Source organism: Cicer arietinum, chromosome 2 (assembly GCF_000331145.2).
Source record: "Cicer arietinum cultivar CDC Frontier isolate Library 1 chromosome 2, Cicar.CDCFrontier_v2.0, whole genome shotgun sequence".
Lineage (NCBI taxonomy): Eukaryota > Viridiplantae > Streptophyta > Magnoliopsida > Fabales > Fabaceae > Cicer > Cicer arietinum.
Window position 1 is genome coordinate 1933543 of NC_021161.2, and position 72089 is coordinate 2005631.

Below are 72089 nucleotides of genomic sequence, written 5' to 3' on the forward strand. Positions count from 1 at the left end.
GTGAGAATCCAATGAAATGGTTAGCCATATATTATAACTTAGGCCACACAACCTTTTATGACTCAAAGGTTGAGACAAGTAAACCAATTTTGCTAATATTTTCATTTTAGGAAGGTTTCCCTAAAAATTAAAATGGTTTATTTGAGGAAAGTTGCCAACTCCTCTTAAATAGAGGCACATGGGGCATGTGCAAGCCACAGTTCTGGCTTAGCCTAGTACACTACAAGGATCATGAATGACTTCCACTATATGATAAGCCACGTTAGAAAAATTAGATTAAAACATGACCAAATAGTAACCGACATATGAAAAGATGTTTTGCTTTTTGTGTTGGGGTATAGTATAATGTTACTTTAAGATGTAACAATACACATCAAATATAGTGTTTTTATTTTCACATGTTCCCTCGGCTAATCTTATTTAAGACACCGTCGGATATTAAATATAACGATCTTTTTTAACTAAATTTTTTTATTGTGGTTCATTATATCTTGAAGACTAATATCTTTTTTCTAAACAAATTTGTACTTCAACATACTATTTGGATTAGAGATAAGATATTAAATTAAATAAATTAAAAATAAATACACCATTAATTTGGTCTATAAAATATCGCTTTCTTTTCAATTTGGTATATGCACTTGTCTTTAAAATATTTTAAATAAATGGCATTGAGTACTGTATGAATCTTTTCACTTATATAGTGTTTAATATCTTTTTTGTTTTTTTAATGTAAAATTCTTACTCAAACTTGATACATCAACAATTTTCTTTCAAGTGTAAATTCATCCATTTATATAATATTTAATATCTATTTTTTCATTTAATGAGAGAATTTTACTTAAACTTAATACACCAACAATCTTCTTTCAAGCGTAAGTTCATCCATTGTATACTCTCCCTCCGTCGTTGGCACAACATAAACTAATCAATGTTGTCAAAAAGATTTTTTATACAAGGAGTCATTCACGTTATACCATGGACTTTGGGGGGTCTAGGATAACATCATATCGGAATATGATCCACCACACAAATCGGCTTGACAACATGTTTTCTCACAAACTCAAGTCATTAGGTATTTGAGTCATCTCATTTATATACTACTCAACATTCATTTTTCATCCAATGTGAAACTATTACTTACACTTGATACACCAACATGAAGAAACCAAATAACTAAATTGAAGGGTTAATTTTAGTTTTGGCGATACCTAATTTTATTTCATTGATATAATTGAATAGAGAATAATATTTTAGAGACTAAATTGATCATTTATTTTCAGAGGTTTCAAGAATGAGTTGCACGAGAAGCATGAATAGGGAGGTCAAAAATAGATCAAATGTCTTTCCAACTTCTTTGTGGATCAAATAGGTCAAATGAAGCGCATTAGTCGAGTATTTGGCCCAACAAGCTGTACAAGATTACCAATCAATGCAGTGTGAATTCTCCGATTAAGCCATAATGATTTTATTTGAAGAGATTGAATCATCTGGTAAAGAAAAAAGAACATTGGTGTTTGATGGTGCTTCTAACACATTAGGGCATAGAATTGGAGTCATTTTGATTTCCATGGAGAACCAGTTCACTCCATTTACGACTAGATTGTGTTTTGATTGCACAAACAATGTTGCAGGATATGAGGCATGTGCAATGAGCATTAAAGCAGCCATTGAATCAAAAGTAAATTTTTTTGAGGTATATGGAGACTCATTGTTGGTCATCCATCAAACAAATAGAGAGTGGAAAACCCGAGATTCCAAATTAATTTTGTATCATACGGATATCAAAGAATTGACAAAATACTTCGAGAATATCACTTTTCATCATATTCCTCGAGAAGAAAACCAATTGGCCGACGCCTTGGCCACATTGTCATTAATGTTCAAAATAAGCACCGTCAGAATGTGTTGGTCATAAAAGAAGAAGAAGAATCTATCGGCAAGTCGTAGTTTTATGATATCAAATCCTATGTTAAAAATAAGGAATATCCATTGGGTGCTTTGAAACTGCTTCTTATGCCAATGTACGAGAAATGTGGTTGTCAAATTTATCAAAAGAGAATGGATTTGTCAATATGGCTAACCAAACAAGATAATCATTGATAACGCAACTAATCTGAATAACAAAATGATGAAAGAGTTGTGTAATAGTTTCAAAATTCAGCACCATAATTCTTCTCCATATCTTCTGAAAATGAATGGGGCTGTAGAAGCAACAAATAAGAATATCAAGAAGATTATACAAAAGATGGTGGAGACATATAAGGATTGACACAAAATGCTTCCCTTTGCATTACACGGCTATAGAACCTCTGTTCAGACCTCAATAGGGGCAACTCCTTTCTCATTGGTGTATGGAATGGAAGCGGTACTTCCCATTGAAGTTAAAATTCCCTCAATCAAAGTTTTGATGGAAACAAAACTAGAAGAGACAGAATGGGTTCAGTCACGATTTTGACTAATTGAATCTCATAAAAGAAAAAAGAATGATAGCTTTGTGCCATGGTCAGCTATATCAAAGAAGACTTAAAAAATCCTATGAAAAAAAAGTCTGTCCTCAAGAGTTTCAAGCAGGAGACTTAGTGTTAAAGAAAATATTGTCCATAAAAAACGGTTCTCAGTGAAAATGGACCCCGAACTACGAGGGACCATGTGTTGTGGAAAAAAGAGAGCTCTAATACTTGCAAAAATGGACGGAGAAGACCTTTCACTTCCAGTAAATTCAAATGCAATCAAAAAATATTATGCTTGAAAAAAAAAATCATAAAAAATGGACTCGTTAGGTTGAAAACTTGAAAATGCGACTTAGGCAAAAATTAGAGCATCCCGATGGGTTGAAAACTTGGAAGAATGACTAACATTTGTTATCTCATAAACACAATCATCCATACATTGTAACCCTTAGCTAAATTATATTGTTCTCAATGTAATGAATTTACATTTTCCAATCGTGTCACTCGTTGCTATGCACTACCCTCTTTCTAAGCTAATTTAGTCTCAACGTTATTTGTTCTAGCATTTAAAAAAAAAAGATATTTTATGATTATAAATTTTGGAATTTGAAATATTTGTAAATATAAAAAATATTTTAATTATTTTGATATTTGAAAAATATGTACACGGAAACTCGATGGATTTTTAACTTATATAGGGGTGTCAAAAAAAAAGGGAGGAAGGTAACCATTTTAGACAATACACTTTGTTTCGTCTCTAAAAAAGGAGTCACACGAGATATACTAGAGTCATCATACAAAAATGGTTGTTATCTTCATTCATCCATTGAATCTTATAGGCCTAGAAGATTATAGGGATCGGGGAATTAAAGAAACGGACAAGAATTTATCTATAGACATAAATCATGCATCTTACATTCATAACTTACTTATACTCACATGAACCATTAAACCATGCATCTTATTTTATACTAAATTTATACTCAACAACCTTGCATAGCGCATTACAAGCATGAATCATTCATATCTTATTTTTATACTAAATTTATATTCAACAACTTTACATAATGCATAACAGGCATGATTCATTCATATCTTATAAAATATGTCTCTCAATTACACATCAGTAACCAATCTGAAGACAAACATTTATATTTTGTTTACGCGTCTCTGCGCATCGTAACAAATCCATAGACGATTATTTATATTTTTGACGATCTACAAATTGGTAACCAATCCAAAGACGATAATTTACATTTAGCTGATCTATAGACGATCATTTTTCATATTTGTCAAACATGTTAATCATATTCCTTGTGTCATATCCCATCTACTTTCACAATTTATTTAGGCAAAATTTAAATCCATATATTTAATTATCTTTTACAACGATAATATTTATATTTTTTAGTAAATATAATTAAATAGGGACAATTGTAGTACCTTAATTTTATCCAACCAATACAAAATAATTCTAAAAATTAGATAAAAATATGCTTTTTAAACATCCTACACGTGTTATTATTAAGTCTAAAAATTATCATTTTATATATATGATATAATTTTAAATATACATGAGTTTTTCTTACATTACTTTTAGTATCAAATAAATTATAATATAATAAAATATGTATCCTATTCTCATATCCTTATTTAATTTTATTTTTGTTTGTTTTTAATCTAATAAACGTATTATTTTCACCATATGAACACTTAATCAAAAAAGTTAGTCACTTATTTCTTTAATTGTTGAGATTGCCTAATTTTTGCTCAAACACAATTAAAAATCTAGAACTCAAATTTATTTTATGGACACTCAAATTCATCACTTAAGGCTATAAATTGTGGATGAAAATTACTAAAGAAAGGGAGAAAAAAAAACATAAAAGAATAGGAGAAAGATATTGTTCTGAATAAAATTTAGAAATCCACTAGATTTTATTTTTTTTTCAATACATCTACAAATATCATCCACCATGAAAGCAAAAAACCAGAAAGGCAAAACATAAAAATCAAATTCATTCTTATATTTCATCAGAAAACTATTACAATCAGAATATTCAACAAAAATTAAAGAAACCATAGAAAAAAAAAAAAAGAGGGAGAAATTTTACTCACCACCGCTTCTGGTTTAGGTTATATATATATATATATATATATAAAAGACACTACTATGTCTCCATTCTTACTTTAGGTTTAGGTTATATATATATATATATGCTTAGTGATTTAGGTTTATTGTTAGCTTTAATATTATATATGTATATATGCTTTAATATTATATATGTATATATGTTTACTTTTCCATTCTATTATATGTAATTATCAATCTAATTATTTTATTATTATGATTCTTTCATTAACGAAATATGTTTTTTTTTAAGTTTTGTTTTTTAATTGCAACAAAAAAAAAACAAAATATTAATAATAAGTACTGAAAGTGATTGAGACGAGACATCTTATTAATTTTAACTATTTATAACATCTGAGTTCTGACAACGTAATGATCTTAAACTTTAAATTAATAATCTTTTAATAAAATTAGATTGATCAAGATATGACATCTTGTCAATCATAGTTTAAAATGCATGAGTTGTGACAACTTTGTAATGTTAAACTTTTTCAGTTAATTTCAAATAAACAATCAAACATACTCATTATAATAAATTTCTAAGAACCAATATTTTTTTTCCTTTATTAAAATTAAACATCTTCTAACTAAGTCTAATTGTCCGCGACAAAACGTATTACTTTAAAAGCAATCAACACATTTGTATTTTTTACTCAAGAACTACATAACTTTGATTTCTCTATCGCACCGGGAGATACGTAGGAGCAAGATCGCACTCTTGTCAAACATAATAAAAAAATAACTTTTTTTCCCCTATATTTAAAATGTACTATTATCATTAGATTATTTTCATAAAATGATTATATTTGCATTTTTAAAAGGAGAAATAAAATTATATAAGTAACATTAATTTTGCACATAATCAACTCACGAATTCAAATTTTGGTTTTAAATTTTTTTTTTCTTTTTAAGGGTTTCCCTATTTTAGAATAAACTTTGGTAGCGACTCTATTGAATTCGAGAAAAACTCGAAATTTAGGCCGCGACAATATATATTATAAACTCATCTAAATTTCATTGTCAACATTCATGTTAAATAATTTTAAATTTGAATTTTGAAAAGATTGTGTTATGAAGGAGTTTCTTATGATTATGGAGTTGAGTGTAGTTCAAATGAAATTTGAAAAGATCTGAATTTGTTATAGATAAGATTATCTTGAAAAAGGTTCGACCAAATAATTGCTATTAGTAGTTAAATTTTGAGTTGCCTTTATATAATGATAATTTTAAGATTAATTTTAAAGTTAAATAAGTTTTTCGTTCTTATATAATCTTACTATTTTGTTTTTAATCTTTATAAAAAATTACATCAACTTTTAGTCCTTTAGAATTTTTCATTTTTATTTTCTGTCTTTTATGCAAACTACTAGATATTTTTCTAATTTTTAAATGATTTTTACAGTAATATTTAGTATATTTAATACGTTTCCCTACAAAAATTTAACAAATTATGTGAATTTTAAAACATAAACAATTTAAAACATCATATTTAATTCATCATTTATTAAAAAATTCTAAATTTTTATAAGTTGCTAAATATATCATAAACGTTACTGTAAAAAATCATTTAAAAATTTGAAGGATACATACTAGTTGGTATAAAATCAGAGACAAAAAATAAACACATAAATTTTAAAGGAACTAAAAGTTGATGAAATTTTTATTCAAGACCAAAATAAAAAATAAAATAAAAAAACTAAAAACATATTTAACCTTTAATTTTATTTTCATTAGTTTTTAAAAGAACATCCTTAGACTACTCACATGCAAAAATATGTATTTTATATATACGTGTGTAAAATCAAACATACTTAGTGCGTGTTTGAAATCATGGTAGATCTGACGAAATTATTATAATAGCACTTTAATTTTATTGAAGCTCCTAAATATATTTTTTGCTAATTAATAATTAAGTTTTTAAATTCACCATTAATACAAATATTTACTTGAAGCATCGATTATTTAAGCATTATCCGGGATGAAACTAACTATACAACCTTTAAAATGCATCATCCGTGTTTTGACTAAATTACAGGGTTAGTCTTTTATTTTATTTTATGGTTTTACTTTGGTTCTATATTTTTTATTTTTTTATTTTGGTCTCTTAACTTTACTTATGTTAATTAAAATAGTTATTTCCATCATATTTATTTAGATGACATTGATTATTTTCCCAACTCTTCTTCAAATTATAATTCTATTCATAATCGTTTTCTTCATGTTCGTCTTTATCTTCAATGCTCGTCTTTTTCATTTTCCCATTCCTTCGACAAATCAAAAAAAAAAAAAGAATGAGAATAAAAAAGTTTTGTAGAAAAACATAACAAACATTAATCCAAGTACAAGAACAATGAACATGCTCCCAAAAAAAAAGAAGAAAATAAGTAATAGAACTATGCAAACTAAAATAAATAAATAAATCAACAAAAATCTTTATAAACGCTCAAACTTTTCAAACCTTGAACATGAAAATAAGATATCTCCTAATGGAATAATTTTTCAAAAATAAAGATATCTCTTAATTGAATAATATTTCAAACCTTCTACTTTTCTATGTTTGAGAGTTAAGAATCACACCTACAATTTTTTTATTTCTGTTCTTAAATATAAACAAAAATTAAAGCGGCTATTTAATGGTGCAAATTTATATATATGTTGAATCTATTATTGAAAATTCCTAAGTTTGTCTTTGTAGATTACTATATTTTTTAACACTCAGTGTCGTTTAAGAAATTATTAGTGTATTTTTCACTATTATCAATATAAAATATAATAATATTTTGAAAAATGTATATATAGTAATTATTAAAGTGTAATATAGAAAAAAATAATTAAATTTATAATGAAAATTGTAAATAACATTCATTTTAACACAATTTCTTTTTACTAAGGTGACACTCAATGTGAGATGGAGAAAGTGATTACTATCTTTTCACTCTAAATTTTTAGGCTTAATTGCACTTTTGGTCCCCCTATTATAGGTGAAAATTGAAAGTAGTCCCCCCATTTTGTTTCTCCCCAGTTTTAGTCCCCCAAACAGAATTTGAGTCCAAATCATGATGAATTGTCATTTTTTTAATGACGTGTCAAAAAAAAGCTGACGTGGCAGACGCATACGTGGAATAAACTTATTATTATATTATTTCTAATTAAAAAATATAATTTATATTTTTAAAAATTATTATTACAAATTAAATTTATTTGTTATAATTAAATTAAAAGAAAAAACACCTAAAATCCAAAATCCTAAACAAATCAAAATCAATACTCATTGACTCAAGAACCCTAAAACCATTCTGAACCCTAAAATCAAGAACCTTAAAACCATTTTGAATCCATCACTGATTTTTCACTGATTTTTCATCACTGGATCGTTCGCGTTCGCACTGGATCGTTCGCGTTCTCAATCGTTCGTGTGCGTTTCAGTTATGAGAAATCCATTGAGACTAACTAAGGCACCTCGAACTCAGTTGGAGAAGCTTCTGAGATGTATAATGGAGATGCCATTGAAGCCATTCCAACACCTAAGCCGACAAAAACTCTACCAACAATGAGAATAGATGGATCTGTTGCAGCAGCCATTATTGCAGAGCCAATAAAAAAGAGGCTATCTGCAATTAAAATTGCTTTTTTTCTTCCAAATCGATCGTTAATCCATCCACCAACTGCAGCTCCTATGATTGCTCCAGCAAGAGCCATACTCACAATGGCTTCCTGTATTATCAACCCTTTCTTTTTTCAATTTACATTTTTTCGCGATCTGAAAACATCTGCGGAGATTTATATTGAAACCCTCCGCGGATGGGTGGGGGAGATAAAGGAGAACCCTAATCCCCTAAAATCCCTCATTAGGGAACACCTGTAAGATGAGTCTGCTGCTTCGCTTTCTTTCATAACAGAGTCGGGAATAACGACTGGCATAGAAGTCTCTCGCACGCAAGGAGATGCATTTCTGGTACAGGTAGTATTGGACAAGCTCTTAGGGAATAATATCTTTCTTATTTCTTCCTTTTTTCCCATGACGACTAGGAACGGGCAAATAAGTGATGGATTCAGAATGGTTTTAGGGTTCTTGATTTTAGGGTTCAGAATGGTTTTAGGGTTCTTCAGTAAATGAGTATTGATTTTGATTTGTTTAGGATTTTGGATTTTAGGTGTTTTTTCTTTTAATTTAATTATAACAAATAAATTTAATTTGTAATAATAATTTTTAACAATTATAATAATAATTTTTAAAAATATAAATTATATTTTTTAATTAGAAATAATATAATAATAAGTTTATTCCACGTATGCGTCTGCCACGTCAGCTTTTTTTTGACACGTTATTAAAAAAATGACAATTCATCATGATTTGGACTCAAATTCTGTTTGGGGACTAAAACTGGGGAGAAACAAAATGGGGGGACTACTTTCAATTTTCACCTATAATAGGGGGACCAAAAGTGCAATTAAGCCAAATTTTTAATACAATACTCCTTTCGTTCTACAATAAATGAACCATTTATAAAAATATTATTCAAATGAATAATTTTTTCAATTTTTAATATTTTTCGAATATATTCGTTGAATTTTTATGTCGTCTTAAATTATATCCATTATTTAATACTACTTTAATTACTTTTAATTCAATATTATTTTTTATGCATTTATGACGATGTTATTTATATATTTTTCATAATATCTATTAAATGATTAAATTACTAGATTATTATGAAAAAATGGGGGTAATATTGTGTTCAACGAAGATAGTGAGTCCAAGGAGAACTTTACTTCGTCTAGATTCCCTGTTTTGTGTGCTCAAACTTTTTCTAAAGAGTTGACCTTTGCAACTTCCCCCAATCTAAACTTCTCTTCTCCCATACCACCCCAAATAATACTCCAATATAATGTCACATTTAATACACCCTTCCTTATGCAATAAATTTGATTGAACGCCCAAATACACAACACCATTTTTAGGGTTATTACAATCACCAATCAATCTTCTACATTTCAACAAAACCTCATCACTTGTGAGATTGATTTTATTTATCCTCGATGTGCTCAAATTCAATTTATTCTAAAATATTGTAATGTCAAAGAGAAAAATTAAATATGTTTATTGAGTTGACATAGTAAAAAATTAGTAGACAGGTTGTGAAAACACTTCGTTAAATTTGCATAAAAGTCATCAAATAAAAAATAGTTGAATGTGCATAAGAAAAATAAATATTAACGCCAATAAATTAATTTATAATTTATAAATTTGTTGGATTAAGGTTTTGTTTTATAAAATTAAGTTATAAGTTAACTTATAGCTGAAAAGCTGATTCATAGCTGAAAAGTTGACTAATAACTGATGACTTATAGTTGAAAAACTAATTAATTAAAATTAAAGTATTTAATATATTTAGTTTTTAAGAATATAAAATGACATAATTATTTAATTTAAAATAATAAAAAAAATGCATCATTTTTATCTAATCTCTCATAGGTATGGTTTTACTCCATTTTTATTTTTTAATAAATTTTCCTATTTTACTTTATTTTTGTGGTAGAAACCCAAAAAAATTACAACAATGCTTTGAAATAAAAATCAGAACCTGGCAATTTATTTAATCTAACAAGCTTATAAACTAATTTAATAAGCTATTTTAATCTAACAAGCTTATAAACTAGTTTAATAAGCTATAAGTTAGCTTGTTGGCATTATCAAACAGTGCTTAAATGAGACGTGTTTGATAAACAAATTTTTCTAACAAGTTTATAACTAAGTCTTATTATGAGACGTTATTTCAAGTAAAATTTGATTTTATAATTTTTTATACTTTTTCCCATTCATAGCCTCATTAATTTATTTTTATTTTATTTTTATATATAAAACGTAACCGTCCCAATAATTTCCTGTTCAACCACTACCTTTAATATTTTCTTATAACTTTTGTTTTTTTTTCAAAGTGGTACCAACAGAATTCACACCCAAAAAATTAACTTCATATATACCAAAAATCTATGTCACATAACACAAAATTGACAAAGGCATGTATGAATATAGTTGGACTCAATTTCTTTAATTCATTACCAAAATAACTCATAAAAATTTTCATCTGACAAGAAATTTATAAAGTTAAATTTACTTTTTATGGCAAATTGCAAACCGTAAAATGAATTTCATTTTACGACTACTATTTATACACACGAGGTTTATTAAAATTTTAGAAAAAATTTCAAATCTATGTTTATATTATAAAAAAAAAAGTAATTGATGTACAAAATATAACGTATTTAATGGTTTTTATTTCAGAGTTTTGTTACATTTTTTGGTTTTTCTACCACAAAGTCATAAATGAGATAAATATAGTAAAATAAAGAAAAAGAGTAAACATGAGAAAAGTATCGCGTGAATTCGACAATCATATTGAGAGGAGTAGAAATCAGGGACAAAAGTGGAAAATATAAGATAATATCAACTAACTAATGACATGGAGAAAAATTAAGAAAATATAAGAAATAAAGTGTAATGACGGGGAGAAGAAGAAAATATAATAAATAAAGTGAAAAAGGAAAATTGACTAAGTACAAAAAAATAAATAGATCGACTAAAATAATAGGCAAAAGATTAGATATAAATGTCACATTTTTTTGTTACTTTAAATTAAATAATCATGTTATTTTATATTGTTAAAAGCTAAATTTACCAAATACTTTAATATCAATTAATTAGCTTTTCAGCTAAAAATTATCACTTATTAGTTTTCATCTATGAGTCAGCTATCAACTAGCTTATAGCTAAATTTTACCAAACAGAGTCTAATTCGATCCCAATTATGTGTATATTTGAGTTTAATACCAATAAACTTGTAGGCTAATAGAAGTATATTGTTTGTGTTTTTTTTTTACTAAATATGAATTGTGTAATTTGGTTCTTAAAATCTATGGAATTCTAAAATAATAGTTGAAATTAAAAGTTGATAAATTTAAGAAATTTAATATATTTAGAACCTATTCGGACAGATTTTATGTTTTAGTTTTCAAATTTTATTTTGAAAATAAAATATGTTCAGGTAAAATAATGTTAAATTAGTTTTTTATTTATTTTAAAAATAATTTTACAAAAATAAATGGTTTAATTGCAGTTTTAGTCCTCTTATTTTTATCGATTCACGAAATTGATTCTCCTATTTTAAAAGTTGACAGTTTTGGTCATTCCCTCTGATTTTTTTAATTAAAAATGATGATGTGAGATATTTTAAATATGTGACATATGATACAATGATGTAGAGTGATTAACACCAACGAAATTGGAATAAAACGCAGTAAAAACTAAGCTTTCGACTTCGGAAATTTTTCATATTTTTAAGTTTGTTAATAACATATGAATAATTAATGCATTTGGATGGTTTCGTATCATTGAATTGTACATTATGTCATTTAAAATATATCAAATCATCATTTTTTAGTTGAAAAATCTGAGCGAAGAACCAAAATTGTCGACTTTTAAAATAGAGGGACCAGTTCCGTGAATGAATAATATAATAAATGAATCAAAACTGCAATTAAACTAAAATAAATTTTACAATTTATGTTTTTATTTTAATTCTAACACACATCATCAACAACAAATGCTAATTATCTACCACTTCAACCAACACTATGACCACGAGTCTAACCTCCGTTGATTAGCGGCAAAGAGAAATTACTCCCTACTTATGATCACAAGTCTAACCACACTAAAACTACTACTAACCACTACTCTAACCACTGTCGGACACTACTTAGACAACCACTAACACCACTTTAACCACCGTCAACCACCATCAGACACCAATTTGACCCTGCTAAACATTTTTAATCATCAATCTAACTTTCGTCGACCATCACTTTAACCATTGTAAACAACTATTTTAACTATCGTCAGCGACCATACTAACGTTGTTGACCATTACTCTAACTCTCGTAGGTCACCACTAGGACCCTCCAACCACCACGACTACCATCGTCCATCAATCACTACTCTAAAACTACCTAAACTTCCACTTTCAATCACTAATAAAAATATATTTAATATTTAAATTATAATATTTAAAACATTTTATTTATTTAAAAAAAAAGTGTTTTTTAAACAATTTCAAAGATTAACATTAATCCTCTCTAACGAACACATTAATCATTTGACTATTTGTCATAAACAAACACCATCATACTATTACATATATTATTTTTTTTAACCATGTGTGCATAAATTACTCTATGTAAAAGTTAGAAGCATAGTACAATCAAGCATGCATGTGTAAGAATGAAAAAGGACAAAGTGTTAATTTCTACCTTCATCTAAACACACCTTCTCATTAACATAAATAGCTAGCTATAGTAAAGTTCATTCTTTTGGAAAAAAAATTAAAATGGTGGAAAAGACACGTTTAGCTATATATATTTCAAATAATTAAATAATGGAATAATTTTTGGAATAGACATATACCAGATTCATGTGTTAACGTATACCTGAATTTTTGTTTCCTTCCATGCTCAAATGCCTAACTTGTCTACTTTTTATTCAAGCACCTCACATGAAAAATATCTATACATACAAAAAGTGGTACTTTGCTAACTCCTTTTTTTATGAAAGCTAGCTATAGAGCAACACAATAAGTGTCTTACCCTTTGCACATTCTATACATGTTAATTTTGGGTTGCAGCCACTTGATGAAATAACTAAAATGACTTGTGTTTGTGTCTTTCTATTTCATTGCTACATGAATTTGTCTCTCACCATATGCAAAAGGTATGTTATATGTACCTTTTTAATTAATATCACCATTATCTTTTATATTTTCATCTATCTATGTTCACTTTAATTTAAATTTATACATGTAATATAGTTTATATATTTAGGGTTTGACCAAACCATATGCAACACCATATATAAGAATATTTTATATAAATATATATCTAGGTTAGTGTACCTAATAGCTTAGTGTTTTTGTGTTACTTTTACTTTGGTTAATTCTAGGAATCAATTGCATAATTGGCTAATAATTAAGTAGAGAGATAAAACTATATGAAACTAAATAATATTTAATACTTTCTTATCACTCTTTTATATTTCCCTCTATTAGTTTGAACTAGCTTAAATCAACTTTTTTTAATATGTTTGAAGCTTAATGAAACTTCTTTATTTCAACAACCAACATGATTAGACATGTGGACCTTATAATGATCTCAAATAGACACCAACTAGTTGAATGGAGTGTTAATGATCATTCTAGTATAGAACTTACCAAAATGGGTTAGTGGCTTTATGAAGATTAAGAGAGATTGGTGAAAAACTTTGGTTAGTAGCATTAAAATAAAGTTTAATTCATTTAGCTTATAAAGGAAAATATTCTATATACAAAAATTTCTATAGTTGCTATACTTTTACACATTTGTTATACAAGACAAAATTATAAACACACTATGAAAAATTTATTGCATATGCATGATGAATATATAGTAAAAAAATGAATGATATATTAATTGAATTTCTATACACTATTTTTAACCATATGTATGTAGAAAATTAATTTAAGAGATGGAAAATATTGAAATATAAAAAAGTAAAAATTATTGAGAAGGTAAAGGCAAGTGGAGTTTGGTATAGTGTGGAATGCTCAAAGGTTTAAAATGGAATCAAAATCAGCATCCAACAAAAAACAAATAGAAACTAAAGAAAATAATAACCAACCAAAAAACCAAACTTCCTCCTCGTATCTCAAACTGAAAAACAGCTTTATCAAAGTACAAAGCAATTAAACAAATTAAATCCTTAACACACATCTTAATTAATTACACAAAAGATGATCATAAACAAATCATAACAAAAAAAGAAGACAATAAAAAAAAAGTAGATAACTAAAATAAGAATAGAACAAGATCTCAACAAACTTTGCACACTTCTCTTCATAAAAGCAACCTCCTCAATAAATTACCTTTCACTTTTACCCCTTAATTTACACACATCAACCTTCAAAACTATATATATATATATATATATATAGTACCACTCCCAAACTCTCAAGTAGCATATATAATATATATACTAAATATATTACAAGAATACCATATATATATATATATACTTGTTTGATATATATAATGAAACAGGTTCAAGTACCATTAGAGTGAGGGGAAGAACATTCAGAAACAACTTCATTTTCAACTTCTCTTTTGTGAAAGTTTCTATGACAACCACAAGCAGCACAAATTAAAGCAACACTTGTACCTTCTTCACCACTTGCCATAAATTCTCTACAACCATCAACAGCATAACCTCCAACATTAGCTGCATGATTCTTTTGACACTCTCCATATTTCACACTTCTTTGTTGATCTTCACATGATGATGTTCTTCTCACAACTACTTGTCTCTTCCTCATCTTCTAAAATATTTTTTTCTTCAAATTTTTCTTGCTTCAAACCCTGCAAAAATTATGTTGAATTTTTTTCAAAAATGTTTTGTTGAAACAAAAACATAAACTTCAATAGAAAGAAATTAAGTAGAGAGAGAGAGAGAGAGAGAAAAGAGAGAGAGAGAGAGAGACAAGAGGAGGAGAGGTTACTCTGTGTATGCTGAGCCCTAACCCTAAAAATGTGAGAATGTGTATTTATATGGTAAACTCGATCTCCTCAATTAATATTTAAATGTTAGCCAATAAGTGAAGCCAGCTCATAATCACTTTATTTAGTTTTTTTTTTACTGTATCTATCTACAATTCAATCATGTAATTTTTAAGTAACGGTGGTTTATCTCAACTTAGAAGTTTTAATTAATGTGGAAATAATTATATGGATTGTCATACATTTAATAAACCTACCTGCTATATAATTTATTATAAATATAAGAAATTTGTTTGACATATATTAAATAAGTAAATTCAACTTTTGCCTAAAAAAAGTAAATTCAACTTTCCACCATAAAATTCTATTATATTCTAAAAAAAGGAAATTATACTATATGTTATTTTTAAAAATGTGTTTCACATTTATATCTTGAAGATTAAAAAAAATTAAAGTAGTTAGAAGAAGAGACTCCACTTTCTCAAGAGGCATTAAGAGATTCATAAAGTTAGAAGATACTTTGCACCTATAATTAATATAACAAAACTATATAATTTGTAAGGATAAAAAAATAAAGTTAATTGAAGATTACAATAGAAGAAAGTAGGGATGTCATACACACAAATAAATTGTAATATATTTATTTCTTTAAAGTAAATAGTAATATTTTGAACAAATAATAAATGAATTATTATTTTTAAATAGTTTAAAATATTATTAATGAAATTTTTCTTATAAAATATTATATTACTTAATAGTTAGCGAAAGCAAAAGGATTATTTTTTTATTTCTAGAATGTAATTCCGAGTGTAAAATTATATTACACAAAAATATTTAATCATATCTCAACATTTTGATATTTTACAAGTATAAATTTAGAAAAACATACAGTGATATGATGTTGCAATGAAATGTGTAAAAATAATTTACACAATCTTATTTCAGTATAAATATATTTTGTACACTTTAATTGCATAAATATGAAGATGAGATTAATTACTATGTAACATCTATGTAGTCAGATTCAATTGATTTACCATATAAAAAAGTTACAATATTAATGCATAGTCTTTAAACTCTACTATGCATAGAGTTTATAAGGCCTTTAATAGTGATGCGTTTAAATTAGAAAATTTTATGCTTTTCACCTAAATAGAGATGGGTTTAGTTAGCAAAACAATAAAGTTGGGTTTGATTTGGAATGATCAGCTAAGCCAGATTTAAGTCTCACGTACCGTGGCCCCTAATTTGATAGTAAAAGGCAATTTTGTGGGGTGCATTGATTCGATACCAATAACATTTGTCTATAGCACTTGACCTAAAAACGTGACCACGATAGATAAGCTATGTCAACCCTGTAAGACAATATATTTTTTCACAATATATGATTCATTTAATTTGTTTGCATGTACATGTACTTAATTACTTCTATATAAAACTATTAGAAACAATATTTAATACTTACATTAACCACTACACGCAAAAACCTATTTTACAGCGTTTTTTCAAAAAAAATAAGCGTTGTAGCATCCAGCGCCGTAAAAGATACAACAGCGCTTTTTAAAATAAAAAAGTGCTATAAAATAGGTAGATATATTGCGCGCTTGTTATACTCATTTTACATCACTTTTTGAAAAAAACGTTATAAAAGATGTATTCAATAGATGCATTTTTATGCACCTATTACAGCGTTTTTTTGAAAAAAATGTTGTAAAAGGTGCATTCAATAGATGCATTATTATGCACCTATTACAGAGCTGTCTTTTAATTTTTTTTTCAAAATTATTTTCATCCAGAATCAGTTCACACAATCATTTCACAACCAGTACACAACAACAGAACTATATAACTTTATAATTTAACTTTATAACTTTACATATTTACACAATCAGTTCACAACATATTCATATACATATTCACATATTGACAACAGCACAAAACTATATACATATTCATATAACTACATATTCACAACTTTTCAAATGTGTCATATTCATATACATATAACTATTAGAACTACACATAACAGAACTACCATATATTCATATAACTATCCCTTGTAGCATGCCATTTCCCAGGAAATCAAATAATTTTCATTTCAATCATATACTGACATCAGTATTCGTTTATTTCAATTAGATCTCTTTCAGAGTATGTTGGACTGGAATTGTCAAAGTACTGTGCGAATAATGACATCAGTCTTCCTTTATTTCAACATAGTTTATATATGAAAATCAAATAATGAAAATACCGTATCGTTTCTAGGATTATAGTTTGATTCATATCAACAATCTCCTTCATGAATTGCAATATATAGTACCCACAGTCGATGTTGTTAGTTTGACGAGGGCACTATAAAATAAAACATATAAGTCAATAAATATCTGTGCATTGATAGCAGTATAAGTTCAACATGCATTTTAGTGAAACAAAAAACTAATAAATATAATACCTGAAAAACAAAAGAAGAATAGGGTTACAGCGCATAAATACGAACGGTTTGTAAGACAGTAGGATTCGCAGCAACAAAGATGGTTCGCGATGACAAGGAGAATGAATAGGAAACAAGCGTATGAAGTTTACGTAATGAGGGTTAGTAACAAGACAATATTGTTCGTAGGGTTCACAATGAGAAAGAGAATGAAGAGGAGGAGGAAACAAGCGTACAAAGTTTACGTAATGAAAAGAAAACTGAAGCAGTTTAGGGTTTAGGGATAGTATTTGAATGAGAGTTGGTAGGGATAGTAACAAAGGTGGAGATGGTTTGCAATGGAGATGGTTGGCAATATGGTTCGTATGGATAGTAGGGTTCGCAATGAGAAGGACAATGAAGAGGAGGATGACTCTGAAGCGTAGTGAAGTTTACGAAATGAAGAGGAAACTGAAGCGGTTTACTGTTATATATAAAACACTATTATAGCACTCATTGAAAGAGCGATGTAAAAGACCTCCTTAGCTTAGTTTTTAAAAATCTGTTACAGCGCCCTTTGAAAGAGCGTTGTAAAAGACTTTCTTAACTTAATTTTTAAAAGCCTATTACAACGCTCTTTGAAATTGCGCTGTAAAAGACCTCATTAACTTAATTTTTAATAGTCTATTACAGCACTTTTTAATGTTAACTTTTTATTTGAAGTTAGTTATTTAATTAATATTATTTGATTTTTATTTTGACAGTGACGTTATTGTATTGATTGAGAAGAGTTGTTATTTGTTCATAACTTTCAAGTCAAACACTACTCTATATAAAGTAATTATATAATGTCTTTTAAATATAAATTAGTATTTTATACATTAGTATTGAAAAAAGTTAAATTTATTCCAAAAGAAGGTTAAATGGTTATATAATATTTTTTTTAAATTAAAATTTTACTCTAAAATGTCGAATATATTATTTTTACAGTTTGTTATAATATTATTTTTAAAGTTTAATGTTAGTAAAATTTGTTAAAAAAGTGTTAGTAAAATATTTGTACTGTAAAAATTTTACCCAAATTAAAATGTTATCTTTTTTTATTGTAGTTATTTATTTTGTTATGGTTTATTATGTTAGTAAAATGTTATTTTCTTAAGAAATTGTAAATTTTTTCAAAAACCAAATAATACTTATTTAAAAGAAAGTAATTTCATAATATTTTAAAAAGACATAAAACGTTCATATTTTAAAATGCTATAGTAGAGTTGTAAAAAAAAAAATTAAATAGAGATTACGTTGTTAATGTATATATGATAAATAAAATTTAAAGCATGTGAAAAATGTATTCATTTTAATGTAATTGTTTTTTAAAAAATATAAGTTAATTTTTAATAGCATATTACAGTGTTCTTTCAAAGGGCGCTGTAAAAGACTTCCTTAACTTAATTTTTAAAAGCCTATTACAACGTTCTTTGAAAGAGCGATGTAAAAGAACTCCTTATTTTATTTTTTAAAAGCCTATTATAGCGCTCTTTGAAAGAGTGCTGTAAAAAACCTCCTTATTTTATTTTTTAAAAGTCTATTACAACGTTTTTTCAACAAGCGCTTTAAAAGACCTCTTAACTTAGTATAAAACAAATAATTAGTAAAATACTTATATTTGGATTTATTTTTTCTTCCAAATAATTAGTTAAATACCTATATATATATCACATGATCAGATCATATTGGGATGATCAATTAAAGTTCAAGAAAAATTCTCAGTGCTCAAACAAAGCTTTTTCAAATTCAATATAAGCAAAAAATCAGTTCTGACAAGTCAAACACTTAAATTACATGAACTTTGTATAAAACACTAAGATCAAGCTAAATATAAGCAGAAAAATAAGTATAAACAGAAAATCAAATACAGTTCAAGCTAAATATTAAAATGCTCAATTCTGGCAGATCAAACAATAAAATCACATGAACTCAGTTCAGATTACATGGCTTATTATTATTATTATTATTATTATTATTATTATTATTATTATTATTATTATTATTATTATTATTATTATTATTATTATTATGCAAAAATGATCAATTACTTCCATGATTAAAATGTCTTAAGCATTGTTATTGGTTGGAACTTTAAATACTAATTATCACACAATAAGTTACACTATTTATATGCTTGCAAATTATAAGATTTGTGTCCAACATATAACTATATATGACTCATATATCATTGTAACAAGTGTATCTTGAAAAGTATAATACAAACAATATCTTCTACATTTTATCTGTATTCTTCTTTAATTATTATCAAGAATATCTTGCTATGTTTTCCACTAAAACAAAAGAATATCTTTCCATGGTTTTGCCGTGATGAAACTTTGGTGTACTTTTTCACAATTTTGTATTGTAATTATTATATAGAATATATTTTTCCTCTATGATTGAAGAAATATAGATTTTTTGTATATCTTTGAAGGTATACAAGTATTTTGGGGTAAGGGGAATCCAATAGAAAGGAACTACATTGGGTAAAACAATTGCCAATTATTGAATTAAGCTTGAATTCATCGCCATTTTTTTATAAAATTGTTCAATGTAGTGTGTTTAATTTTATGTTACATATATATTAGTATGTGTTTTTTTATTTGTCACGGTTTTATCTCTTATCGTTTTTAACGAGCCAATTATTATTTGTGCCTTGGACTATTTTATTGAGTTTTAATCTAGCTCTTCAATGTCTTTTATTTTTTTTATTTACTTTATAACAATATTAGCGTGCATACGAAGATTCTAATTGTGTATTTTTTAAATGTACCAACATTTGTGGAGTTTATTATGCTTCTTTATATAATTTTGATTACGATTTATAAATTATTTATATTTTACATGCTTTTTGTATTTATCAATAATTTAGTAAAATTTGTAGTGCACAAATATTAAAACTATAAGCAAATTGATTCAAAACTGTTGGCCATGATCAACAAAATAGAACAATGATATGGAATTTCGCAAGTCTTGACAACGAATTAAAATGCTCTTAAAAACGACAACAACAATATATAAATTTTGAATTTTTTTTTCACAATTATCAATACTAGATGCTAACCCGTGCGATGCATGGATATATTTTAATTTATTTAATTTAAGTGGATTTTAAAAAAAATCAATATAAAGTTTTATGTCTCAATTGTCAAATGATTATTGATACAGTAGTTATATCAATAATATATATTCAAATTTATCAATGTAATTTATAGAAGATAAGTATCCAACAATAAAAAAACACGTATAAATAGTCGAAATATATTTTAGGGATAAACAAAAGAGATATATGTACTCTCAATTCAGAAGAAGTTGAAGAAATTTTGCATGTTATTAAGTTCAATATTATATATTCTGAAAAGATGTATACAATTGCTAGCAAATAAGTAGATGGCAAGTAGATACAAAAATGTGAAGTTTATTAATTCAGACAAAAAAACGTATAAATAGATGGCGAAAATGTGAAGTTGATTAATGGAGACAAACAAAAAACGTATTGAGTAGTAATTAACGTCGAATTAATATAAAAGATGTTGGACAAACGTTATGAAATAATAATATGACGTTATGAAATAATAATGTGAAATTAGTTTAGAAAATTTTGAGTAGCTAATGTTTTCAATAGCTTGATTTTATTAAACTAGAATATCTTGGGAAAAGTAGCTAATGTTCTCAATATTCTTGAGAAAATTTTGAGGGTACTAAACTAGAATCATGAGTAAAGTTGTTCCTTAATAGGTTGATCGTAATAAGTTAGAAACTTGAGAAGACTATAATATAGTCAATTGAACATAAGTATCCTTTAATGAAAAAGATAAATTAGTTTGGTTTAGTAGAAAAATCTTCTATATAGAAGAAAATAGACATAACTACTAGTTGCATTGTGAACTACGATAAAGTCTTGTTTCTATCTTATTTCCTTTAACTTTATCTGTAGCTTGTAGTAGATTTAGGTTAAAAAGACATTCTAATAACCTTTTTCAACTTATATTGTACTTTTAAAAGTTATGTCTTTGGTAGGAAGTTCAACATTTTGAGTCTTTTAGCTATGAAAGTGTTTATGTTGATTATTTCTCCTTAACCAAACAATTATTGAAGTATTGTTTATCTTTTTTGTTCAGCTATTGTAGGTGAGTAGTTGAAATGGAATCATGCAACGTAAATAATAGGGTCATGGAGGTTTCTAACTTTTGGGCATTAGCATATCAATATATACTACATTTTGAAATACAAAAAAGTTGAAGATTCACCTTGGAAAGAAGAAATGAAAGATTCAATTGTTCTTCTTTATGTGCAATTTATAATTTCTTTGCTATTATGTCTTTGAACATGAACTAAATATCATATGATTAGGATGTATATGGCCCTCTTTGAATCTATGAAGTTTAGAATCTTTATTATTATTTATGCAATTAAAAGTTGTTAATTTTATTCAGCAATTCTTATTCTTATTATTTTTCTTTTATTAGCCTAATAAAACTGATCTTAGGTTCACTACACTATTGAAAAATAGGTAGTAAAAAGTAGAATTAGAATCAATGTTCCTTTTTCAATATCTGCTATAGAAATATGAACTTTCATGTTTTAAGTAACAAATGATCCTTTAAGAAATTATAGTTCATTGTTATAAAAAATATATATTTTGAGACAAAATTTGGTATTAATCTTTAGGTTCTATTGTCTACATTAACAATAATAGTTTAAAAGAACTATCATATCGTACTATGAAGAGTGAATTTCACTTGAAAGTAAACCACTTTTATAATTTTCATTTGAAGTTAAACCACTCCAAAAACTTTCCCTTGAAGCTAAACAACACCAAGAGTTTCTTTAACATGTCGAAAATCAAGTAGAAAGTTAATCGTGCAACTTCCATATTAATTTTTTTCATAAAGTTCTTTAGTAATCAACATTATCACATATTGCATCATTGTCAACCGATACTCATATACTATTCAACATGTTATATTTTAATTATGTTCTTTAATATAATTTTTTATATTTGTTTTTTTTTTTTTTTCAACACAAACCACCTTTTGCATACTTGTGTCAAGAGAATAAAAAATAGATGGAACAATTGGGATGTGGGGCACTTTTGATCAATTTAGCTAAGGGAAAAAGGTGATTTTACTTTATCTAGTTTCCATATCATTCACATACCACCATTACCAAACCAAACTCCAAAGGCAAGAAGTTAATTTCTTTAGAATATGTTCGGAATTTTTTTCCTATACTATTTTGCATTCTTTCTTAGTCTTGAAGTATCAAGCATATGGTCAAAGAGCTCATAATATCTTCTTCTTTTTTAGATGTGTTGGGAATGGATATTTATGTTGAAAAGAGCCAATATATTCTAATAAAATTAAGACAAGTCATTACAGAAAATAAAAGGTCAATACAAATTTAACGAGGTTCCAAAATGTGCTGATATATTTGGAAGTAGAACTTTAGATATTTCATTACTTCATAGTATTAATATGGTTTCATCTTTCGTTACAACATTAAAACTCGAAGATTCAAAAATATACTTTTCAATTTTTTAAATTTCCCTATCATTGATTTTGGGGTTTATTTTTTTATGTGTCAAATTCAATAATAAGATCCCAAGTCATAAGTGATGTTGAAATGCATATTTAATTTGTTTGGAAAATATGATTTTTTTTTTAGATTTTATATTTTTTTCATTTTAATTTTAAAATTTCTAAACAATATTTTAATGACATGGAAAATAATATTTGTACATCACCATGTGAATAGAGACGAACTTAGAAGTTTTGGAAGTGGAAAGTAAATCATATACTATTAATATATTTACAAAAAATTCATTGATTTTAGTAATAAAAGAATGACTTTAAGCACACACAAAATTGAAGATTACTATAATTATGCTATTGTATATCAAAACTATGAAAATACATTATCATCTAAAACTCCTAGTTGCTCTATGCATGTATTCATATTTTGAAATTGTTTTAGAATTTTTACATTTACAACCCTATTAAAATATATATTTCTATGCATATGACCCGACAATTATATTAAAAAAAAATTATTTTCAAACAATTGAACAATTAATTCTTCACAAAATTTATTGTAGAGATACTTACACCTTTCAAAATTTGAATTTTCATTTAGTGGGAGCGAGACATTGTTTTGATTGGATGAAAAAAAATAAAATGCCCATTATTAACTTATTTTTCAATTCACATCAACACTAATTTTTGTTAATATTATCATTATTTTCAATAATTTTTTATTAATATCATGATCGGTAACAAGAATCTTATTTCCGCAATATTTCATTTCCACACTTAATTAATGGAATGGCAGAGACAATACAGGAACTAAGTTTCTTATTATCAATGTTGTTGAAATTTGGTAAATATTTTATATACATGATTTTCACTTTATAGGATTTTAATGGTTTCCCCGGCATTTTTGGGATGTTTGATTATACTTTTTACCTTAGAATTTTTTGCTTAAGGTAACTAACCATCTTTTAGACTCGATAATAAAATATATTTTCCTATTAAAAGAATGAGCAAAAAACAATATTTATTCTAAGTGTCTTTGCACTTTACAAGGGCAATGGGCAGTGGATATTTTTGCCCAAAAGTTAAATAATATATTCGGGGTTGAATGAAATACTAGGATCTATTTTGCATAATCAACAAAGAGATCATACCAAATTATATAGACATATTGGTGCCATTTTCAACCAAATAGTTACATAAAAATGGTAAACAATATCTCTCTCTTTTTCTCTAAATTTGCCAATGAAGGTGAAAGATTGGACTTGAAATACCATGTTGAATCAAATTTTTCCCATCAGATCAGTGTCTTCATCTAATATCTCTAATGATTGAGTTTGAAAGACAAGTTTTAGCAACACAAGCTGGCTCAACAAAGTATTTTGTATGGTGAGAAAATAAATAGGCATGTCAAATCAAAAGGTAGTTGATTAAGATGTTTTCGGTCTTAAGATTTTGTTCACATATATATTAAGAAATATAGTAGTTAAAAATATAAAATATTATTTTATCAAATAATGCATTTGACAAAAACCCTTTTAATTATTGGTGTGTTATTCATTATCATTAATGGAAAGTATAATAATATTTTACAAGTTTTATATATAACAATAATTGAAGGGTATTATAGAAATATAATAGTTAAAGTTGAATAAAAAATATAAAATAATATTTATTTTGAGATAATTTAATTTTATTAAAATGATATTAATTAATCGTAAAATAAAAAGAATATTTAAGAGTTAATAGCAAAATATTTTTTATTTTAATTATCTGATTTTTAGGATAACTGAAATATAATAAATAAAAAATATAAAATGATATTTATTTTAAAATAATTTATTTTTATTAAAATGACATTAATTAATCGTAAAACAAAAAAAATATTTAAGTGCTAATAGCAAAATACTTTTTTTACTTTAATTATCTGATTTTTAGGATAACTGAAATATAATGAATCGAAGTTTGATTAGAAAATAAATAAAATCAAACAATTAATTATTTTAATAAATTTAATTTTAATTTTCTGGAATAAAATAAAGACTTTAATATGATGACATTTTAGAAAAAAAACACATAAATAATGAAATATTTTGTTACTCAACTACCCAACCCATATTGTGATATCCAATGTAAAAGGACTCGACATTATGACATTTGGGGTCCTTAAATAAAAGCTAGGTAGCATCTTAGGCCTCTAATTAATTGACAGCAAATTAGTATTTTTGCTTTCAAATCATGCTAGCTAGAAATTGATGTGAAGGTAGACAAACCAATGATAAAGATGTGTGCAATAATACAAATAAAAAATGGAATTAATTAGGGAAATTATGTGAGAATCCGTACTATTGCTACAAATGAGCCTCTGAATTTTTATCTATGAAATCAAAAACTTGCTTTGATCAGACACTATTAAATGATAGAATTGTCAACTTCCTTCATGTAAAACAATTTTTCCATTAATGGTGATAGGTAGATTCCTTTTGTACTTGGACCACACCATGATGAGTGTAGATTAGTGACATTCAAATTTTTTGCATAAAAACTTTATGAGTGTACAAACACGTTAATGGTATATTTGGTTCAACTTGGAGGGAATACTATTCATTATTCTCTATTGTGGAGCAGATAAAAATATTTTTCATTGAAGTTTATTTTATCACCTTAATTGATTCAAATATGAAAGTATAATTTGAAACTTTTTTCTTTATATAAATTATTTTTATATTAAATCGTTAGTTCATCATTTTAAATATAATTTATATGTAAATTTATATGATGTACATGAACTTTAACTAATAATAAAGTAATGAAATGTCTTAGACTACTTTAAGGATTGTTGATTTTTTTCACAAACCAACAAAATAAATTTCATCATATTTTGTCCATACTCACATACTATAAGTGGCCATTCATCCCATGAGTGCTCAAACTTAAATACATTTAACTATAAAGTTATTATGTATATATATTTTCTATCATTTATATACATAACTATAATTTGACCAAACCAAAAGTATTACAAACTCTTACAATAAAATAGTATATATATTTTGACCAAACAAAAAGTATTATAAATTCTTACAAAATATTTAACTATATTGACTAAACAAACTTAAAATATATAGAATCTTCTACAAATTACAATTATCCTCTACGAAATTTTATATTCTGAAAATATTCAATGGATTTTTCATTGTCAACACTATCAAATATGTCATTCTCTATATATGTGACTAATAAATTATTTAACTACTCATTTATTATACGATTGCACCATCTATTTTCACAAAATTCATGGCACATAAATATCTTTCAACAGTTGCAGCTGCCACAGTCAAAATCAAAGTTAACTATAGGAGTAAATATATCATTGAATACACAATATGCTTTCTAGTTTTCAACAACATTTCAGAAACATTAGTGATCCCATATAACTTTGAAAATTTATCATCAGATCAAATATCTGTGATAAAAATTTCTAGTTGACTTTCAAGCTCCATTAGCTCTATAGAAGAAAATTTAGATGAATAAAACTTAGTCAAATGAATCAACTTTTCGTTATCAAATGCAAAAATTGAATCTCTTAAATTTAAGCTTGCTACACAAAGAAGCAACTAAGTGCTCATCTCCTTAAAGCTATAATTAAATTCTTGAAGTTGTCTATAAATCCTTTGATAAAATGAATCAACTTGATTACGATGAAATTTGAGTTTTTTTAGCTTTACACTTTCATATTCCTTTAGTAAAGAGTGCATCACCCATATTAGGAACGATAATATCTTGCTTTTCATTCAATAAAGTATGTTAATCATCATGTCTCATACTTTGCAATCCATATATCATTTACAATATCTTGATCACTTTTTTGCAATGCTTGAGATAAGTCATTAGTAATTCCCAATATATTCTTCATCATGGGAAAGTTAAAAAGAAATTCAAAAGATTGTATAGATTTCAATAAATGACAACCCTTAATTCGTTGATTTGATAAGTCATTTTCCTCAATAAATTCAAGGACATCAATCACTGAAGAATACAAAGAGGTCAAGCTAACTAGTGTACCATAATATGAGTCTCATCATGTATCTCCAGCTCATTTCAAGGTAGTTTCTTGATTCAAGCCAGAACAACTAGCAATTTCGCCACACTTTAATTCTCCGTGAACTTTAAGAACTTGACTTTCCCTAAGAATCTCTCATCTTTTACATGAAGCTCCAACAATGTTAGGTAGGTTGTTAAACAAACTACTAAAACAACCAATATCAACTTGTTTTTTCGCAACTCCAACAAGTGCCAATTGAAGTTGGTGAGAAAGCAGTGAACATAGAATGCATAATTATTTTTTTTCAAGATTAAACATTTGAGGCCATTGAATTCACCTTACATATTACCAGCCCTGTCATATCTTTGTCCCTGCACCCTTGAGAAAATTAAATTATATTTTGCAAACAATAACTTTAATACTAATTTTAACGATATAGCACTTGTGTTTGACACATGAACAAGACAAAGAAATTGCTCAATTAAACTTCCTTTTTTATTTACTTAATGCAAAACAACATACATTTGCTCCTTAATTGATATATCTCGAGTTTTATCATTAAAATGACAAAGAAATCATCTCTAACATCACCAACTATAGTTTTGGTTGTCGCACAAGCTACAACGGTCACAATATCATTTTGAGTAGAAGGTGTAATTTAGCCAAAAAAAATTAATACTTAGTAGATAGCCCATGTAGTTATGAGATACCGATAAGAAGATGCATTTTGTTATTATAAGTAGTAACAATCAATTCTTATAAGTAATATTTCAACCGTTTCATATATGCACGGCCTCAGGATCTCTCTCATTTCATGAAAAATCGACCCATCCATGTGTTTTCCTTAAAGCATGCATGAAGTCGCTCATTGAACATGATTTGTACACTAACGACCACTTTGCCTTATCGTTAGTCTCAAACATCACATGTCCACCAACTTTCTACCTAGTTCATTCTCGTACTACATTGTAATAGAAAAGGTTTTCCCATATACCATTTGTAACGTCCCAAAACACTTGAAGAATTTTCGACTATCCCCACAAACATACAAGACTAACTCTTTTCCGCATGTTTTGTCCTCACTCAGATACTTTATCGAAAATATTTCAAAACATCACTCTTCTCATGAATGCTCCAAGTCAAGAATGTTTAACTATATAGTTCTTATGTTGTAGGCTATAAAAAAAAGACATATCTTGTAAATATAAATCAATCAATTTTTAAAAGTCATCTTTCAACCATGAAGTCTAACACCTGCACCAGATTATAATCTCTCTCATTTCAATGTGAATCTGGTTCATTCATGTGTTTTTTTTCTTCTTGAATAGCGCCAAGAGTCAATTATTAAACATGATTTGTGCACCTATGATCACTCTCATCTCAAGCATCATATCTTGTGTGATCTTTTATTTTTCCAATTATTGTGTCTCTTCGGCATTCATCCAATGATTTTTTTTCAATACCTAACTTGATTTTCTATCTTATTTTTATATTTGTCGTGATATTTTGATTTTGACTATAATTACTCATGTTCAAATTTAAACAACCTTATAATTTTGGCGTACTTTGCTCTATTGTGATCATCGGCCTCTTCTTTTTATGTGTTGGCCTTCCTTGAATTTTGGATTTTTATATTCTCCTGACAAAATTTGTAGTTGTATTTGACAAAATTTATAATTGGTCCTAAAGAATGCTTAAAAACAATTTTTCAAAAATTCATCAAATATTGTAGTTGTCTTGTCAAAACAAAATTTATATTGAAACTCCTATTCAATAAATATAAGAGATTAAAATGAAAAAAATTTAAACATATGGAATTTTTTTTCAACAAAAATATAATATAAAATAGCAATATATATAGTCACTCTAAGCTACTACATGAACTTTCCTCTTTAAAAATTATATCCAAGATCACAATTGAGGAAATAAAAAGATAAAATACTTCAAAAATTTAAAATAATATATTTATATTTGTATTGGTCCTCTGATTAAAATATTTGTCATTTACAATGTTATTTTAATCTAATTTGAATATCACCTTAGTTTGAGCTTAGTTATCCAATAGAGTTTTCACTTCAAGCAACTGGTGAATACTTGAGTGATTATAAGATTTAATTTTGCAGAAGTGTCTTCCTTTATTGTGCAAATTGTTACTATCATCAATTCACAATTTATCACATTTTTATGCAATCTACATAAAAAACTAAATGTCCTATCAATAATTTTCCACTATTTTATTTGATCAAATTAAAAATTGCATAAAGAGAGAAGAAAAAAATGTAAAATTGTATAGTATCCTAGGGGTGGACAAATCCATTGACCCCGCCCGAAAATCGATTAACCCGTAAAAGATTGAGTGTAAATGTATGGTTTGGGTCGGTTGAATGGATAAGCGGGTTACAAAATCGGTTGCAAATGGATTAGAACGGGTGGGTACGGTTGCGAATTCTAAAACCGATTAAACCCATATCCGTCCGTTAATGAATACACATTGGTAATACGATGCGCTGTTTTAGATTTTACACACATGTTGCGCTGATTCGGTGGAAATTACAAAATAATTAATGCTTGCATTTTCAATGGACAAGAAAATTAGTGGAATATTAATGTTTTTTTATTAGAATAATTAGTTAATGTGTTTATAGCCATAACTTTATGGTAGAATTTTTTTATTAAAATAAAGCCACAAAATACTCAGGTTACTTGTTACTATTACTTTACTTCATTTAAAACCCTAGTAAATGTAAAAAAAAAAAAAAAAACTTAGATGCACAACTTCACCTCCTCTTTTTTTATTTCGTTGTCATGTTGAACTATAAACCATTTCATTTTTGTTCATGACCTTCCAGCAGCGAAAACCAGAGGATAACCACTCGTTCTTCTTCATCATCGTTTTCGTCTTCTTTCTATTTCTTCTTGAAAATTAGTTTTCTCGCGCTTTTTTTTCTTCAAATTTTTACTGTATTTTTGTGTTGGTTTGTTTCATACAGATCTAATTTGAGGGTTGATGATGTTTATTTTTTTATTTAAATCTTTAATTAGTTGTTTGAAACTTACCCGTAACAACCTTATCCGTAAACCCATCACCCGCGAGACTCATGACCTGTCTTACTCCTATGCAAAGATGGGTAGAAATGGGTCTACGAATTTCACTCGCAGTTTCAATCGGATTGACATTTTGGACCTGAACTTGCTCGTATCCGCTTGTTGTCCATCCCTATAGTATCCGTTGTACCAAATATCTTTAAGCAAAAATTATATACAAGCTACCCATATTTCAACAGTTCCAGCTGTTGATATTCACCTCTTGGGAAGTTATCTAACCGTAGCTTCGTAATAGTAACATTTTGTCCACATGTTTTATGAAGCCAAACTTACACTTTATAATTATGAGTTAATACTTGTGAAATAATAGTTGGTTCTTATAAGTGATCTTCAAGATCAAACTATCAAATACTCTCTCCAGTTGTTTTTATAAAAGACACTTAAATTAAAATTTGGCCAACAAAAATTGATGTATTTGATTCATAATATAAATAAGAATAAAATACATCAAATTTTAATGTCTAAATTTTTAATTTAACTTATAATTAGGGATGGCAACAAAATCCACACCAGCGGGTGCCCTCTCGAACCTGCTTGATTTAGGCGTGGAAAACCCGTTTTAATTAGGTGGAGGTGCATATTTTACCCAAAATTAAAATTTGGGGGTGGGGACGAGTTTGGGGATGGTGATATCTACCACACACCCGAACCGTCACGAAAGTAATATTATTGTAATTTTTAAATTTTATACATATACATATTGAATATACTTAATACTTTTTAAAATATTAAAAATTATAATCTTATCTCAATAGAAAACATATTTTATTATTGTCAAATAATAATTGAATTATAATTTTATTATATTAATTATAATAGATATAATTTTTAAATTTATAATTTTAAATATATGAATGGGTGCGGGCAGAGAAACCCGAATCCCGTTGCGGACAGAGACGAGGGCCTGAATTTTACATCCGCTGCAAAATCCGTCTCCGCTCCACCCCGTTGTGTTGTCTACTTGAGATGATAGAAACTAACTCCCATTAATTTAGAACGATTTTCATTGATAAACATATACGGGCTTTTCACTACAAGCCCAATTAGAACAAGTCTCAAAGCCTCAAACGTCTTTATGGGCGAGATGTTTGTTTCAAAACTGTTAAAATACCCAATAAATTATTTGACTAAAAAAACAAATAATAATTTCTGTGTTATAGGTAAATTATACCAACGAATTACACTAACCCCTAATCTCCATTAAAAAAAACTTGGCTAACCACTAAAAAGGAGTTTTCTCTTTAATTTAATATCCATAAAATTTGAATTCAAGATCTTTAAATTAAATTTCACGCAAACTAATAACAAAATTTATTACACAAAATAGAGAGAAAATGGATATTGAAGGTCAAACTTGCACCACATTATATACAATATCACTTTTATCTTTTTAAGAGTTATATATTTAAACATTATTCATAATAAAATAGTAAATATAATTAAAAAGTCATATATAATTGCGAAGTCATGTACTTTATTCTAAAATATTATAATTATTATGCTGAATATTGAAATATTTAAATTCAACTATAATTAAAAGATGAGTTATAGTGTAGACTATATTTATGGTTATTAATAAAATCAATTACTACATATATTACCTTAAACACTCTCCATAATTCTATGAAAATTTACTATTGTCATGTACAATTTAAACTGAATGAAAACTTACTTAACGACACCTGATTGTGGTTAGTAAAAACGTGTATGAAGAAGAAACAGACAGGTTAAATAGCATTTCTGTACCAAAATTTTTGTTTGGTTAAGATCTTTCATATCACGAAATTGAAGAAAACAAAAAAAAATTATGAGCTAAGTTGGAGCACTAAGTTTCTTGATGTAAACAATTTTGATTTAAACAGCAATTTCTAATTTTTTTTTCCAAGGAGTCACGCATTTATTAATTATATTCACAAATTAAAAGTAATTTTAATTTATCATCTAAATTACTCACTTTTAAAAGGAAAAGAGTGCTAGTATTTCAAAATTCAGTCGACAAATAAGTAAAATTTGATGAAAAAATATTTTAAGAATTCTTTGAATTGAGAGTATTTCAAATATTATATATCATTAACTAAAGTTTGTTTAATCACTCGAATTAATGATACCGTTTCGCGTTGTATTATCAAGAGTGCTAACAACCTATATATATAAATGTTTCAATACATTCATTTTTTTAATTGAAATTCAACCGGTTTTTCACTAAATTATAAATATCTCAAATGATTTGGTCGGAGTCATAAATTTCACCAAAACAAAATGTGTTAAACAATTTTGTTGAAGTATATGCTTTGTTTGGACTTCAATTATAAATAAAGTTACATAAATTAATATTTATTAAAAATGATAGTTTAAAAAATTTTATTTTTTAATAATGGAAATACATTAACTAATTTATTCATAATTATAGTGTTTCACATTTACTTATTTATCCACACAATATTAAGTAATTAATATAAAAATATTTTTAGATTAATGACATTAAATACGAATAAATTGATTGACACGTTTACTTGCATTTTTTATTTATGAAAATTTTCACTATATTTATTTGCTTTCGTAAAATACAATTATAAAGAGAAGAGAGGTTCTCTCATAGTCTCATTTCAGAACCATGACATGTCAACTTTTATATATATATATATATATATATATATCTTTTTCTAATCAATTCATATACATATGCCTTGTCAAGAAAAAAAATCACTTACCATAAACAAAAACAAAAAAAAACACAAAAACACTTGAATAAACAACAACAAAATAATAATAATAATAATAATAAATCATGAGAATTAATCCCATTAAATTTTTTGTCTTATTTTTTAATCATATTTGTATGTTATCCAATGTTACATAATTGGTAGCTATATAGCTAGCTATACAAGGTTGTCTGAAGAGTAGGAGGAAAGTGCAAGAAATTAGAAAGGTTCCCTTAACTCTTAAGACTTTGAGTGGGAAAGCACTAATTAATGGGTCTTGAATACACTGTCACATGGTCCCTAATGAATCTATCAAAGTATTGATCAGCATGTGAATATCTCCAGCAAGCATAATTGTATTCCTTATACGGTTAGACACATATGCTCTTTTCTTCTTTCTTTCACATGCTAATAACCCCATTTTTTACTTCACTCCTTTTTGTATTACAAAATTTACATTTACACCCTTATGTGTTTGCTCCATTAACTGAATTTACTTAAAGACAAATTTACTATTTAGATTTATTTATGTTTTAGTGATCTCTTGTTTTATTTTTCTACTCATCGTTTATTATATTTTAGAAGTTGAACTCTCTACACATTTGATATTAAAAATTTGTGGATATAAAGTTTATGGAAAATAATATCCAACATAGTGTGGTGGCATAATATATAGATATTTAAATCTCTTAACTATTTAGTCTCTAAACTCATTAATTAATAGTTGTGCATAAGGTATCTTATAATTTATTAAAATTGATATTTAAAATATGAAAATTATATTTAGGTCAATTTAAAATTAATAGTCTACTATTTATTTAGTTTGTTCTTCCTTGTGAAAAGAAAAAAAAAATGTGAACAAATAAATTGGGATTTGAAATTTAAATTTGATTATAATAGTCTTCTAAATTTAACGAATTGACAAATATGAATTCTCAAATATTAATATGATGTGACACGCTAATCGAATATATGAGTTATTCACATTAATCGAATATCGATATCATCTCATCGAAGATTAATTTATTTATGAAACTCGATTATCTCAAAGATAAGCTTGTCAATGTATAATTACAATTGAACATAGACTAATTACTTACAAACTAGTCCATCAAATTCTAAATTTCATAAACAAATAAATTTATGTTGTGATAACATTGATGTGGAATTACCATAAAGACATCACATATTCAATTAATATGTGACATGAAAGACCAATTTTTATAAAGGTAGATTCAATTCAGAAATTTAAGACAGACTATTAACAATTTAACCTAGTTTTAATGAACTTTTGTAGCAATTCATTTTTATTTTTTTCTTCATTAACCAAACCATGAACGATCCTAATTTTTGTAGTCTTATAGGTTTTTATATTTTTGTGATAATATTAAATCTTTATTTATTATTATATTTAATGAATGTCTTCTATCAATATATCATTGTTAACCAATTTATGAGCAATCTAGTGACCCCACGCAACCATATATGATATATTGATTGACCAAAATTATTGTGCCATTTTTATAGATTCATCCCATTGGATAACATGGAAGCTTGGATCATCAAGTTGGGCCATGAGTAACCACAAAAGAGAGTTCGCCCTTAAAAAAAGAACAATCAAGATGGTGGGTGTGTTTCTGCAAGTCAAGACCCTAGGAAATGCAAAATAAAATTATCTAAGACTAAGGCCTCATAAAATCAACCAACAAACATTATTGAGGGTCAAAGTTCATAAAAATGAACAATAGTCATTTTGATTAACTCATTCATCAATCTCTATTCACTCTTTAATTTCTCCTCTTCTTCTTTATAGTTTCTTCTCCTCTCCATTTATTCAGTATAGTCACTATAAATATCTATTCTTATCTCCATATTTCTTGTTTATTATCGCCCTATATTGCTAACATACTCATTTGACTATTTTGTGAAATTTTCGTTGAAGCTACCATTGTAGCTAACATGGTGTCAAACGAGTCCTACCACTAGAGTGGCCACTAGAACTACCACGTGTAGTCACCAACACATTAGATGTAACGATAATTGAAAAGATTTTTATCACAAATAAAATAATATTTTCGAATGCCTGGATCTCTAGAAAATCTTATGTCAATCTAAAGTCACAAACTTCGAAATTACTAAGAGCCTTATAAAATGGCTACCTAAATTGTTTTCCAACTCATCGATAAATAAGGGTTATATTATCTAGAAAAGTTGTCGTAAAAATGACACTATCGATATTCTTTAGAATTTTTGACGACTTTTGTCAGACAATAATATTAACTTTTCTTTTAGTGTTTGATCACCCACAATAGCTTATTACATGCCCAATTAGTGCATTTATGATCAACTTAATATTGTGATATTTGATAACGTTAAAAAAAATGTAATTCCTAGTTTAGGACAACTTCAAGTGATCAAATAATTACTCATTGGGGTTTTTATGAGAAGTGCTTGCAACATTTTGTAACGTTTTATGTAGCTTTCTCGTAGAGAATCAATTTAATAAAAATATTGCTCTAATATATACACATATGAAGTCTTAATATCTTATATATTCGCGATCAATGAGATAATATGAAGTATTAATATCTTATATATTCATGACCAATGAGATAATATGAAGTCTTAATATCTTATATATTTATTACTAGTGAGATGTGGTCATAATCTATTGATATAATGATTTCAATGTATTATGTATTTTTTTTAAAGATTTCAATGTATTATGTTTTTGATTATAGTTTACAACTATTTACGGAAAGTCATCTATAATTTAAGCATCTAAAAGTAATTATAAAAATTATTTTTGATAAAAATAAATAAATAAAACAGATTGTCATGTTTTGACCATGATAACACATCACTAAATGATTCCAATACATTCTCTAGTAGGCCAGTAAAAAAAGAATTAAAAGTATTATGTGATGTATAATTAGTTGGAAAATTATGTCAATCAAAACGTATATATGAGATAAGACACAAGAAATATTGAAGATGGAGATTGTTTAAGATAAGACATCAAAAATAAAATGGACCACAACAATAGTAGTGCTTAATCTTTATATACCGTAAATAATTGAGTGGTTCATTAATATTTACTTGCAATAACTAGTTATTTCCCAATTCGAATTTTTGTTGCTTTTTTAAACATTCTTTCTTTTGATGCATTTTTCCGCTTTTTTTTTTTCTCTTTCTTGGACATGGTGCCTGTGATAGTTAGTAAAACAAATGATTAGTTAAGGGAGAGAAGATTTTCTTCAAAACAAGAATTGAACATTGAGATTCTTTTTTGAAACTTCTTAAATATTTTAATTCATACTAATGGGTTATATACCTTCACGAATCAAAAATCGTAAATTTAATTCTTGTTAAGATAAACTTCATAAAAACTTTTAGATTCATTGTGCGCATTCACTTGCTAGTAAGGGGTGACATCCAAACTAATTAAAATAAAAACTACAAACTATAATATTCAAAAAAAATAAAAATTGCACAAAACTAAATATTAAGAAATATATTTGAATCTTTACCAAATTACATTCATATATTTTAATAATTATTTATTTATTTAATCAGCTACAATGTTGCTAACGAAGAAAAAAATAGAATTTTCGATTCTAGGAAAATTAAGATTTTGAGCAAGACAACAAAATATGTGATGGTAGAAAAGATTGAAGATTTAACTTTGAGAACAAGTGATTGAAGACTCATTTCAATTCAGTTATATATATGTTCTTTCTTTTTTATTGTTTCACTTTCTTTGAACATAAGTATTAAATTCTTAAACAAGGATTAAATAAGGCTCGTTCAATTTATTCTGACTATATGAATGCAATTCAATTTTATGTCAAAAATTATATTTTTTTATTAGTATAAAATATTGTATTAAATTATTATTTGTTGGTTTTTATTATTTTTTAATATAGTATTTATTTGTTTAATAAGATATATAATGTTATTTATTGTAACTGGAGGGTGTTCAATAGTAGAAATGAAGGAGACACTTGTTTGTGTGGGAGGAGGAATTTGTGGAGCAGTGTAGGATTTTATTAACTAACGTTCATTTGAAGGTTAATAATGTAGCAAATAAGTGGTCGTAAAATAATACGCAAGGAGGATTCTATTCGGAACAAGACATATTTTGTCCATTCAAAAGTATCATTACTTGTATAGAGGTTGTTTCAAAATAGGTGGCTTACAAAAGATAATTTGTTTGGTCTATGAATCATTTCTTTTGAATATCAACAATGTATAGCAAAATGCGAGAAAGTCGAAACAGTCCTTCATTTATTCTTTGTATGTCCTCTTTTTAGATTTGTGTGATATATTGTTTTTAATTGTTTTGAACTATCGGGTGTGTTTTCTATGGATACAATCAATCACACTAATCAATTTGATGGATTTTTTTATACATTCGTGTAATGCGTCAAATAATTAATTTAATTTGGTTTGCGGTGACGTGGACGATTTCAAAATCAATAAACGAGTCAATTTTTTGTTTAAATGTTTTGAAAGTAAATCTTATTATTGAACAGGTTAAATTTTTAGCATAGAGATTGATCAAATTGCATCTAAAATAATTTTGTTATGGGTATAGTCATTGATTCTCTAAACTCTTGAAGTGGTTTGACATCACTGTAGTTAGCAGTTTTGCTTTTTGTTTAAATAGTTTAGTTTGAATTTTAGTTTGTTTTGGTATAAAATTTGTAAACTTTTTTTTTTCTCTTATTCTAAACTTATCTTGTATTTAGAATGTTTCTTTAATATATTTATTTTTGAATTGTTAAAAAAAAAAAAGCTATATTATTATATAATGTTAATATATATATATATATATATATATATATATATATATATATATATATAATATTTTACTTTATAATCATGAATTGCATTTTTTTTTTTTTAATTGTCATTCAACCCGATCTTCAAATATTTTAAAATTTAGTTTGAAAGATTTTTTTTACTTATAATTCTGATCTAACAACAAACAAAAAAAAGAATAAAAACTTCTAAAAGTCGAGAATTAACACGGTGCGTTACAACTCATTAAGCTTGTGTCACAATATCCAAAGGTTATACAAAGGCACAAAAGCACATTTAATATGATAACACAAAATCAATGCATATTAATATAAATAATTTCAATAGTAAATATTAGGCTAAATTACTGTGGTCCCTTAACTTAATTTCAGGTAACGTTTTAGTCCTTTATCTTTTTTTTTCTCGATTTAGTCCTTTATTCTTAACAATATCAAATAAAGTATGAAAATATGAGTTTATTTGAAGATTTGTGTTACGAATTTGATGAAATTTGTATTATATTGAAGAATATAATTAATTTTATGAGTTTTGATTAAATTTTTTTTTTTAATTTTTGTATAAAAATGGATATCAATGTTGAAATTTTAAAACATAAAATATCAAATTGTCACTTAAAATTAAAATAAAGGACCAAGTTGGAAAAAAAAAAGATAAAGGACTAAAACGTTACCTGAAATTAAGTTAAGGGACCACGAATGTAATTTAGCCTAAATATTATAGATAACCGCTATTGGTGAAAAAAATTAGTCGCACCTTTATTAGGAATGACAATATAACCAGCATCTGTAAGTATTGGGTAGAGAAACCCTATTTTGATTGGATGCGGGTGCAGGTACATGTTTTCTCCTAAACTAAAATTTGGGGGCGGAGACGAATTTGAGGGTCATGATATACACCCTGCACCCGCACTTGAACCTGCTTCGCCGTGTTGCCATGTCTAATCCTTACACTTCTTTTCTTCTTTATTCATTTAAGAGTAGTGGCTTAAGATCATCTATTTGACTTAGAACTATGACTTTTAAATTTTGTTTCTCTTCTTTTTATTTAAATAAGTGATTTCCACATAGGTTTAATTTTTCTTTTAAATTTTGTCTACGATTTCAACGTCTAAATAAGGTATTGATTTGTTTGTCGTCTCCGTGTAACGTTGATTGGTTTCTCTTTTTATTGTGGTGTTGTTTGATTTAGATTGACATATCAGTTTCGATTCATTATAGATTTACTCAACAATTTTGACGTCGTCAACTTTACAGATTCAAAGACATAAGTATTCAAAGCACTTGAATTTTGTAACATGTAAAGACATTTTTCCGTTCTATGCTATTGACATGGATGTTGTGTATGCGTGCTTTTATTTTTGCAAATTCATGTTATTATGTTTAATGACTTTGAATTTATATTATTCTCGATTGATTGATTGATGTTTACTACCAATTTAAATTAATTAATATCATTTTTTAGACCTAAAAAGAAGTAAATATTAAAGATGGTCCATGAATCCCTCAAAAAAAAATATTCCTTGAAATTGTAGGGTTGTATATTATGAATATTGTAAAATCATTTCTTGAATAGTAAAATGTTAATCAAATTTTTATTTTTTTTATATTTGTTATTAAGTACATATATGACACCGATCACTTAATTAATTTTAAAGTGGTCTCTAATTATATTAACAAATTTTTAATGACTAATTTGAGCATTTGCTCTATAATACATCAACTTATTGATTTATTTATTTTTAATTAAAAATAAAAATCAATTTTAAATGATACATGTCCGACGCAAAATAAAATGATTTATAAACACTAATAAAAAATTATTTTTGAATATTAATAATGAAATTATTGACAAAGAAAAATAGTATATAATATATGTATAGAATTTCTTTTATGCTAAAGTTTAATAATAGAGTTACAAGTTTTATATTTTTTTCTTTATCAATTTAGAAATTTAAATCATAATTAGAATAATTTTTAATTATATTTTACGGGTGTTGATATTATCATTTGCAAAAGAAATCAATCAAATATGGAATGATAGGTATGATGTTAGTTAATGATTTAATGGAGGTATTGTAACCGCAAGTCCAACAACCATTTCATACAATCCTTTATGCCTATGAATTTAAAGTTTTCGCTTTTCTTGTGAACTATGATTACATGACTTCTTATTAATAACTTAAATACCACCTAGTTAGTAACAAATTCAAAGTTGAGATTAAACACCACTACCAAAAACAAAAACATATAGCTATGTAGGCTTTCCATAGTTGTAGGAGGTTTCTTGAAAATGACTTAATGCCAAGCTAGATATACAATCTACCAAACCTCACAAATGAGATTAAATTGAATCCTAGCCGTTAGATTTTATTAGAGTGCACTATTTCATGCAAAGGCCCCATAATGACACAAAGCAACCACTAATTGATGAGGGATAGTGAGAATCCAATGAAATGGTTAGCCATATATTATAACTTAGGCCACACAACCTTTTATGACTCTAAGGTTGAGACAAGTAAACCAATTTTGTTAATATTTTCATTTTAGGAAGGTTCCCCTAAAAATTAAAATGGTTTATTTGAGGAAAGTTGCCAACTCCTCTTAAATAGGGGCACATGGGGCATGTGCAAACCACAGTTCTGGCTTAGCCTAGTACACTACAAGGGTCATGAATAATTTCTACTATATGAAGCCACGTTAGAAAAATTAGATTAAAACATGACAAAATAGTAACCGACATATGAGAAGATGTTTTGCTTTTTGTGTTGGGGCATAGTATGATCTTGCTTTAAGATGTAACAATACACTTCAATATAGTGTTATTTTACCACATGTTCCCATGGTCTATATATATCTGAGACACTGTTAGATATTAAATATAGAGATATTTTTAACTAAAAATTCTATTATGGTTTATTATGTTGCGGAAGACTAACATTTTTTTTAGATGAGTTTGTACTTCAACGTACTATTTATATTAAAGATAAGATAGTAAATTAAACAAATCAAAAATAAATACATCATTAAGTTGGTCTATAAAATATAACTTTCTCTCTAATTTTATAAATGCACTAATTCTTAAAATATTTTAAATTAATAATATGTTTTCTCACAAAATTAAGTCATTCGATATTTTAGTCATCTTATTTATATACTACTCAACATTTACTTTTCATTCAATATGAGACTATTACTTACACTTGATACATCAACATAAAAAAAACTAAATAACTAAATTGAAGGGTTAATTTTATTTTTGAGATACTTAATTTTATTTCATTGATATAATTGAATAGAGAATTATGGTTTAGATAATTGATTCTCAAGAGGTTTCAAAAATAGATCAAATGTATTTCCAAACAATAATATTTTGAAGTCAAATATGTGAAAATAGAAAATGTGGTTGAAGAGGCAAAAGTGTTATCATGGAGGTGTTTACACAACAATCCTCTTTGTCTTAATGGCTCGTCAATTTGAAAGAATGTATTTTGGCTTCAAAAACTGATGAAAGAGATTTTGCTTAACAAAAAAAATTGGATTGAAATATATTGTTTGGGTTTGAGTTGAATTGTATTTAATGGTTTGATTTGCATAACAATAGCGGATTGGGTTTTGAGATTTTCTTTTATCACGTCAAAGAATTACATATCGATAAATATGTATCTTATACTATACCGACAGAATGACATTCATATGCCTGTCTATTTATTTTATCTATAGTATTCTGTATATATTATTATATTTTATGATAAAATGTTTTTTTAAAATTTTATTTTATATATATATACACCGGCAGAATAACACTCATATGTTTGTCTATTAAGGAGTTTCTTATGATTATGGTGTTGATTGTAGTTAAAATGAAATTTGAAAAAAACTAAATTTGTTATAGATAAGATTATTTTGAAAAAGGTTCGACCAAATAATAGCTATTAGTAGCTAAATTTTGAGTTGCCTTTATATATATAATTATAATTTTAAGATTAATTTTAAAATTAAATAATTTTTTTGTCTTTATAAAATTTTACTATTTTATTTTTAATCTGTATGAAAAATTGCATTAATTTTAAGTCTCTTAAAAATTTTCGTTTTCATTTTTTGTCTTTTATTTTATGCAAACTATTATATATCTTTCGAATTTTTGAATGATTTTTGTTGTAATACTTTGTACATTTAATACGTTTTCCTACAAAAATTTAGAATTTTTTAATAAATAATGTAAATTTTTAAGTATAAAAAATTTTAAAATATTATATTTAATTCATCATTTATAAAAAAATAATTAAATTTGTATAAGTAAGTTATTAAATATGTCTTAAACGTTACTACTAAAAATTATTCAAAAATTCGAAAGATACATAATAGTTGGTATAAAATTAAGGACAAAAAATAAACACATAAATTTTAAAGAAACTAAAAGTTGATGAAATTTTTATTCAAGACTAAAAATAAAATAGAGACTAAAAACTTATTTAATCCTTAATTTTATTTTCATTAATTTTTAAATCAACATCCTTAGACTACACTCATGCAAAATATTTATTTTATATTTTACGGAATTATAATAGCACTTTAATTTGTTTTTACTGACCACTTTAATTTTATCGAAGCTCCTAAATATATTTTTTGCTAAATTAATAATTAATTTTTTAAATTCACCATTAAGCACTAGATTATTTAAGCATTATCTTGGATGAAACTAACTACAACCTTTAAAATGCATCATAGGTAACTGTGTTTTTGACTAAATTATATGTTTAGTCTTTTAAGTTATTAAATGGTTATACTTTGGTTCTATTTCTATTTTTTTTTAAGCTGGTCTCTTAACTTTACTTATGTTAGTCAAAATAGTTATTTCTGTCATATTTATTTACATAGCATAGGTTGTTTTCCCTCCTCTTCTCCAAATTAGGGTTCTTTTCATAATCATTTTATTCATTTTGGTCTTCATCTTCAATCCTCATCTTTTTCATTTTCTCATTTCTTCTCAAAACCCAAAAATAAAAAATAAGAATTAGGATTCTATTCATAATCATTTTCTTCATATATTCATAATAATTTTCTTCATATTTGTCTTCTACTTCAATGCTCATCTTTTTCGTTTTCCTATTTCTTGTCCAAACCCAAAAATAAAAAATGAGAATAAAAAAGCGTTATAGAAAAACATAACAAAACATTAACCCAAGAATAAGAAGAATGAATATGTTCCCAAAAAAATTACACCATTAGAAAATTGAGTTTTTAATACAGTAAGTTAAGTCGTTTACGTGTCACCAAACTTAATAAATGAGCTGGAGGTATGTTTAAGTCAGTTTACCAAATAAACGAGTTAACATGAGAAATCGGTGTCCATTTTTTAAACAAGTGAAACACTTTTAATACGGTTATAAAATAAACCTTCTCTTCGTAATCACTTGCAACCTTACGCTTTCCTCTAAGGTTGAACTCACAATCATCGTCTACTTTTATCGTCATCGCTTCATCAAGTTGTCACATTCTACTTTTATCGTCATCGCTTCATCAAGTTGTCACATGTTTCATTCTCAAGTTATTGTTCATTGAATGATAAACTTTATTTATGTAGTGATATCATTGTGAGTAATTTTTTTTTTATAATTTTCTATTATTATAATTGTTGATATATAACAATAATTTTTAACATTTACGTTGCCTTGTTGAAATATATGTTACAATATTTCTCTTCATCTTTATAATTTTCAAAAAATAATAATATGCTTTATAAGATTATTTTTTTAACTATTTTGGATAGATGTAGGAGATTTTGTCATTTGTACTAGCAAGTTAAATTACATATTTCACATGTTCCATTTTATATAATAGGGAGCAAGTACAAATCTCTGATTTGAAATTTAATACAAAATATTATATATATGTATGGATCAAGAGCATAAAAATAAAATAAAAAATTTATTAAAAAAATAATTATTTTAACTATATCTATTAAGTTAATTGATAAAAAAAAATTGACTTAAATAGATTATTTGTTAAACTGGATTTATGATGTTTAAGTCGGTTAAGTTGAATTGACTTAACATGACGAAACTCTGTTAAGTCGATTCATAAAACGAGTTAAAAAATAATATATTTTTTAAGTTGTTTCCTGTTAACTCGGACACGTAACTTATTTTAAATATGCATTTTCACCAACTTAAAAAAGTAAAATTCTACTGCCCTCAAGAAATAAGTAATAGAACTATGCTAACCAAATTCAACAAATCTCTATAGACCCTCCAATTTTTCAAACCTTGAACATGAAAATAAATATATCCTCTAATGGAATAATTTTTCAAATCTTCCATTTTTCTATGTCTGAGAGTTAAGAATCACTCCTACAATTTTTTTGTTTTTTTGTTTTTAAATATAAACAAAAATTGAAGCAGCTATTTAATAGCGCAAATTTATATATATGTCAAACCTGTTATTCAAAATTTCTAGGTTTGTCCTTGTAGAGTACTTCATTTGTCTAACAATTAGTATCCTTTAAGATTTTTGCATACATATTAATAAATGTAAGAAGAAAAATATATTATTTTATCAAACTATCTATTTTAACTATTGGTGTATTTTTTACTATTATTAATGTAAAATATAGTAATGTTTTTGAAACTGTGTATATAGTAATTATTGAAATGTAGTATAGTAAAAAAAAATTATTAAAGTTACATTGATAATTGTAAATAACATTGACAATATTTTTGCTAAAATGACACTCATTGTAAGATAGAAAAAGTGATTATTATCTGGTCACTTTAAATTTTTAATGCAGTACTCCTTTTGTTCTATAATAAATAAACCATTTGCATAAAATATTTTTCAAATAAATAAATTTTTCAATTTTTAATGCACCTTTTTTTAATTATATTCGTTAAATTTTTTTATAATCTTAAATTTTATCCGTTATTTAATACTACTTGAATTACTTTTAATTCAATATTATTTTCTATGCATCTACGGTGATTTTATTTATATATTTTTTAAAATATATATACATAAAATGAGATTATTATGAAAAAATTGAGTAGTATTGTGTTCAACGAAAATAGTTAGTCCAAGGAGAACTTTACTTCGTCTAGATTCCTTGTTTTGTGTGCTCAAACTTTTTCTAAAGAGTTGACCTTTGTAACTTCCCCCAATCTAAACTTCTCTTCTCCCATACCACCCCAAATAATACTCCAATATAATGTCACATTTAATACACCCTTCCTTATGCAATAAATATGATTGAACACCCAAATACACAGCACCATTTTTTGGGTTATTACAATTACCAATCAATCTTCTACACTTCTACAAAACCTCATCACTTGTGAGATTGATTTTATTTATCCTCGATGTGCTCAAAAAAATTACATATGTCTATTGAGTTGACTTAATAAAATATTAGTAGACCGGTTGTGAAGGAAGTTTGCCCTGATAATATTTGAAGTTAAATTTGCATAAAAGTCATCAAATAAAAAAATTTGAATGTGCATAAGAAAAATAAATAATAAGATATTGTTTAGTAACGTGGATAAACTTATTTATAGTTTATAAACTTTTTGGATAAAGACTTCATTTGATAAAATTAAGTTATAATTTAGTTGATATTTAAAAATCTAACTAATAACTGAAAAATTGACGGATAATTAATAATTTATTGTTGAAAAATTAATTAATTAAAATTCAAGTGTTTAATAAATTTAATTTTTAATAATATAAAATGACATAATTATTTAATTTAAAATAAAAAAAATTGACATTTTTATCTAATGTCTCTTAGGTATTGTTTTACTCTATTTTTATTTTTTAATTAATTTTTCTATTTTACTTTATTTTTATGGTAGAAACCCAAGAAAAAATACAATAAAACTTTGAAATAAAAACTAGAACCATAAAATTCATTTACTTTTTTTGCTACATCATTTACTTTTTTTATTATAATATAAATTTAAATATTTCTCTAAAAGTTTAGCAAACTCCATATGTATAAATTGTAATCGTAAAAATAATGCAATTTATTTACTATTTATAATTTGACATAAAAAATGAATTTAACTTTATCACAATGATAAATTAGAAGATCAAGAAATAATAATAAATATGACAATACATACCTTAATCAATTTATGGTAAGATGAATAACATGAAATTTCTCTATTTTTTTTTAGTTATTTTAACAAGTTATTAAATAAATTGAGTACTTTGTTCACCAAGAAGAAGATATATGTATAGTTGTGAACTAATGTGTGAGAGAGTGGTGTGTGAGTGGGTAGTTATTTTTTACTACATAAGAATAAAAATAATAATAAAAAGAAAATAATAAGGTTATAAATGAAAAGAAAATGTAAATAGCGTCTCAGAATAAGCTATAAGCTGGTGAGAAAAACTTGATTACCAAACACATATATTTTAATCCAACAAGCTTGTAAGCTAGTTTATTGGCGTTACCAAAGAGTGTCTAAATGAGAAGTGTTTGGTAAATAAGTTTTTCTTGCAAGTTCATAGCTTATTATGAGACTTTATTTCAAGTAGAGTTTGAGCTTATAGTTTTTTATACATTCTTCTATTTATAACTTCATTAATTTATTTTTATCATTTTTTATATATAAAATGTAACTGTCACTATCTTTAATATATTTTTATTACTTCTGATTTTTTGTTCAGAGCGGTACCCAAAAAAATCACAGCAAAAAATGTAGCTTAATGTATACCAAATGTCTATGTCACATAACACAATTGACAAAGGCATGCATGAATAGAGATTGACTCAATTTCTTTAATTCATTTCCAAAATAACTCATAAAATCTTTCATCTGACAAGAAATTCATAAAGTTAAACTTACTTTTTATGCCAAATTATAAACCGTAAAATAAATTTCTTTTTACGATTACTATTTATGCACATGAGATTTGTTAAACTTATAGAGAATTATTCAAATTTATGTTTATATTATAATTATAAAAAACATGTAACTGAAGTACCAAAAAAATAAACAAATTCCATGGTTTTTTATTTTAGAGTTTTGTTATATTTTTTGGATTTTCTATAACAAAAATCATAAATGAGATAAATATAGTAAAATAAATAAAGGAGTAAAAATGAGAGATGTATCAGATAAATTGTGCAATCATATTGATAGGAGAATAAGTCGAGGAGAAAGGTGGAAATTATAAGATAATATAACTAACTAACAACATAGAGAAGAAGAAAACATAAGAAATAAAGTATAACAATGTGGAGAAGAAGAAAACATAAGTAGGAAAATAGATTAAGTATAAAAAAGAAATAGATTGACTAAAACAATTGGTAAAAGATTGAATAAAAATATCTCACTTTTTGTTATTTTAAATTAAATAATCATGTCATTTTATATTGTTAAATGTTAAATTTAACAAATACTTTAAATTCAATTAATTAATTTTTCAGTTATAAATCATCAACTATCAGTTATTTTTCAACTATGAGTCAGCTTTTCATTTATCAGCTAGTTTATAGCTTAATTTTATCAAACAAAACCTAACTTTTATCTAACTATGAGTATATATGAGTTTAACACCAATAAACTTTTAGGCCTTTTTGACAAACCTTGAAATTTGTCTCACTAATGGAAGTATATTATTTGTGTTTTTTTTTTACTAAATATGGATTGTGTAATTTAGTTCTTAAAATCTATGGAATCATTCCATCCTTCGGAACCACTATGGCCTGCTAACCACCACTACTAACCACCACTCTAACTACTGTCGGATACTACTTCGACCACCACTTTATCTACCGTCAACTACCACTAGTCACCTATTTGACTATACTAAACACTTATCATCATCACTCTAACTTTCAGCGACCATCACTTTAACCAATGTTAACAACTATTTTTACTACCGTCTGCGACCACCGTGACATTGTTGACGATCATTCTAACTCTCGTAGTTCACCACTATCACCACAATCAACCACCACGACTAGAGCTGTCAAAAAAGCCCTCAGTTCCAAGGTCCCCTTATTTTATTTTTTTATTAAATCTCTAATATTAGGTCCCCTATCAGAATAATTTTTTTAAAGTTTCGGCACATTATTTCATGAGGTTTAAGGGAGGGGGCTCAAGGGAATTATAGGCCTCCAATATTTTGTTAATTTTGAGATTTTTTTCTTGAAAATTTTTGAATTTCATTTTATTCAAAAAAATATCAAAAAATATTTTTTTTCTCAAAAATATTGTAAAATCATTTATTCTCAATCTCAAATATCGAAAAAAAACTAAAAAATATTGTAAATCATTTATTCTCAATCTCAAAAATAAATCAAAAATTTTTTATCGAAAAAAATGATAATTTTTTATCAAAAATTTTTTATTGGTGAAAATATAGAAAAATTTTATTTCTTGAAATAAAATCGATTCTTTTTTTAAAAAAGTGGGCCTATAAGCTCACTAAGCCTACAAAATTTTAGGGGACTTTTAGTATGGGGGCTTTGTTTTTTAGGGCCTTTTAAATTATAAATTTTTTTTGACCCCTCTAACATGTAGGTTGGGACCAATAATTAAGAGACTTGTCAAATTGACGCTATAACCACAACTACCATCGTCTATCAATCACCACTTTATAACTACCTATTATCATTTTTGAGAACCACAACTTTCAATCATTATTATAAAAGTATCTTTAAAATTTAAATTACAATATTTAAAACAATTTATTTAAAAAAAAGTGTTTTTTAAACAATATAAAAGATGAACATTAATCCTATCTATCGAACTAACTTTTAATATTTATTTATAGAAAATAAAGATTTTTTTTTATCAAACAAAAGAATATTTTTATTTTCAAATATATACCAATTTAACATTAATCCAATCACTTTTAAAAATAAATAAATAAATAAAAACATTATCCAATCACAAATTTGATATGTCTCTGAATTTTGGGTCTCAAAATCATGCCTAATTAACGACTAGTCTACTAGTACTACATAGCAAATTATGTTTTTGTCAACAACAAAAAAAACATAGCAAATTATGTACCTGTTTCAAGCTTCAAAGGAACACTGTTTGAGCACATTGTTGGTTATATAATAACGTGCACGCACGTTTGAATGTAACAGCACTGGAGGAGGGACCTGTCATCTACAGTGTAACCACTAGAACTAGAAATTATAACCGAACCGTAAATAAATTATAAAATAATACATACTTTAGAAGTTCCAACTTAGAAAATTAAAATAAGTTCATCTACCTAATCATGAAATTTAGGGGTCACATCATATCTCACCATAGTGTAATTTTTTAGGTAGGGACAGAAAGTTTGCCTATCAACACTATGTTGTGTAAGGTGTTAAACTCAGCTTTATTGACCATCCCTTAACAAAGTTAACTCACATATTAAGCAACAATACAATTTTAAGATAAGTGCATTGCACCATATTTATGCATTTATCTTCTTACTCATCAAAATATTAAGGAATTTTTTGGTAAATATGATAAGGATGTTTCAATATTAATTTGGTCGGAGACATATTGTTTTTCATAAATAATAAAATATGTTTATTCTTTATTTTCTTGGTAAACATATACTTTATTTGTCAACAAAATATAAAATATGGTTTGTCTCTAAAATTGTAGCACAGTAATATTGAAGAGTACCAAAAAAGAATTTTAGAGTTTGATCTATGCCCCTTTCGAATTCTATTTCCTCTTGACAATTTAATCATTAACATTACTTTGTGTATGAAAAATCTAACGTATTTCATTGCATTTTTTTTAAAACAAGTTTTTGCTTTTTATAAAATTTTAATATTTTACTTTTAGTTTTTATAAAAAAATTATATATTTTTATTTTCTAAAAGATTTCTCAATTCTGTTTTTGTCACTGTTTTCAAATACACTTCATTCAATTTTTTAATGATATTTTTTTACATATTTTTAAAATATTAGAAGAATATTTTAAAAAATAATAATAATAAATAATCAATTAAATATGAATTTTAAAATTTTGACACTTAAAAATTCATATCTAATTGATCTTCCTTTAAAAGTTCTAATTTGTTATAAAAAAAACTCTTATAATATTATAAATATTTATAAAAAAATTAATTTAAAATTTTAAATAATAATTATGAATTCACTTGTAAATAAGTACCATAAATAAAAATTTAAATTTTTTTAAAGACTTAGGATGGAGAGTAACAGAACTTTCAAGATTTTAAGAAATTAAAAACTAATTTAAATTTGTTTTATAACTTATTGAATTCGCTACCTTCCAATTCAGTTGAGTAAAGAATATAATATATACATAAAGGGAATACAATTTTTGGTAGTGTGTTTTCCTTAAATTAACCTTCCCGTTTTTTTTATCTCCCAAATCTTTTGTTTTTTTTTTTATTTTAAATTATCTTATCTTTTCGTAAAAAATTAATTTTTATTTTTATTACTTTATTTTTTCATAATTTGATTTTTCTCTAGATAAAATACATAATATATATATATATATAATTACAATAAATTATAAATGTGATATCATTTAATTTGGTGGATGATATTGTTAATTTTTAAATTACTCTTAACACTTTTTCACTTAATAAAATATTTAATTAGCAAACTACTTATAATCAATCAACAAATTGAAGTCATTTTATCCTTTTATACTTCTTATAGATCTTGGTACCCAATTTTTTGTGATGGTTAAATAATAAGATTTCTCCAACTTTTTAAGAAATAATTTTTTATTTCTGTTATCAATTATACAATTTTTTTTTTTAATTGCAATTTTGATCATTTTATTTTAATCAATTCACGGAATTGATCTTTATTCTAAAAATTGATAGTTTTTTTTCCCCTTTTCATATATTTTAAATAAAAAATAACGATTCAATATAAATGACCCACGATGCAATTATATAATATAAAATCATCTATATTTATTAATTAAATTATAAATATAAAAAATTTATGAAATTGAAAGTTAAATTTTAATGTTTTTATTTTATTTTATGGATGTTAATCATCCTATTATATATTACATTATTTAAAACATGTCATATTGCCAATTTTTAGTTAAAAATCATAAGAAAATATCAAAATTATCAATTTTTAAAACAGAAAAATCGATTTTGTAAATCATTAAAAATAAAAGGACTGAAATTGTAATTAAACATTTTTTTATATAAAGATTAGACATACAATTATATATACACGTAGTTTGATATTATTCTTGGATAATAGATTTGTTTGTATAAAAGAATTTAAAAATAATTTTTTATAATATTTTATCTTTGTTATAATATTTTGCTAAAAGAACTTTAAAAATAAATTATTAAATAAAAAGTTAATTTAAATAGTTTATCTTAAAATATCATTTTAAGTATTTCATTTCTTTGCTATAATTTTTTTTATAATATGATTAAAATGAAAAATTATTTTGAAAAACTTTTCATAAAAATTATATTTGAAAGATATTTTTTTTGAAAAATGTAATTTTTATCATATTAAAATATCTAATAATGAATATTTAGGTTAGTAAATGTCAAAATTATTATTATTTTTAAAAAAAAATTGAAAGGGGTTGAAAAGTTCATGACATAAAAATATTTATATTGTTGAGGATAAAAACACATGAGTTACTATATGTAAGTCTTATCTAAATTTTCAAATATTAAAGTTATTAAATTAAATACAATGTGTTGAAATTTGAATTCGAAATCTCGCATGTCACTTTCTTTAGTATTTGATCTACATTAAAAAATATTGAATATGTATTTGCTGGTGAAAGAATCTTTCTATAATATAGCAACCAAAATGTTACCGAAAAAATTGCAGGTAATAACAATCTTCATATCTAATGATCTATCTACAGTTATATTATTAAAAAAAATATCTATAATTGTAATTATCTCATACATATATACAGTATAGTTTAAATTTTTAAATATTAGTTAAATTAAAAATATTTTTTACATAAATCCAAATTTTACTTATTTCTTCTTGATGGCAGATAAAAGTTATGTAGCATTTCCTTTGTTTTGTGTTTGTACGGAGCTTGCCCCTTTTCTATCATTAAAAAAAATGAGATCATTTTGTTTGTTGGTTTTCTATTATTCTTTATTTTTTTTTATTCAAATGAATTTGTTAAGATGCTATGAATATATGTAGTATTTTTTTAAAATCAGAATGTTTATTTTACTATATCATCCCTGAAACTATTAGAAGTTTGAGCCAATCTCATCCATATTAATTAAAGTATCGTGTTTAAAATGACAAGTGAGTATATACATATAGCTTCACAAGTAAGCTAATTATGCAAACTTTTGATTTGGATTATTTTGAGAGGAGGTCGAGGAGCAACGTGTACAGTGTACTAATCTAAATGGAAAAGGTTAGCTTCTAAAAGATGTGATTCTGAGGTATCGATACCAGTGTATATTAAATAATTATTAAATATTTTGTATATTAGCATATAAGTAGTGTTTTCAATATATAATTTAAACTAGAAAATATTATTTTATCTCTTTAGATCGCATGTTAATTACTTTAGTTCAAATATTTTTTTTTAATTATTTGTAGTTTTATTATTTTTGTTTTTTTATTAAAAAAATAATATTAATTGATTTAAATTGTTAAATACATTGATACAATATAAAATTAATTTCATTTACGAATATAGTTACATCATATAAATTAATAGCGTAAAATAATAACATAACACAAAACAATAATATATTTATAAATATGATAAAATTCGAATGTTTTAAATATCTATAACGTTGACAATATTAAAATAATCGATTGAAATATGTAATTGATAAAAATTATTTTGTGAATCTAAACCAAAACAAACATAATACCAAAATAAGAAAAAGAGTCACACTAAAACAATATAAAAGAATAAAAAAAAATCTCGTATTCAAATATTGAATTTACAACAAAAAAAAACAACAAAAATTTAATTTATATAAAAATTATTTATTTAAATAAAATAAAATAAAATTTTTGAATGAATAATCTTAGATAAAAAATAATCATAAATCACTTATATCTAAAAAAGAAAAAAGAAAAATTAATCCCTAAAGTTTTACTGGTTGGTACTTATCGCTTATGTTTAACACAAAATTGTGCGATTTTTATAATAAACAAATTTTGTATTCTTATCACTTTTATTTAACACAAATTGTGTGATTATAATTATTTTGATAAAGAAATTTAGTAGTCTAATCACTTATGTTAACACAAATTGTGGGAATTTAATCCTTACTAGTAGATCTAAACACACTCTTTGCTAATCATTGTAATGTGGCTACATACTAAATTAAGAATATATTATTACGGATTATAAAAAAATATTCTGTAACACAATAATTTAGAGATTTTTGTTTGAGAGATTCTCAAGAAAATTATAAATTGTTTTTGTGTTTGTCAGTAACAAAAATTACTAAATTAAAAAAACAATTTTTAAAAATATTTTAACATTATTAGAATAATTTCTCATTTAAATATTTTTTAGTTTTTTAAAAATTATCATTTTTCTCAAAAAACTATAATAAAAAATAAAAATCTTCAAAAATAATTTTTTTACTAAATAAGTTGTAACAACAAACTCTAAGAGATTGTAAATAAACTTAATAAAAATGCAATATCATTCCATTTTGGAACACATGTCCTGAACAATGCATGTGGAATGAAATCAATGAAGGGAAATGATATACGACCAACTTCCCACAGTGGATTACTATTATTACATTTAGTTTAGTGGGAAATGAAACAATAAATCATGAATAACCCAAAATATCCCTATTTTTAAGGGAAATTTCCTCATCACCTACACAAAATATCCCTATTTTTAAGGGGCAATTAAGGATCAAGGACAAGCCCATGTCTCGGTAGTTAAGGGCATCCCCTAAGGACCCCACTCCATTCTAATCAAAACAAGATTAATGACTTCATCAATGACCAGAAAATCATAATAAATCCTATGAGTGGACCCAAAACAAATCATAAATTAATCTCTCTTTGGAATCAAATAATTTATTCATTTTTAAGTGAACAAAAACAAAACACACCCATATATAATGCGAGTGGAAGACATAACACGTTGTCTCTTTATTAATCTCTATGATTCTATCATATTCTTTACTATTTAAATATTTTGGTGTTTATCATAACTTTAGTAATTAATAATAATAAATAGATAGATCTACTTGCCTTAAAGGGAAAGAAGCTAAAAACATTTCCAATAACACATCAAGCATTTGGATTGTTGTATAAAATAAAGCAAGTTAGATTATATAGTATAATATGAGATTATTGTTTAAAAATAGCTATGATTAAGATTCTCCAAGACCATATGCTATAGCTATATTTGTAAAACGGCTGCATGATTGATTAGAGAGAATAATTAAAACCAATAAACAAGGTTTCTTTTGGAATCATAAGCCACATCACACGTTAAAGTACATAATTCTTTTTCCCTTATAGGCTACATAATCATATACTCCTATTAAAAAATGTACATCCACATCCTAATAGAACAAGATTTGTTTATGCTTCTTTGATTTGATTTTCTTCTTAGAATACAAAGTATACACAGAGATAGGAATAGAATAACACTTTAAATTCAACACCGCCATTAATAGTACTAAAAATCTATTTTTTTAAATATGGAAGTACTAAAAAATTCTTAAATCTACGTAGCAACACTTTCTGCCTCTATCTTTCGGACACAATTTATGAAGAAAAAAAGTTCATAATTATTATACTATTCCATGTCCGATCAAAGAGACTCATAATGCTTTACAATCATATTCTCAACAAACAAATAAATAAATAAATAAATAAATAACACACCCAATTCACACAAAAAACCAATCCCCAAAAACCAAAATTGAACTTGGAGAAGAGAAACGGCAAAACACATTCCAAAAAGGAGATTAAAAAATTACAAATAAAATACTAATATTTAATATATTAATATAACAAAACAGAAACATACAAGAATGTGGGTTGGTCTGATTAAGACATTAGTAATAATCAGTTTCTTACTAGTATTAATAATAAAATCAAAACATTCAATAATAATAGAAATAAAATTAATAAAAAATATAAAAGTGAACTAATAAGAAAACGAGATGTAATCCTCAATAAAATAATAATAATACAAAGAAGGGTTCATCTTCTCCTCTAACAAAATAATATCTATTAGTACTATTTAAACATTGCAAAAGAAAAATGAAGTTGATAATCATAATAATCTCACTAATTAACTAAAACTAAACAATCAAATAAAAAAATAAAAACAACTAGTTTGTTAACCCGAAAGTTGATTATCATAAATCTCATTAATCAAGAAAAACTAAACAATTAAATTGAAGAAAAAAAAAACTAAATTAACTAGTACCAACGATCTTAATTACTCTATAATAATCTAAACATATGAATTATTATTATTCCCTCTTTTTTTTTAATCTCATAAAAAAAGATCAAGAAGAAGAAGAAGACCCATTAGTAGTACTAGCAGCAACATTAGTCCCATTATTATGATTCTCATCATTCTCATTAACAGCACAACCACCACCGGAGACACCGTCCACGGCTGCTCCGGCACCGTCTCCGGCATGATCTGACAATTTTCTTCCCAAAGTGTTCTTATTGTTATGCATCCAAACTTTGAGAACACTTCTATCAACACCAACTTCATTGCAAAATCCATTAACCGTTTCTTCATCTCTTTTCTGCATCTTCCACCCAACACTTTCAGCAAATTCATGCATCTTTTCCTTCTGTTCTTGTGTGAACTTTGTTCTAAATCTTTTTCTATTAGTTCCCATCGGAGAGCTAAGGTTTACCGGCGCCGCCGTGTTTTCCGGTGGGATTGAGAGACCAACTCCGGCGCCGGAGAGTGCTAACAGCATATGAGGTGCTGATGGGTATGATGAGATCGGCGGCGGTGACGGCGAACTAGGACTCCGGGACTGAAAAAGTGGCGGCGGTGGATGGTGGCGGTGGTGAGGTTGATATTCAAAAACGGTTGAAATTGGTTCTTCCGGTTCACGGCGGTGAAAATTCCGGTGACAACCGCATGCGGCGCATTTTATGGATGTTGGGTCGTCGGAGGTGGCGGTTGGCGACGGCATGAATTCACAACAACCGTCAAGCGCGTGACCACCTAAAGTTGCCACGTGGTTTTTGAGACATTCTTTGTAAGTAACAACCATTGGTGGTTGAGCATGGTGGTTGTTGTGGTGGTTGTTTGTGTTTGGGTTGAGACGTTTAAGAACCCCATTTGAAAAAGTTATTGGCTTTGTTATGTTTGAGGTTGTTGTGTTTGTGGGTAGTTGTTGGATTCGGGTCGGGTTTTCTGATTCGGGCTCTGGTGATTTCGAACTTGTTAAAGATGTAATGTTTGTGTTTGTGTTTGTGTTTGTGGTTGGTGTTGTTATAACCTCCATAATGATAAATCTAACATCTAATTCAAAAAAAGAAAAACCTTACCTTTGTTAAGTTTTATAAAACCTCAATAAATATATCACATCACATACACATACACACTTTCCATGAAGAAGCTTTGATTTTGAGGCTCATACTACTATTATGAAAATTTGAGTGATTAAATTTATAAAGTAAAAAAAGAAGGAGGATTGAAAGGAGAAAAGAAGGAAGAGGGAGAGAAGAGAGAGAGAATTTTGAGTGAGAGAGGTTATGTTGTGTGACGACTGTTGATAATACAAATCCGGGTTATGTGGTTGTCCCTTCTTAACCACTTGTATTTTTTAACCCTAGTTCTAATCTATGGTTAAGTTATTGACCTTACTTGAGGTTAGATGTGAGTAATAAATATACCCTTACTCTCAATTTATTACTATTTTCTAATTATGCTATGAAGTTTTTTTTAATGATAGATAAATTTAAATATTGTAAGAATATTATGATATTATATATTTGATATGCATTATAAATATAATATTATTTTATCGTACTCTATATTTGATATATATATATATATAATAATAAAATTATAAAGAAATGTATATTATAATTATTATGATAAAAAAAATTAATTAAAAAGATAAAACAGAATAAGTTTTATAATAAATTTATAATATTATGTTGATTTATCAAATATTAAATCAAAGTAAAATGTAATAATTTATTATATCACAATTCTTATATCTTAATTATCATATTGTAAGATGTGTCTTCATTATCTATTATAGATATTAATTTTTTAAAATAATTGAAATTGATATAAAAATTAACTTCTTTCAACATACTATATATTTTTCTATACAATTATTAAATTAGATTTTATTGCTAACTAGTACAACTCATGTAGTTTCAATAATATTTGATATGATGGAATATATGTTGAAATTTAAATGTTTTTTTCTTTTTATTTAGTGTGTGAGAGGTTTGTTTCTAAACTAATAGAAGAAAAAAATTGATTAAAAATATAAAGTATTCCATTAAAGAAACAATAACATTACTCAAAAGAGGTTTAGGTGAGTTTTTGTAATAGTAATGATGAGTGGAAGTTGACCCAAAGAGTGATTCGCAGCATGGAGTTGGAATGGCCTGCTAAATTCTGAGCCCACTCATGTTAATTTGTCCAACTGGCAATAAAGGACAGCTTTCGCAGTTAAATCATTGTGGCTTATTTTAGGGTAAAAATCACTAACCTTTCAAAGGGATGACATTAAAATTTTCAATTTTCTATTTCGTAATTGTATATATTGAATATGACATTTTTGAAAGTTTTAAAAAAAATTTAAAATATTTATAATTTTAAATGATATTTATTTAAATTATATATTTTAATCTAAATTCAATATGTGATTCGACTTTAATTCATAATACTGAAAAATTATAAATTTTATATATTTTTTAAATTTTCAACGTTTAATTATTACTTAAAAACATCATTTTAATATAGTGAGCATAGAACTCAATAATATATATTTAATAAAAAAATAATTATAGATATTTATTAGTCGTGTTGTTGTGCTAAGTATGGAAAATCACCTAACAAATTATACTTCAATTTAATAAAATACTCTTTATTTTGAAGGCTATACTTAAATACACCTTTTACCTCAATCTTTTAAAACATTTTAACCCATTAGAAATGAGTAGTCTAATGATTTAAACTCTACTTAACGAATCATAAACACTACTTTGATTTTAATCACTTCTCTATACTTGAATAACCTCTTTTAGTAAAATTTGACATAATTAAATTTATAAATGGTGTTCCATTTACCTTCGTCTACTCCTCGCTTCTATCATATATAGATAGAGAGTTCATCTAACTATAATGAACCATATATATAATATCTATATAGTATATATTTAAAGTGTCTATACATATAATTGAAAGATTAAATCTTCTTCATATCTCTTTCACCCAAATTAGTCACTTATCATTGCATACAAAACTCATCCATATAAAATTTCAATTCAACATTATATACCTATGAATTGAAATATATTTTTAGAAAATACTATTTTATTATCTTATTGTATTATCTAACATTCAAACATAAATAAGGGTTTTTAGTCTTAAAGATAAATAAAAATAGTACTAATTCACATATTAATAGGTGGATGAATATTATTGTTAATACTAGATCGATACAATATGTTATATATATAATATATATATATATATATATATATATATATATATATATATCCAATTATTTTTATAATTATATGAGAAAAAGGATTATGCACTAACAACGTAAATTAATTTTATGCTGTCAATTAACATGAACCTTTAATTGTAGGATTATATCACATAATTGTAACTTCCAAATAAATAATCAATTATTCATGTTAACAGTCCATATCAAATTGTTTACAAATTGATGACTAACTGTTAAACCTTAATGTCATCATATTTTTAGATTTATATTGGATTTTTCAAAATTTATATAATTTTCAATTCTTTTTCAATAATATTTTATTTCACTTTAAGGCTATATATATATATATATATATATATTACCAAATTCATTTATAATTCGCGTTAACACTCAAAATGTCAAAAACGAATTAGTTACTGTATGTGATATAAGAAAGGATAATTTTTTTTATTGAATAATGGTGTAAGTGTATGTTTAGTTTTTACACAAAACTTATCAAAATCAAGGTAATTTCATAAAATTATATTTTACAACTTTAACAAATTACACGATAAATCAAACATGCACTAAATAAAATTATTTATATATGTCATTAAATTATAGTTCAATTAACAAATGTCGATATTATTATATTGAACGTTATGTTCTGAATTCGAATCTAAAATCTCGCAGTCGTGTGAGTTAATTATGTTGATGTTTATTATCTCTTCTAAGATTAAAAGAAAAATATCTATTAAACATTTGAAAATTAATATGTTTTGGTACTATCAAATTAAATCACTAATAGTTGAATGATAAGTAATATATGAATGAGTTTGACTATATTTTAACATATCCAAATTTAAAAAAAAAAATATTTTGAATCAATTTATTTAATTAAATGAAATTAAAATTAAATAGATAAACAAACCAAAATTTTTAATTTAGTCAACTTTAATAACATTAATATAAACAAATCAAAATAAATTATTGATCAAAATATTTATATTTTCGATACATATTATTTTTGTAGTACCAAAAAAACTTATAAAAAAGATATTTGTATGTAAAGTAAACTCTTTCTTTTTCCTTATTAGCCATTACATATATTTACTTTTTTATTTGTCTTTACGTTTTTTGCTTTTTCATAAACTCGCTTTGGTTACTTGAGTGATGATACATTAAAGTTAAAACACAATTCCGCATCTTCTTCTCTACAAACCTTCTCACTCTTCACTAAAAACATAAGGATAAGGATTCTCTTAGTTGAGCACATTAATGAAAGAGAGAAAAATGTTAAAGTAATTAATAGAAATATTTATTTATTTGAAAGGAACAAGAGACAAAATAGATAAACAAAAATTAATGCTAATACATTAAAAGAGGAGTAGAGGGTGTCAAGTTACGTAATTTTAACAAGAAAGAAGGGATTTATTTCAAACCTTTGTTCAAAAAATTAAAAGATGTCCTTGTCGGTATCAGAGAATTTCCGGACACTTGAAACGGCTTGCTAACACCATTTCAAATATTAAAATAGGACAAATTAAATGTAATATAAACTGGGATAGAACTTTTATCAAGAAAAAAGGATAAAATTAATACAATTATTAATTGATAAAAACAAAAATATTATTTTATTATTCGAAATTTAATGTATTAGCATTAATTTTTGTTTATCTATTTTGTCTCTTGTTCCTTTCAAATAAATAAATATTTCTATTAATTACTTTAACATTTAATTATTTTGTGTCTTAATTTGAATTAAAAAGAAGGAATAAAATATTGTAAAATAAAAAGTTAGTATATGTTATTTTATTTCAAATTATTTAAAATAATTAAAAATAATATTATTAATTAATATAAAATACAAAAGACTAATAAAATAATAAGTACACTCTATAACAACAACAAAAATATTAGATGTATGTAATTCATTTGTTTTAGTTTTATAATATTTATATTATCTAAATTAACATTTTTGTTTATCCGTTTTTTCATATTGTGCTAGATCGGTATAGTGTAAAGAAATTGTTAGAAAATGGTAAAAGAAAATTAAGCAAGTAAGAGTAATAGAAGAAAAAAAACTGAACACGAGAAAGTTCTTTTTTTATAAAAGAAAGTTAATATATAAATTCTTTTTAACTACTAACGATATATTTAGAAGAAAAATAGACTACGTATATCAAATATGTATATTGTCTTTATTAATGTTATAAACATCAATGTCAATATTTATGTTATATATATGTGGATTTAAATTTTAAAAAGTTTGTGTTATCAAAGTGGTGTTTATCTAATTCAAAATTAAAAAACCATAACTTAATAGATAAACTTAAATTTATTTAAAAAACTCCGATTTAAATATGAATTGTCATCGTATATATATATATATGGCCCTATTTTCAGTGAAAAGCAAAATAGATATGTGTTTTTTTTTTTAATTAAATTTTAATTAAAGGTTTTTGCAAACAATAACATTAAAAGATATTATAAAACGATTTATGTAATAGAAGAAGCAGTAAAATTAATTAGGAGTGTTTTTTCAAAAATAATAATTACCATGGAAATGCTAACCCAAAAGCACTTTTAAAGCATGGTATGTGAGGTGGTCCTATATTTTGCTAACTTTTGGACATAAATACCCTCATTGTTTCATGAATATTATTGTTGGTCATGAGCCCCAGAAGTTGCTTCATTTGTCAACCATAATAATAAATAATCACAATTAAGGTCGCAAGAGGATCCCAAATCGCTAAACACGTGTAAATCACGAGCCACGTGGCAACACGTGCCAGCAAAATATGAAAGTCAAAATTTATAGTATACAACTAATTATAGTCTTTACTTAAAGTAACGAATAAATGACTTGTACTTTAGATTTATGTTTCATATTAAATACGATTAATTGAGATTTGATTTATCCAAAATGAATAGATCATATATATGTATTGGGTAGTAGTATTTACTTTGTTAAAAATTGATATTAATTTATATATTTATTTTTAAAAATTAATGTTTTTATTATATTATTTATTATTAATGTTAGAAACAAAAATATAAATTAATTAAAAAATAATGAATGCAAATGCAAATTAATTGACAGTCGTATAAAAAGAGATAAATTCATTTTCCAATAAGAGTTTTATTATGAGGACGGAGGTATAAACAAAATCGATATAAACAAAACACATGTATTTATAATTAAAATAATCATCAATTCAAGATGATGAATATATAAACATGCCTAAAGAATCTATGTAACATTGATAAAATGATATTCAAATTTATGATCTTTAAATTATGGAATTTTTAGTTTTGATTTATTTTCTACTCGAAAAAGATAATAATTATGTTCTTGTCTACACTTGAAAATGATTACAATTTATTTATACACATGTCTTTTGAAAAAAAGCTATAACTGTATAAATTTTATTATTTATATTTTTATCAATCATAAAAAATAGAAATAACATTTATAATATATATCATAATTATTCAAGTAATATTTTATCTTATACAAGTTTAATTTCGAAATTAAAATTGTATAAGATAAAATATTATTTGAATTTCATGTCCTACTAAATGTCATTCCAATTAATAGACTCTAAATGCGTTTTTCAAAACAACATTTTAAAGAATGACAAATGATTCGACTTTGGTCATTTGTATTATTCACTGCAAACTCAATAAATTCATTCACTCTATTTTTATACTCTTTTAACAATCGATTGATAGATATTTATTTTCGGTCTATTTTATATGATCTATTTGAATGCAGTGTTACATAAATGATAAACTACTAATAACATTATACAAATCTATAGTATATATAGTCTAATATTAGAAAATGGAAACCAATGTCCAAAGTTATGCATACAAGTCTGATTTCAAAATAGAACAGATCGAACATATTTCAAAAAAGAACAAATTTTATATGATTTATCAGGTAACAATTTATTTGATTTATCAAGTAACAATTTATCAGTTTTAGTGACAACACCAAATTAATAAATACAGTACCTGGAACAATAATCACTCAGTAGATATTGACACACAATAGAGGAGCAGTATATTAGGGTTCAACCGAGAAGACGACGCACAATAAAGAAGGGTTCACACAGTAGAGGAGAGGAAAGTTCGTAGGATTAAGGAGAGAACGTATTAAATATGTTTTTATTTATTTAAAGGAATTTTTTTTATCAAATATGCACCATTTTACAAAGCTTATATGAAACGCGCTCTAAAAAACCATGTAATTGTGTGAAAGCGCTATATTTTACAGTGTTTATATAAAAAGTATTCTAAATATAATGTGAGAGCGCTATAATTTACAATACTTATACATAAAGTGCTCTACAAATGGTATAAATATTATCCGAAAGCGTTGTGACCTTACAACAACGCTTTTAGCCAAAAACTGTAAACAATATATGTTACGGGTAAGTAGACCGAAAAGTGTGAATATATGCTTATTTTCTATTTAGATCTTCAATTTTAATTTTTTTATTAGAAAAAACTTTTTAAATAAAGAAGGAATTTGTGTGTTTTAGGGTGACGTCATTAGACCAATGATAGAGTAGGTGAGGTTTAACCATTGGATAACGTGTAATCAATGAGGTTGCATTGAAACTTGCGATAATAAAAACACAACCCAACTTAGGTTAGCAATGGAGAATGCTATTTGACCCAAAAAAAGCAAAAGGAAGGATGCACTTACTTTCTAATTTTTTTCTTCTAACAACACACTTTTAATAAAGAAATTGATTAAATTTTGCTTGATGCTTATACCTATTTCCATCCATTATTATCCAATAAAACTCTAAATCATCGTAAAATATTGTAACAAACTATGGGATGTAGTTCAAATTAATCTTAAATTGAATATAAGGATTAGATATACAGCAAATATCAAGTAGATGGTGTGACATTTATTTTATTCATTTTTGTATTATTATCAAATCATGTTTTCTCTAACATTCCATTAAAGAGAAAATTCAAAAGTTAAAAAAAGACTTCATTTTGCTCAAACATTATAACTGATTAAGGACCTAACATAGTTTTTCAAAAAGCAAATCAATTCAAGAAGTGAATAAAAGTGAGGAAATTGAAAGGTCATAAGATTGTAGTCTTAGATTTGGTGGCCCACAGTTCAAAGTGGTCTATTCAAAGAGGTCCATACAAACAAGTGGAGTGGGCTCTAGAACATATCCATATTATTTATGGATCTGACACCTACACCTACTAGTCCCTTTCAATTATATTATATACATGATTTTTAGAAGTGAGTAAAATTGATTTTAAGTTAAAATTAAAATTAATATGTAATAATTTATTTTTGAATAGTTCAAGTAAAAGTGATTTGAATAACATATTTTAATTTTAAAATCACGTATGAATTCAAAAATTATAAATTTTAAGTTAGATATATTTTTAAAAATAAAATTAATTTTATTCGAAAACACCAAAATATATCAAAATAAATTTTTTTTTATCTAGAATTAATTTTAACTATTTTAAATTGAAACTAAACATACACTTAGAAGGAAAAAATTAACTATGAGTGTTTAATAATTTTGATAGAGACCAATCATTACTAATTTTTATAATTTTTTTCTTTCTCGTATCTTTTCTTTTAGGGTTCTTAAAAATCTATCAGAGAAATTCATACATATTAAATTTAAACAGAGATATCATATATTCGAACATACTTTTTAAAATATCAAATATTTATACAACTATTATATGTACTTATTTACACAACTCATCTTTGCGTTTGTATTTACTATAAAGTTAAAAACCTATTTATCGATAAATTACATGTACAATTCTAAATTTTTAATAAAATATGTAGCATAAATTTAAAATCTAGGGTACACAAATTAGAGGAAAATGTCCACAGTTAACTTATATCTCGTAACTATAAAGTTTTTTTTTAAAAAAAAAAGTAAAAAAAAAATGGGAATTTTAGTTCATAAGGTAAACGGGAGTGTGGGTACAGATTGTGGGGGTGTGTGTAATACCTGTGCCTTAGCTTTCAATTTTTATTGTTATTTTATATGTGCTTGATATTGGTCCAAGACTCCAACTCCCTAGGCCCATGTCTAATTTTGTTTTTGGTATAGGTTTATTCAGTCAATACTTATTTGAAAAATTTACTCTGCACTCTCAAAATTTGTCTTGTACCCCCAAAAAAATTTCAAAATGTCAAAAATATCTTTAATTTTTATTTATTTACTTATTTATTGTTTTACACAATTTAAGGTAATTTTTTTTTCATTTTCGAAACTGTAAAAAAGATTTTTGATAGGTTCTAGTTTTCTGGTAATAACTGGAATACTTGTAACAAGATTTCTGGCACACACTAAAGTTCTGGATTTTTTTTTTTTTTTTTTAAGTTTTCTGGTACAGAAGGTATATTCCAGAAAAGTTAAAACAAAGTTTTTCGGTATAGAAGGGAAAAGTTGTGTACCAAAAAACTTAATTGACAAGCTTTCCGGTACAGGAGTGGCTTTTGGAAAACTTCATCTACAAGTTTTCCGATACAGAACAATTTTTAATTTTTTTTTAAATTTTTTTTGGATTTTATTAATTTTTTTTAAAATATTAACAAATATGGATAAATTGCTACTATTAATGGATAAAACATGCGTCGATACTACAAATATTTTTGACACGGATCATGTATGAATAAATATAATTAATATTAATATTGTAAAAATATATTATTGTGATTAATTATAATTTATTTTATTTCAGATATTTGATACAAGGAACGCTGTTGTGAATTGAACAAAAGAAATCAGTATAAAAAATAAAGTTACTGTTATTATCAGAAGATCAAATATAGAGACGAGAGAGAAAAGAAGGAGAAATAAATTAATATTAGGTTGTGACAAAGGGGGAAAATACAAGTGTGCCGCTAGTTCAACTCGAAGTTCAACAAAAAAGTATGATTGTCCTTTCAAGCTCATATCAAAACCATTAAAAGATGGTTTAGGATGGATAGTTAAAGTAATTTGTGGAATTTACAACCATGAATTACCTGATACTCTGGAAGGGCATGCATATGTTGGACGCTTAGATGAAGAAGAAAGAAAGCATGTTCATGACTTAACAAAATATAATGTTGCACTGAGACACATATTACTCTCATTGCAAGACCGAGATAATAGTAATGTTACTAAGATCTCACAAATATATAAACAGAGGAGTATGATTCGATTGCATGTGAGAGGTAATAGAACAAAGATGCAATATTTATTCAAGTTAATTGAAGATGCAAAATATGTGTGTTGGAATATAAAGCGTGAAGACTCCGATGTTATGAGAGATATTTTTTGGGCGCATCCAAATTCAACTGCTAGTTCTATTCGAAGTTCAACAAAAAAATGTGATTGTCCTTTCAAGCTTAGATCAAAACCATTAAAAGATGGTTCAGGATGGATAGTTAAAGTAATTTGTGGAATTCACAACCATGAATTACCTGATACTTTGGAGGGGCATGCATATGTTGGGCGCTTAAATGAAGAAGATAGAAAGCATGTTCATGAATTAACAAAATATAATGTTGCACCGAGACACATATTACTCTCATTGCAAGACCGAGATAAGAGTAATGTTACTAAGATCTCACAAATATATAAACAGAGAAGTATCATTCGATTGCGCGTGAGAGGTAATAGAACAGAGATGCAACATTTATTCAAGTTAATTGAAGATGCAAAATATGTGTGTTAGAATAGAAAGCGTGAAGACTCCGATGTTATGAGAGATATTTTTTGGGCGCATCCAAATTCAATGAAGTTGTTAAATTTGTTTCCGATTGTGTTGATTATGGACAGTACCTACAAAACCAATAAATACATAATGTCATTACTTGAAATTGTTGGTATGACATCAACAGATAAGACATTTGTAGTTGGATTTGCTTATTTGGAATGTGAGCGAGAAGAAAACTTTTGTTAGGCATTAGAGAGACTAAGAGATTCGTTGAAGATATCCAGCTTAGGTCTTCAACCCATGGATAAATGGTTGTCCATACTCGATATGGGTTACGTGATAGCGACAACATATAATATTATTCTTGTCACGTTTGGTCAGACATTTTCAATGACTTTCTTTCCTATGAGAGGTTCACATTCAGGATCGACAAAAAATGGTCGCATTTGTTGTATTGATTTTGTTAATGGAAATAACTGGGTTCTGGTAATTATTTTTTTTCTATTTGTATAAGTTTTCTTCTGGTAATTATATTCTTCTATTTTGTTAATTTATTTAATTTTTGCAGTTAAAGAGTAACCGACATAACACTAGTTCATAAAAAATAACTAGTGTGACTACAATAGTTCATCAAAAGTGTTACTACTAACTAGTGTGACTACGTGATAAATACAAAGCTTTATAAAAGTGGATATACAACTCATCATGAGGACTAGCTTCATGTTCACTCAACCTCTGTTGCATAAGATCACCGACCTGCTGTAGGATAGGTGGCAGCTGTGAACTATACACTATAAGGTGGGACCTGAGGTACACCATCTGGTCGCACCAGCAGTGGATGAGACACCTGATAGAACCACTCCAAATATCTATCTTCACACTCAGATGGATATGTAGTTGAACGAAGCTTGTGAAATATCTCCGTCACTGGCGTCACATATCCCAACCATTCCAGTCATGTATCCACCTAGCTGTTTGGTGTCATAATAGCAGGCATCTGAGAGGTAGTCATAAAGCACCACTAGTGCAGCAGTACCCCATGCATATCTATCTATACCATCTAAATATCTGAATAAAGGGAGGTACTTCGCATCAACTAGAGTATGACTCTTATCAGCGAAAATAGTACTCCCGACTAAATTCAACAGATATGCCCTAGCAGCACAGTCAAACCTCTCTGCTGCACACTGCCTTCTGAACACCTCCTTCAACCAATCCAATCTATAGTGTGCACCTCTAGTCTTTCTGGTCTCCTCCCAGATCTCTTCCGTGGTCACTCCTAATAGATGGACGGCAAGATTACATGCCGTTACTCTATCTACATCGGGTGGACTGTAGAACTCACCCCTAATAGGCAATCCGAGAAGATTGGCAACATCATCCAAAGTAATCGTCATTTCACCAAATGACATGTGAAATGACGATGTCTCAGAATGCCATCTTTCAACAAACGCAGCTATCAGGTTGTTGTCGATCATCTTCAAACTACCCCGTTGTAATGGGTTCAAACCTGACAAAATTCACCCAGTTCTCTATGGGTCGCAGAAGTACCGACATAGTAAATTGTTGTATTTTCTTTCCATGCGCAACAATTTTGAGCAATGGTCGCTCCTGTATACAAAGAAAATATATGACATTAAAATTAAATATATACCAAAAATAATAATTAATTTAAATATTTTTAATGCATTATAAGTAATAATTAATTTAATATACCTCACCGAACCATAGTCTAGCTAAAACATGATAACGGTATCGTGTAAGGACAGACAAATCATAAGATCCTCCAGGATACCGTGTGAGCTCACCAGGTCCCTCAGCTCCATCATGCCCCTCTCCATATGCTCTCCCTCATGAGCAGGTGCAGCCTACTCCTGCTCATGTACATCCACCTGCTCGTGTGCATTCACCTGCTCATGTACCACATCCTCCTCATGCACTATAGAAGGCTCATCTTGCTGGTACATAATCACATATGGGATAAAACCATGATCATGATGTCCCTCATCGTCGTCTTCAATGATCATTAGTCTTCTTCTCCTTGAAGCTGTCAGTCGAATCATCTCTGGGGGATTCGTCGCGGACGATGTAAAAGTATCAGTGTCACGTGTAATTCGTATGATTTTGCCCTCTCTTCCTCGTGCGCCCACTGAAAAATTAAAAAAATTAAAAGAAATAAATCACAATTACTTAAAAAATATATATAACTTCCAGAAAACTTGATGTTCAAGTTCTCCGGTAACTACCGGAAATGTTGAGCATCAAGTTTTCCGAAACAATACTCTGTACCGGATAAGTTAAAAAATGTTTTCCGGTAGAGTCTTTTGTATCGGAAAACTTCAAAAATATTTTCGGTAGTATCTTCTATACCGGATATCTTCAAAACAAATTTTCTGGAGTATATCTTCAGTATCGGAAAACTTGTATTCAAGTTCTCCGGAAATTTAGAAGAAAAAAAAACTCACTCTTAAATTCCGAAAATATTGAAATGTGAATTAGTAAATTTTTGGAGGTTTTATTATTTATGTGAGAGAAAAAAATGTTATTTCATTCTTAATTTATAATATAGGTATAATTAAGGAGTAATAGGTAAAATTTTCTACTTATTTATGTGTCTTTTTATAAAGTAACCGACATACTAATAATTAATAAAGTGTTCATAAAAAGTAACCGACATAACACTAGTTCATAAAAAATAACCGACATAACAATAGTTCATCAAAAGTGTTACTACTAACTAGTGTGACTACGTGATAAATACAAAGCTTTATAAAAGTGGATATACAACTCATCATGAGGACTAGCTTCATGTTCACTCAACCTCTGTTGCATAAGATCACCGACCTGCTGTAGGATAGGTGGCAGCTGTGAACTAGAAGCATATGCATTGGTCGGTGGTACACTATAATGTGGGACCTGAGGTACACCATCTGGTCGCACCAGCAGTGGATGAGACACCTGATAGAACCACTCCAAATATCTATCTTCACACTCAGATGGATATGTAGTTGAACGAAGCTTGTGAAATATCTCCGTCACTGGCGTCACATATCCCAACCATTCCACATCTACATCAAATAATCTAGAAGGATCTGAAAGTGATGGTGATGGAATATATTGGATATATCCAAATTGTCTCAAACACCTCTCTGACAGATATTTCACTACAGCGCTGCATAATCGAAGGTGATCAATATAAAGCATGATATCATCAAAAGGAATGACACCCCTATGATTCTCCCACGGTCTCTATATAACATCCGCATGTGTCAATGCATCGATAATACGTATGTATTCATGGACCTTATGATTGCCTTGTTTGTAGCACCATCTATTCATTCGGGCAAAGCATTCCACGTTAGCACCCTGGTCACCTTTATTACAAATATTTAGAAAATATTCGTAAATTCAATGTTGTTGCAAATAAAAATAAATATATTAATGATAAATAAACAATTAATAATTAATACTAATAATTAAATATAAATTAAATAAACAATTAATAATTAATACTAATAACATAATTAATATAATATTTAATAATTAAAATTAAATAAATAATTGATACCTGAAGCAGCGTCATATATCCACCTAGCTGTTTGGTGTCATAACAACAAGCATTTGAGAGGTAGTCATAAAGCACTACGAGTGCAGCAGTACCCCATGCATATTTATCTGTACCGTCTAAATATCTGAATAAAGGAAGGTACTTTGCATCAACTAGAGTATGACTCTTATCCGCGAAAATAGTACTCCCTACTAAATTCAACAAATATACCCTAGCAGCACAGTCAAATCTCTCTGATGCACACTGCCTTCTGAAGACCTCTTTCAACCAATTCAGTCTATAGTGCGCACCTCTAGTCTTTTTGGTCTCCTCCCATATCTCTTATGTGGCCACTCTTAATAGAGTGATGGCAAGATTATATGTCGTTACTCTATCTACATCGAGTGGACTATAGAACTCACCCCTAATAGGCAATCCCAGAAGATTGACAACATCATCCAAAGTAATCGTCATTTCACCAAATGACATGTGAAATGACGATGTCTCAGAATGCCATCTTTCAACAAACGCAGCTATCAGGTTGTTGTCGATCATCTTCAAACTACCCCGTTGTAATGGGTTCAAACCTGATTGTAACGGGTTCAAACCTGACAAATTCACCTAGTTCTCTATGGGTCGCGGAAGTACTGGTGGAGTAAATTGTTGCATTTTCTTTCCATACACAACAATTTTCAGCAATGGGTTCTCCTGTATACAAAGAAAATATATGACATTAAAATTAAATATATACCAAAAATAATAATTAATTTAAATATTTTTAATGCATTATAAGTAATAATTAATTTAATATACCTCACCGAACCATAGTCTAGCTAAAACATGATAACGGTATCGTGTAAGGACAGACAAATCATAAGATCCTCCAGGATACCGTGTGAGCTCACCAGGTCCCTCAGCTCCATCATGCCCCTCTCCATATGCTCTCCCTCATGAGCAGGTGCAGCCTACTCCTGCTCATGTACATCCACCTGCTCGTGTGCATTCACCTGCTCATGTACCACATCCTCCTCATGCACTATAGAAGGCTCATCTTGCTGGTACATAATCACATATGGGATAAAACCATGATCATGATGTCCCTCATCGTCGTCTTCAATGATCATTAGTCTTCTTCTCCTTGAAGTTGTCAGTCGAATCATCTCTGGGGGATTCATCGCGGACGATGTAAAAGTATCAGTGTCACGTGTAATTCGTATGATTTTGCCCTCTCTTCCTCGTGCGCCCACTGAAAAATTAAAAAAATTAAAAGAAATAAATCACAATTACTTAAAAAATATATATAACTTCCAGAAAACTTGATGTTCAAGTTCTCCGGTAACTACCGGAAATGTTGAGCATCAAGTTTCCCGAAACAATACTCTGTACCAGATAAGTTAAAAAATGTTTTCCGGTAGAGTCTTTTGTATCGGAAAACTTCAAAAATATTTTCGGTAGTATCTTCTATACTGGATATCTTCAAAACAAATTTTCTGGAGTATATCTTCAGTATCGGAAAACTTGTATTCAAGTTCTCCGGAAATTTAGAAGAAAAAAAAACTCACTCTTAAATTCCGAAAATATTGAAATGTGAATTAGTAAATTTTTGGAGGTTTTATTATTTATGTGAGAGAAAAAAAATGTTATTTCATTCTTAATTTATAATATAGGTATAATTAAGGAGTAAGAGGTAAAATTTTCTACTTATTTATGTGTCTTTTTAATTTTTTGGATACCATTGGGGTAGGCTCATTTGTTTTTATGATAGATATATATTGATAAAATTACAAAAAAAGATGGACATCTCTTTTTAAGAGAAATTGACTAGCCACCCCCAACACTTAGACTGTACACCCCTACATTTATATTAAATCTAACTTTTACGCTTAACTTTTTGTATAAAAAGTATTTAATAAGGGAAACATATTCTAGAGATTTCAAAAATAAAAAAAAAGCATTCTAAATTGTCCACACTTAAAAAGTTAAAGACGGTAAGATCGGTTATATTCCACGCTAAAGTTAACACTTCAATAAAAACTCAAAAAATATATTAGAATATCAAAATATATATGTAAGTTTAACGTACACTAAAGTTCAAATTCAAAATATATACAAATATTTTGAATTTTTCTCTTTTTTATTTATTTTAAATTCAGAAAATAATTTTGTTCTAAGATTTTATTTTTATTAAAATTCAAAATTCTAATGATTTTTAATTTAAATATTCATAACATATAAAAATATACCGAATTTTTTCAGCTTTGCGTGTGTTTTCCAGACGCTAACATTTTATTATTTATTTAAAATTACATCTAAAAATTATTCCTACTTCTTCAGTTTTTAATTTTCTTTTACATACGGAAGTCACAGAAAATTCATTTTATCCTAAATATTTTTA

The 72089-nt window shown here is 26.5% G+C and overlaps 2 protein-coding genes and 1 pseudogene across 3 annotated transcripts; all 3 read right to left on the reverse strand.

Moving 5' to 3' along the window:
* Positions 1–14294: 14294 nt before the first annotated feature.
* LOC101488367 (mini zinc finger protein 2-like) lies at positions 14295–15292 on the reverse strand. 2 transcript variants are annotated; one of them, XM_027331739.2, is made up of 2 exons: positions 15147–15292; positions 14295–15024 (listed from the first exon to the last, which is right to left on the reverse strand). In XM_027331739.2, the coding sequence occupies exon 2, from the start codon at positions 14979–14981 to the stop codon at positions 14712–14714; it is 270 nt and encodes an 89-aa protein (XP_027187540.1). In that variant the 5' UTR covers positions 14982–15024; positions 15147–15292; the 3' UTR covers positions 14295–14711. The 2 variants fall into 2 exon arrangements, with proteins under 2 accessions (XP_027187540.1, XP_073221412.1); XM_073365311.1 differs by having other exon boundaries at positions 15165–15249.
* Positions 15293–26962: 11670 nt separating this feature from the next.
* On the reverse strand, positions 26963–43298 carry LOC105851549 (uncharacterized; annotated as a pseudogene).
* An 11813-nt stretch (positions 43299–55111) lies between these two features.
* Positions 55112–56527, reverse strand: LOC101488692 (zinc-finger homeodomain protein 11-like). Its single transcript, XM_004489338.4, has one exon. It carries the CDS (start codon positions 56254–56256, stop codon positions 55288–55290), a length of 969 nt encoding a protein of 322 aa, XP_004489395.1. The 5' UTR covers positions 56257–56527; the 3' UTR covers positions 55112–55287.
* Between the last annotated feature and the right edge of the window lie 15562 nt (positions 56528–72089).

Bases quoted from the DNA above. Each gene is read 5' to 3' on its own strand.
- LOC101488367 (XM_027331739.2), bottom strand. From the start codon at position 14,981: ATGAGGAAGAGACAAGTAGTTGTGAGAAGAACATCATCATGTGAAGAT.
- LOC101488692 (XM_004489338.4), bottom strand. From the start codon at position 56,256: ATGGAGGTTATAACAACACCAACCACAAACACAAACACAAACACAAAC.